This window comes from Zea mays, chromosome 4 (assembly GCF_902167145.1).
Source record: "Zea mays cultivar B73 chromosome 4, Zm-B73-REFERENCE-NAM-5.0, whole genome shotgun sequence".
Taxonomy (NCBI): Eukaryota; Viridiplantae; Streptophyta; class Magnoliopsida; order Poales; family Poaceae; genus Zea; species Zea mays.
In genome coordinates, this window is record NC_050099.1 from 9,292,599 (window position 1) to 9,364,687 (window position 72,089).

Here is a 72,089-nt window from a genome sequence, read left to right on the forward strand (position 1 = left end):
ATTCAGGCGGTCCGGAGCACGGAATCGCCCAGACAAAGCTGCTATCATGTCCAACGCGACATGGCGAAGCTCCCCGGACAGGTTGCAGAGGCACACTGACACCGAATCGGGGTCTTCCCTTCCGCGCGAAGGATTCCATAGACACCAGATGCGGCACACACGAAGCTTTCTCCGTAAGGTGAGGTTCGCGACTGCGTAGAGTTTGGAGGGGATGAGGATGGCCGAGCAGGGAGGTGGGGCGCGCCGGATCAAGGCCACGGCGAGGCCGTAGGTGCCTACGATCTGGGCGAGAACCAGAGGCTGGAGATTCGGTAGGGATGGAGCGCGATGGCCACGGGTGGAATGCAGGGATCTGCGACCCTGCCTTAAATAGTCGAAGGTGGGAGCGAAGTCCGCGCGTTTGTTACACCGACCGGTCAAGCATCCGCGGAATCCATGCGCGCGCACAGAAGAACTCGCGTTCTGTTGAGAAAGAAGACCGAGCTGACCAGGCGGACCCACGTGTAAGAGACTCAAGCGAGGCAGCCACACAGCGAGCGCGCGGCTGGCGATATGACGAGGTGGGACCCAGGCGTCAGCGGCTCACTGCGCAAGCAACATTCCCGCCTGGGCCGCACGGAAGTGGGAATGCGGAGCTGGGCCGAATTGGAGATAGTTGGCCCAGTTAGTGTTTTCCCCCCTTTTTCTTTATTTTTCACATTTGAATTTAAATTTGTTTTGAGATTCCTTGATGATCAAAGTGTACCAAATTCAAATTTTTGAGTAAATAAATATATTCTTATTTATATATTTTATTTTACCTCATTTGTTTAATGTTGTTTTCTCTTTTCTCAATTTTCTAGAATTCCCTTTTTAAATCTTAAATTCCCCTTTGGGTATTAATATATTTCTTTTCATATGATTTTCATACCGTCACAAGATGCACACAAAAATGAAAACCAGCATGATGCATGATTTAATTGTATTTATATTCTTATTAGTCATTTATTTTCAAACGAAGTGTTCACATGTGATGATAAATGGAAAAATTCACATATAAAGGAAAGGAAATTCTCCTTTTATTTTTTTACAGAATGGGTGTTACAGCATTCCCTTTGGAATGACTTTTGAGCAGAAAACTTACACTGCGCTCCCTTAGGAACGACTTTTTGTATCTTCGGCAAACTTACGCTACGTTCCTTAGAACGACTTTTTGTAACTTCGGTGATACTTGTAATGTGATTTTTAGCCCTGGGTTCCCTTAGGAACGACTTTTGTACTTCAGCGACTTTTTGGACTTCGTGAGTCTGTGGAGAAGATATATTTCGCTATGACAAGAACGAAGCTATTACAGGAAATTAAAAATGACAAGAGAACTAGGTTTTCAATAATTGTTCCTTATTAAAAAAGAAAATGACAATGAATGTAAAAACTGTTTCAGGGGTAGGATATCTCTCAATAGATATGCTTCGATTCTGGCACAGTACTGTTGACTGTGCGAGCTTCGGACTCCTCCCTGAAATCTCGCTGCTGATGGGTCTATTGGCTCCCTTCTGGCTGCTGGCCTCGTGAATACACAGGTTGTAGTGGTGGCGGAGGTGGGGGCTATGGCCAAGATGCCTTTGGCTGACTAGCCGAAGCAACAGACGCTGTAGGATGGTTACCCACATACTCTGGTATGTAGGGTGAGTGATACGAAGCAGTATGCATGACCTGCTTCGGCTGGTTCTGCTGAGATGCGGCTTCTGCTATTTCCTTTTGTTTCTGAATGGTGAAATGGCACATCCTTGTAGTATGACCCTTGTCCTCACCACAGAATAAGCAATAAATTTTTCTAGGCTGATCCCCAAACCTTCCTCCGAAGCCCCTAGCGCCTCTGCCTCTTGGAGCTGGCGGTCGGAAAGAGCTTTGTTGCTGCCTCGAAGCGTGCGAGGAATACTGTGGCCTCTATTGTTGACTTCCTCTGTAGTCACTCTGGGTGGAGTGAATTGACCTAACATGTCTTGGGTGGATTCTTCCTCCGAAGCCCCTGGTCATCTCAGAGAACCTGTAGGCTTCCTCTCTTCTTTGGCAAAAGTCATTGTCAGCTCGGATGTATTCATCCATCTTTTGAAGCAGCTTTGAAAGTCGCCTAGAGGGGGGGTGAATAGGGCGAAACTGAAATTCTCAAAAATAATCACAACTACAAGCCGGGTTAGCGTTAGAAATAAAATAGAGTCCGCAAGAGAGGGCACAAAACAAATCGCAAGCGAATAATGAAGTGACACATGTGGATTTGTTTTACCGAGGTTCGGTTCTCTCAAACCTACTCCCCGTTGAGGAGGCCACAAAGGCCGGGTCTCTTTCAACCCTTCCCTCTCTCAAACGATCCCTCGGACCGAGTGAGCTTTCTTTTCTCAAATCAACTGGGAGCAAAACCTCCCCGCAAGGACCACCACACAATTGGTGTCTCTTGCCTCGGTTACAAATGAGTATTGATCACAAGAAAGAATGAAAGAGAGAAAGCAATCCAAGCGCAAGAGCTCAAATGAACACGGCAAATCACTCTCACTAGTCACTTAGGCTTTGTATGGAATTGGAGAGGATTTGATCTCTTTGGGTGTGTCTAGAATTGAATGCCTAGCTCTTGTAAGTGGTTGAGAAGTGGAAAACTTGGATGCCATGAATGGTGGGGTGGTTGGGGTATTTATAGCCCCAACCACTAAACTTGACCGTTGGCTGGGCTGTCTGCTCGATGGCGCACCGGACAGTCCGGTGCCCCCTGCCACGTCATCACTGCCGTTGGATTCTGACCGTTGGAGCTTCTGACTTGTGGGCCCTCCTGGGTGTCCGGTGCATACCGGACAGGTACTGTTTGCTGTCCGGTGTGCCAGTATGGGCGCGCCTGACTTCTGTGCGCGCAGAGCGCGCATTAAATGCGCGGCAGAGAGCCGTTGGCGCGGAGATAGCCGTTGCTCCGGAGTCGCACCGGACAGTCCGGTGTACACCGGACAGTCCGGTGAATTATAGCGGACTGGCCGTTGGTGTTCCCGAAGCTGGCGAGTTCCTGAGGCCGCTCCTCCTTGGCGCACCGGACACTGTCCGGTGTACACCGGACAGTCCGGTGAATTATAGCGCGAGTGCCTCTGGAAATTCCCGAAGGTGGCGAGTTTGCGTTGGAGTCATCTGGTGCACCGGACATGTCCGGTGGTGCACCGGACACTGTCCGGTGGCACACCGGACAGTCCGGTGCGCCAAACCAGAGGTGCCTTCAGTTGGCCCTTTGCTCTTTTGTTGAACCCAACTCTCGGTCTTTTTATTGGCTAAGTGTGAACCTTTTGCACCTGTATAACTTATACACTAAAGCAAACTAGTTAGTCCAAAGATTTGTGTTGGGCAATTCAACCACCAAAAATTATTTAGGAACTAGGTGTAAGCCTAATTCCCTTTCAATCTCCCCCTTTTTGGTGATTGATGCCAACACAAACCAAAGCAAATATAAACGTGCATAATTGAACTAGTTTGCATAATGTAAGTGCAAAGGTTGCTTGGAATTGAGCCAATATTAATACTTACAAGATATGCATGGATTGTTTCTTTCTTATATAATATTTTGGACCACATTTTGCACCATATGTTTTGTTTTGCAAAATCTTTTGTAAATTCTTTTCAAAGTTCTTTTGCAAATAGTCAAAGGTGAATGAATAAGAGTTTGCAAGGCATTTTCAAGTTTTGAAATTTTCTCCCCCTGTTTCAAATGCTTTTCCTTTGACTAAACAAAACTCCCCCTCAAATAAATTCTCCTCTTAGTGTTCAAGAGGGTTTTAAGATATCAAGTTTTGAAAATACTACTTGCTCCCCCTTTAGAACACAGAGAGATACTAATTTTGAAATTTTCAACCAATTGAAAATCATATGTTAAAATTAGGGTGGTGGTGCGGTCCTTTTGCTTTGGGCTCATATTTTCTCCCCCTTTGGCATGAATCGCCAAAAAGCGGAATCATTAGAGCCCTTTGATGACTATTTTCTCCCCTTTGGCAAATGAAAGATAGGAGTGAGGATTATACCAAAGACGGAGAGTGGAGCGGAGTGACGGCGAAGGATGAGTAGTAGAGTGGAGTGGAAGCCTTGTCTTCGCCGAAGACTCCAATTCCCTTTCAATATACCTATGACTTGGTTTGAAATATACTTGAAAACCCATTAGTCATAGTATATAAAAGAGATATGATCAAAGGTATACTTATGAGCTATGTGTGCAAGTTTAGCAAAAGAAATTCCTAGAATCAAGAATATTGAGCTCATGCCTAAGTCTGGTAAAGGATTGTTCATCAAGTGGCTTGGTAAAGATATCAGCTAATTGATCTTTAGTGTTAATGTATGAAATCTCGATATCCCCCTTTTGTTGGTGATCCCTAAGAAAATGATACCGAATGGCTATGTGTTTAGTGCGGCTGTGCTCGACAGGATTGTCGGCCATTTTGATTGCACTCTCATTATCACATAGTAAGGGGACTTTGGTTAGTTTGTAACCGTAGTCCCGCAGGGTTTGCCTCATCCAAAGCAATTGCGCGCAACAATGGCCTGCGGCAATATACTCAGCTTCGGCGGTAGAAAGAGCAACCGAATTTTGCTTCTTTGAAGCCCATGACACCAAGGATCTTCCCAAGAACTGGCAAGTCCCCGATGTTCTCTTCCTATTAATCTTGCACCCCGCCCAATCGGCATCCGAATAACCAATTAAATCAAAAGTGGATCCCTGAGGGTACCAAAGCCCAAACTTAGGTGTATAAGCCAAATATCTCAAGATTCGTTTTACGGCCGTAAGGTGTGATTCCTTAGGGTCGGCTTGGAATCTTGCACACAAGCAAACGGAGAGCATAATGTCCGGTCGAGATGCACATAAATAAAGCAATGAACCAATCATCGACCGGTATACCTTTTGATCCACGGACTTACCTCCCGTGTCGAGGTCGAGATGCCCATTTGTTCCCATGGGTGTCTTGATGGGCTTGGCATCCTTCATCCCAAACTTGTTTAGAATGTCTTGAGTGTACTTCGTTTGGCTAATGAAGGTGCCCTCTTGGAGTTGCTTTACTTGGAATCCTAAGAAATATTTCAACTCCCCCATCATAGACATCTCGAATTTCTTTGTCATGATCCTACTAAATTCTTCACATGTAGATTCGTTAGTAGACCCAAATATAATATCATCAACATAAATTTGGCATACAAACAAATCATTGTCAAGAGTTTTAGTGAATAAAGTAGGATCGGCTTTGCCGACTTTGAAGCCATTTGAAATAAGGAAATCTCTAAGGCATTCATACCATGCTCTTGGGGCTTGCTTGAGCCCATAAAGCGCCTTAGAGAGCCTGTAAACATGGTTAGGGTACTCACTGTCTTCAAAGCCGGGAGGTTGCTCAACATAGACCTCCTCCTTGATTGGTCCATTGAGGAAGGCACTCTTCACGTCCATTTGATAAAGCTTGAAGCCATGGTAAGTAGCATAGGCCAATAATATGCGAATTGACTCAAGCCTAGCTACGGGTGCATAGGTTTCACCAAAATCCAAACCTTCGACTTGTGAATACCCCTTGGCCACGAGTCGAGCTTTGTTCCTTGTCACCACACCATGCTCGTCTTGCTTGTTGCGGAAGACCCACTTGGTTCCTACAACATTTTGATTAGGACGTGGAACTAAATGCCATACCTCATTCCTTGTGAAATTGTTGAGCTCCTCTTGCATCGCCATCACCCAATCCGCATCTTGGAGTGCTTCCTCTACCCTGTGTGGCTCAATAGAGGAAACAAATGAGTAATGTTCACAAAAATGTGCAACCCGAGATCGAGTAGTTACCCCCTTATGAATGTCGCCGAGGATGGTGTCGACGGGGTGATCTCGTTGGATTGCTTGGTGGACTCTTGGATGTGGCGGCCTTGGTTCTTGCTCATCCTCCTTTTCCTGATCATTTGCATCTCCCCCTTGATCGTTGCCGTCATTTTGAGGTGGCTCATCTTCTTGATCTTTTTGTTCAATATCTTGAGCCTCGTCCTCATCTTGGGTTGGTGGAGATGCTTGCGTGGAGGAGGATGGTTGATCTTGTGCATGTGGAGACTCTTCGGATTCCTTAGGACACACATCCCCAATGGACATGTTCCTTAGCGCTATGCATGGAGCCTGTTCTTCACCTATCTCATCAAGATCAACTTGCTCTATTTGAGAGCCGTTAGTCTCATCAAACACAACGTCACAAGAAACTTCAACAAGTCCTGAGGACTTGTTAAAGACTCTATATGCCCTTGTGTTTGAGTCATATCCTAGTAAAAAGCCTTCTACAGTTTTAGGAGCAAATTTAGATTTTCTACCTCTTTTAACAAGAATAAAGCATTTGCTACCAAAAACTCTAAAATATGAAATATTGGGCTTTTTACCGGTTAGGAGTTCATAATATGTCTTCTTGAGGATTCGGTGAAGATATAACCGATTAATGGCGTAGCAGGCGGTGTTGACCGCCTCGGCCCAAAACCGGTCCGGTGTCTTGTACTCATCAAGCATGGTTCTTGTCATGTCCAATAGAGTTCGATTCTTCCTCTCCACTACACCATTTTGTTGTGGAGTGTAGGGAGAAGAGAACTCATGCTTGATGCCCTCCTCCTCAAGAAAGCCTTCTATTTGAGAGTTCTTGAACTCCGTCCCATTGTCGCTTCTAATTTTCTTGATCCTTAAGCCGAACTCATTTTGAGCCCGTCTCAAGAATCCCTTTAAGGTTTCTTGGGTATGAGATTTGTCCTGCAAAAAGAACACCCAAGTGAAGCGAGAATAATCGTCCACAATAACTAGACAGTACTTACTCCCGCCGATGCTTATGTAAGCAATCGGGCCGAATAAATCCATGTGTAAGAGCTCCAGTGGCCTGTCACTAGTCATGATGTTCTTGTGTGGATGATGAGTGCCAACTTGCTTCCCGGCTTGGCATGCGCTACAAATCCTGTCTTTCTCAAAATCAACATTGGTTAGTCCCAAAATGTGTTCCCCCTTTAGAAGCTTATGAAGATTCTTCATTCCAACATGGGCTAGTCGGTGGTGCCAGAGCCAACCCAAGTTAGTCTTAGCAACTAAGCAAGTGTCGAGTTCAGCTCTATCAAAATCTACCAAGTATAGCTGACCCTCTAACACTCCCTTAAATGCTATTGAATCATCACTTCTTCTAAAGACAGTGACACCTATATCAGTAAATAGACAGTTGTAGCCCATTTGACATAATTGGGATACGGAAAGCAAATTGTAATCTAATGAATCAACAAGAAAAACATTTGAAATGGAATGGTCAGGAGATATAGCAATTTTACCCAAACCTTTGACCAAACCTTGATTTCCATCCCCGAATGTGATCGCTCGTTGGGGATCTTGGTTTTTTCTCATATGAAGAGAACATCCTTTTCTCCCCTGTCATGTGGTTTGTGCACCCGCTGTCGAGTATCCAACTTGAGCCCCCGGATGCATAAACCTACAAAACAATTTTAGTTCTTCATTTTAGGTACCCAAACGGTTTTGGGTCCTTTGGCATTAGAAACAAGAACTTTGGGTACCCAAACACAAGTCTTGGAGCCCTTGTGTTTGCCCCCAACAAACTTGGCAACTACCTTGCCGGATTTGTTAGTAAGCACATATGATGCATCAAAAGTTTTGAATGAAATAGCATGATCATTTGATGCATTAGGAATCTTCTTTCTAGGCAACTTGGCACGGGTTGGTTGCCTAGAGCTAGATGTCTCACCCTTATACATAAAAGCATAATTAGGGCCAGAGTGAGACTTCCTAGAATGAATTTTCCTAATTTTGCTCTCAGGATAGCCGGCAGGGTACAAAATGTAACCTTCGTTATCCTGAGGCATGGGAGCCTTGCCCTTAACAAAGTTAGACAAGTTCTTAGGGGGGCATTAAGTTTGACATTGTCTCCCCTTTGGAAGCCAATGCCATCCTTGATGCCCGGGCATCTCCCATTATAGAGCATACTTCTAGCAAATTTAAATTTTTCATTCTCTAAGTTATGCTCGGCAATTTTAGCATCTAATTTTGCTATATGATCATTTTGTTGCTTAATTAAAATCATGTGATCATGAATAGCATTGATATCAACATCTCTACATCTAGTACAAATGGAAACATGCTCAACATTAGATGTAGAGGGTTTGCATGAGTTAAGTTCAACGATCTTAGCACGCAAGATATCATTATTATCTCTAAGATCGGAAATAGTGACATCAAAGTTTTTAGCCTTAGCAATCAAATTTTTATTTTCTACTTTAAGGCTAGCAAGAGAAATGTTCAATTCTTCAATCCTAGCAAGCAAATCATCATTATTATCTCTAGGATTGGGAATTGAAACATTACAAACATGAGAATCAACCTTAGCATTTAAACTAGCATTTTTATTTTTAAGGTTGTCAATCATTTCACGGCAAGTGCTTAGCTCACTAGACAATTTTTCACATTTTTCAACTTGTAGAGCGTAAGCATTTTTAACCTTAACATGTTTTTTATTTTCCTTGATTAGGAAGTCCTCTTGGGAGTCCAAGAGATCATCCTTCTCATGGATGGCACTAATTAGTTCATTTAATTTCTTCTTTTGTTCCATGTTAAGGTTGGCAAAAAGAGTACGCAAATTATCTTCCTCACCACTAGCATTATCATCACTGGAAGACTCATATTTAGTGGAGGAGTTGGATTTAACCTTCTTCTTTTTGCCGTCCTTTGCCATGAGGCACTTGTGGCCGACGTTGGGGAAGAGGAGTCCCTTGGTGACGGCGATGTTGGCGGCGTCCTCGTCGTCGGAGGAGTCGCTTGAGCTTTCGTCGGAGTCCCATTCCCGACAAACATGGGCATCACCGCCCTTCTTCTTGTAGTACCTCTTCTTCTCCTTTCGCCTCCCCTTCTTGTCGTCACTTCGGTCATTGTAACTAGATATAGGACATTTAGCAATAAAATGACCGGGCTTACCACACTTGTAGCAAACCTTCTTGGAGTGGGACTTGTAATCCTTTCCCCTCCTTTGCTTGAGGATTTGGCGGAAGCTCTTGATGACGAGCGCCATTTCCTCATTGTCGAGCTTGGAGGCGTCTATTGGTTGTCGACTTGGTGTAGACTCCTCCTTCTTCCTTCTTCTCCTCCGTTGCCTTGAATGCAACGGGTTGAGCTTCGGATGTGGTGGCATCATCAAGCTCGTTGATCTTCCTCGAGCCTTCGATCATGCACTCAAAACTCACAAAATTCCCGATAACTTCCTCGGGGGTCATTTTAGTATATCTAGGATTACCACGGATTAATTGAACTTGAGTAGGGTTAAGGAAAATAAGAGATCTTAGAATAACCTTAACCATCTCGTGGTCATCCCACTTTACGCTCCCGAGGTTGCGCACTTGATTTACCAAGGTCTTGAGCCGGTTGTACATGTGTTGTGGCTCCTCCCCTTTGCGAAGCCGGAACCGACCGAGCTCCCCCTCGATCGTTTCCCGCTTGGTGATCTTGGTGAGCTCGTCTCCCTCGTGCGCGGTTTTGAGCACATCCCAAATCTCCTTGGCGCTCTTCAACCCTTGTACTTTGTTATACTCCTCTCTACTTAGAGAGGCGAGGAGTATTGTTGTTGCTTGAGAGTTGAAGTGCTCGATTTGGGCCACCTCATCCTCATCATAGTTCTCATCCCCTACTGACGGTACCTGTGCACCAAACTCAACAACATCCCATATACTTTTGTGGAGCGAGGTTAGATGAAATCGCATTAAATCGCTCCATCTAGCGTAATCTTCACCATCAAAAGTTGGTGGTTTGCCTAATGGGACGGAAAGTAAAGGTGTATGTTTGGAAATGCGAGGGTAGCGTAGGGGGATCTTACTATACTTCTTGCGCTCTTGGCGCTTAGAAGTGACGGAGGGCGCATCGGAGTCGGAGGTCGATGTTGATGAAGTGTCGGTCTCATAGTAGACCACCTTCCTCATCCTTTTGTGCTTGTCCCCACTCCGACGCGGCTTGTGGGAAGAGGATTTTTCTTTCTTCTCTTTGTGGTGAGAAGAAGATTTCTTCTCCTTCCCTTTGTTGGAGGAGATCTTCTTCTTCTCCTTCCCTTTGGTGCGGGACTCTTCCGATGAAGTGCTCCCTTGGCTCGTAGTTGGCTTTTTGCCGGTCTCCATCTCCCTCTTGGTGTGATCTCCCGACATCACTTCGAGCGGTTAGGCTCTAATGAAGCACCGAGCTCTGATACCAATTGAAAGTCGCCTAGAGGGGGGGGGGGTGAATAGGGCGAAACTGAAATTCTCAAAAATAATCAAAACTACAAGCCAGGTTAGCGTTAGAAATAAAATAGAGTCCGCAAGAGAGGGCGCAAAACAAATCGCAAGCGAATAATGAAGTGACACACGTGGATTTGTTTTACCGAGGTTCGGTTCTCTCAAACCTACTCCCCGTTGAGGAGGCCACAAAGGCCGGGTCTCTTTCAACCCTTCCCTCTCTCAAACGATCCCTCGGACCGAGTGAGCTTTCTTTTCTCAAATCAACCGGGAGCAAAACCTCCCCGCAAGGACCACCACACAATTGGTGTCTCTTGCCTCGGTTACAAATGAGTATTGATCACAAGAAAGAATGAAAGAGAGAAAGCAATGCAAGCGCAAGAGCTCAAATGAACACGACAAATCACTCTCACTAGTCACTTAGGCTTTGTATGGAATTGGAGAGGATTTGATCTCTTTGGATGTGTCTAGAATTGAATGCCTAGCTCTTGTAAGTGGTTGAGAAGTGGAAAACTTGGATGCCATGAATGGTGGGGTGGTTGGGGTATTTATAGCCCCAACCACCAAACTTGACCGTTGGCTGGGCTGTCTGCTCGATGGTGCACCGGACAGTCCGGTGCACACCGGACAGTCCGGTGCCCCCTGCCACGTCATCACTGCCGTTGGATTCTGACCGTTGGAGCTTCTGACTTGTGGGCCCGCCTGGGTGTCCGGTGCACACCGGACAGGTACTGTTTGCTGTCCGGTGTGCCAGTATGGGCGCGCCTGACTTCTGTGCGCGCAGAGCGCGCATTAAATGCGCGGCAGAGAGCCGTTGGCGCGGAGATAGCCGTTGCTCCGGAGTCGCACCGGACAGTCCGGTGTACACCGGACAGTCCGGTGAATTATAGCGGACTGGCCGTTGGTGTTTCCCGAAGCTGGCGAGTTCCTGAGGCCGCTCCTCCTTGGCGCACCGGACACTGTCCGGTGTACACCGGACAGTCCGGTGAATTATAGCGCGAGTGCCTCTGGAAATTCCCGAAGGTGGCGAGTTTGCGTTGGAGTCATCTGGTGCACCGGACATGTCCGGTGGCGCACCGGACAGTCCGGTGCGCCAAACCAGAGGTGCCTTCAGTTGGCCCTTTGCTCTTTTGTTGAACCCAACTCTTGGTCTTTTTATTGGCTAAGTGTGAACCTTTTGCACCTGTATAACTTATACACTAAAGCAAACTAGTTAGTCCAAAGATTTGTGTTGGGCAATTCAACCACCAAAAATTATTTAGGAACTAGGTGTAAGCCTAATTCCCTTTCAAGCTTCTCCAAAGTCTGTGGAGGCTTTCTAGCAAAATACTGGGTAGTAGGTCCTGGACGAAGCCCCTTAATCATGGCCTCAATAAAAATTTCATTGGGCACTGTAGGCGCTTGTGCTCTCAGCGCAAGAACCTTCGGACGTATGCTTGAAGATACTCCTCATGATCTTGTGTACATTGAAAGAGAGCCTGAGCTGTGACTGGCTTCGTCTGAAAGCCCTGGAAACTTGTCACTAGCATATCCTTAAGCTTCTGCCATGAAGTAATAGTTCCTGGCCGAAGAGAAGAATACCACGTTTGGGCCACATTCTTAACTGCCATGACGAAGGACTTGGCCATGACAGCTGCATTGCCTCCGTATGAAGATATAGTTGCTTCATAACTCATCAAAAACTGCTTCGGATCTGAATGTCCATCATACATGGGGAGCTGAGGTGGCTTGTATGATGGAGGCCATGGGATAGCCTGCAGTTCTGCTGCCAAGGGAGAAGCATCGTCAAAGGTAAAGGTATCATGATTAAAATCATCATACCATCCATCCTTGTTGAAGAAGCCTTCTTGGTGAAGCTCCCTATGTTGGGTCCTTCGCTCTTGTTCGTCTTGGGCAAGATGGCGTACTTCTTCAGTGGCTTCGTCAATCTGCCTTTGAAGATCGGCTAGTCGAGCCATCTTCTCCTTCTTCCTTTGTACTTGTTGATGAAGCATCTCCATGTTTCTGATTTCTTGGTCCAACTCCTCCTCCTGGAGTGTTGGACTAGTGGCCTTCCTCTTCTGACTTCGGGCCTCTCGAAGAGAAAGGGTCTCCTGGTTTGGGTCCAGTGGCTGCAGAGTGGTAGCCCCTGTCGCTGAAGCTTTCTTCGGTGGCATGACGAAGGTTAGTGTTTGCCGAAGGTGGTCGAAAAGGATTCACCGGAGGTGGGCGCCAATGTTAGCGACTTGTTCTCAAATGCTATGAATCAAGAACAAGGCAACATAAAATGTTAAATATTAACGCCCTTCGTCCTTCGAAACATTATTTCCCTTAGGATATAATGATCTTCAGACGAAGGTCATGAAGGACGTACCTTCGAATATCGAAGGTAAGATGGTAATAGAAGAAGCGTGTAAAATACAAAAGATAACATAAACAATCATATAGCATTATAAATTCATCTCCATTATATTATCATGAGAAAATAAAAACAACATTGAATTACATTTGGTACCTTCGACTTGATAGACAGTAGAGGTACGAGCGTGATGCAAAAGCAAATGCCAAGTCAGCGTGAACAGTACGGGGGTACTGTTCATCTATTTATAGGCATGGGACGCAGCCCACGTGAAATTACATTCATGCCCTTTACATTTGCTAATGACTATAAGGTAACTCATCGGGGTCTAAATAGCCTTTTCCCCTTTAAGTCGGTTCCCTTTCCTGCTGTCATGCCGAAGCTCCCTTGCGCGTAGCTTCGGCGCTGCATCAATCTTCGTATTGTTCGTGCTTCTCCCACTGTGGTTCTGATTCGAATCCGAAGGTACCTGTTCATGTATTACAACTCCGGAAACATTGTTAAATTATGTTTTTGAGGACCTTCGGAAGACGAAGGCCCCCAACAGAAGGAGTGTCTTAAACAAAAACCTAATTTAAGACAGTTTATGAGACAAAATGACTTAAATAAATACCTATTTAGATGGTTATAAATTAAAAATTGTCTTATATAATATCTTTGAAGATGGCTTACAACCATCTTAAATGAGGGATTTCTTTTATGATTCTAACAAATTTGGACACTTCATAAGCGTCTTAATAACTAAAAATTAACTGTCTCATATAGCATGATCTGTAGTAGTGCCCATGAACATGACGGCGACAATGAGTGAGTAACTCTGGCGATCGATATTTCACTGCAATTGAGTTGTCATGCATGCATAATGTAAATCAGAACTATTAATTTGTTGCTGCTGCTGCAGTGCCTTGGGTCACGGCTTCATAGCACAGAAACTGACAATTTGAAACATGGCAGGGCTAGAAAGAAGGTAGGACGTGGCGCTAAGGTCAAATTCAAACAAGTTGGTCGTCTACCGGTGTAGCATGGAAGGTCATGAGGACACCTTGTACGTGGAGAACGAGATCTAGTTCTACCTGCAAACCTTGATCTGGGGCACCGTGGACTTAATTTCTGTTTGGCAATGCCCAGTCCATGATCCAGAGCTGCCCGCTGCTGGTGCGCCGCCCACCGAATGGCAAGCACAATGTGCTGACGGCGTAGGGCTGCAACAACGCCAGCCACAAGTCTGACTTCTTGTTCCACATGTGCACCGTGGAAGCGACGCCGAGCGTGGACCTTGACGGCGTGGAGACCTACCTTGGCCACCCCTATAGGAACATATCCCATTTTGCCTTCATCAAGTCGTATCTTAGACGCGTGGTCAGCCCCAACGACTGGGTCATGTGGAACAAGAACAAGGTCATCGAGGATACCACCAGGACCATCTTATACCTGGAATACGGCAACGACGACGCCAGTGCCGACACAGCCGGCCGCGTCAAGTGGCCGGCTTCCGCGTCCTCAACACCGACACCGAAGCAGCCGCGTACATGGCAGACACATTCATCAACGCGAGCAAGTGGGTCCTTGAGCCTATCCAGTACGACCACACCCTCGGCGCGTCACCGCCGCCGTGCGCCTGACGGTGCTCCGCTCGACGCGCTTAAGTTATTACTGTACTACGTAGGCTGGTGTTCCGTTTCAGATCCCACCACCTTATTACTACGATATTGTATGTCTCTAGTATCCAGCCATGCATCATTGCCGAGATGAATTAAGGCATATTATGGCATGCATGACACCGTATATTTCGTGTATGCATGCATGTACCTGGATGACAGGACCTCTACCTGTTGCTACCATTTCTCTACCGGTATTGTACATACTCTCTCTGTATGTTTGTCTATATAATATATATGTATCCTCGATCTATATTAATGGATTCTATCTATAATTATTTCATATGAGCTGATACACACAAGTAATTATGATACAAGCCCTACACAAGTTTGTAATAGTACTGCTATATATAAGTAAGTCACCGGACGACTAACAAAATTTATACAATAAAACAACTGTGCAAATAGATTTGAAAACAAATATTTGCTAGTATAAATTTTGCTACGTTGGTTGCTGTGATTGGCCGCGTGGACACACAAATCGATCAGAATTCTTTTTGTGGTGATAACATTTTAGTTTTATGCGGTGCATAGGACCCACAAAAAATCAAATTAACTACTACATCATATCCACCTTCTCTCATCTTTATATATATATATGGTTGGCAAGAGATAATTAAATATGTGCAAAGCCATCCAGACTACTTGTGGTTGCATTGGATGATATGCCACCCGCTGTAGCACGAATGCATGCATGATGGAGCTTCTCTAACCAGCAGAGTTTCAGGCCAGGGGCTGAGCAGGTATGGAGCTAGGATAGTAGTAATGTGCAGTGCTCCAGCGCTTTCCGAAAGTTGTACATGTCATCGATCTGTTAGCGTGCGCGCACACACACGTACGTCCGTAGAAATGCATGACAAGCTAGCCAACAGTCTTGGCAACTCCATTGGCCACCACGAGGTTTTCAGTTGTTGTGCCTAGGCAGTACATAGAGTTCTCTCTACTCTCACAATCAACCTTACAAATATTTTAGAAAATCAGGAAAAAGTAGGCAATGTGCTCAAACCTTGAATCAGCAATTAATGTATTTTAGTTTGAATGCACCCGCTTTTAACTTGGATCTGCTGCTGTTGTTTCGGCCAGGATAAGGACCAACAAAAGTGATTAATTCCCTATTGCTAGGCCCACACACTAATCCCCGTTGGTATTTATTCTTATGGGTATTTGAAGAGGCCAATGAGAGTTATTTAATCCCAGTCGGCTAGCTGACTTCTTGGCCGGACGATGGAAATTAACTTAAGTCGGCTTCGCCACTAAAAAAATAGCACTGACGGTTGATAACGGAATCCGTCTGTAAAACAATGCACCCCACTGTGCAGGTTTTGGTGTAAAGCAATCCCCGTGCATCGTCGTCATCAACACACTCGGGAAAACTATATATAGAATCCATAAAAGAGAGGGGAAAGAACCCGTGCAGAAATCTTTTTAATTTACTGAATCTTTCTAGGAAACTTTTTCTTTACTAAATTGTTTTGGGGGAACATTTTCCTTTACTAAACTACTAGGAGGCTGACATGAAGGGCCCTTCTTCCCTGATCCATTCTTCTTGCCCCGCGTCGGCCCCTGGCGTGGTCGATCTCGTCGTGGGCACATGGCTGGCTCGATCGGGTGGGGCGGGGTGGGCCTATATATATGGGATGCTACCGCTGTTGGCTAGCGAAGATGCGCACAAAGGTAAGTGTGTAAGGTTAGGAGCCAGTGTACCATCATATCAAATCAGATCGATCGCTCGCCGGAGCTTATAGGGGATGGTAGGCGACGTGAGGAGGTGCGGCCTAGGCCTCGCCATGGCGGTGGCCCTGATGCTCGCTGCGCTGGTTGTCGTTGCAAGCGACGGCGCGGAGACGAGGCAGAAGCTGCCTGCTGGCAGTGGCAACGATGACGACCACTCAGTCGTTCTTAGCCGCCTGTCCAACATCATTGATCCGCCGGGGAGCTAGCCTGTGCACGCTGATGCTGTCGTGGTGAAGCGGTGCGACGGCATCGCTGCTCCGCCGCCTTGCTACACCAGCATCAAGGCAGCCCTGGATGACGCACCACAAGAAGCCGAGGAGGACAAGTACAATGTGCATGTGCTCTCTGGCGTCTACGACGAGACCGTCAACATAACAAGAAGGAACGTGATGCTAATCGACGATGGGTTTGGTGCCACCGTCATCATAGGGAACAAGAGCAATGCAACGGCGTCCCCATGAACATGACGGCGACAGTGAGTGAGTAACTCTAGCGATCGATATTTCACTACAGTTGAGTTGTCATGCATGCATACTGTAAATCAGAACTATTAATTTGTTGTTGCTGCTGCAGATGCCTTAGGTCATGGCTTCATAGCACAGAACCTGACAATCAGATACATGGCAGGGCCGGAAAGGAGGTAGGACATGGCGCTAAGGTCAAATTCGAACAAGTCGGTCGTCTATCGGTGCAGCATGGAAGGTCATGAGGACACCTTGTACGCGGAGAACGGGATCCTGTTCAACCTACAGACCTTGATCTAGGGCACCGTGACTTAATTTGTGTTTGGCAATGCCCAGGCCATGTTCCAAAGCTACCCGCTGCTGGTGCGCCACCCACCGAAAGTCAAGCATAATGTGCTGACGGCGTAGGGCTACAACAACGCCAGCCATGAGTCCAACTTCTCGTTCCACATGTGCACCATGGAAGCGGTGCCGGGCGTGGACCTCGAAGGTGTGGAGACCTACCTTGGCCGCCCTTATAGGAACTTCTCCCACGTCGCCTTCATCAAGAAGTCTCTCAGTCGCGTGGTCAGCCCCAACGGCTGGGTAGCGTGGAACATGAACAAGGTCGTCGAGGATACCACCCGGACCGTCATCTACCTGGAATACGGCAACGATAGCACCGTTGCCGACATGTCTAGCCACGTCAAGTGGCTGGGCTTCCGCGTCCTAAACGCCGCTGCCGCGGCGGCCGCGTACACGGTGTACACGTTCATCAACGCGAGCAAGTGGGTCCCTAAGCCTATCCAGTACAACCACACCCTCAGCGCGCCGCCGCCGCCGCGTGCCTCACAGTGCTCTGCTCGGCGCGCTTAATTTAGTACTGTACTACGCAGGCTGGCATTCTGATTCGAGATCCCACCACCTTATTACTACGGCATTGTATGTCTCTAGTATCCATCCATGCATCATTATATGAATTAAGGCATATTATGGCATGCATGACGTCGTATATATCGTGTATGCATGCATGTACCTGGACCTCTACTACTATCTACCATTTCTCTACCGTTATTGTACGTACTCTCTCTGTATGTATGTCTATATATATATAATATGTATCCTCGATCTATATAAATGGATTATATCTATCATTATTTCATATGAGCTAATACATACAAGTAATTGTTGATATAAGGTCTACACAAGTTGGTAATAGTATTGCTATATATAAGTAAGTCACCGGTCGGCCGACAAAATTTATAAAATAACACAACTGTGCAAATAGATTTGAAAAAATATTTGCTAGTATGAATTTTGACTATGTTGGTTGCTGTGATTGGCCGCGGACACACAAATCGATCAGAATTCTTTTTGCAATGTTAACATTTTAGTTTTATGCGGTGCATAGGTCCCACAAAAAAATCAAAGGCAACCTACAACGTTGTCTTCAAGAACGACGTGTCGCTACCAAAGCCAGGGGAAAAGAAAGGTGAGGCACCAGCACTAGGAGTGTGGGAACAAAGGCAACCTTCTACAATTGCACCATCGAAGGCGGCCAGGGTGCTCTGTATGACAAGACGGGTCTTCACCACTTCAAGGCATGTGCCATCAAGGGAACCATGGACTTCATCTTTGGATCTGCCAAGTCATTTTATGAGGAATGCAAAATCGTTTCGGTGTAGAAGGAGGCGGTGGCTTTGCTAATGGCGCCACCGGAGTGGGACCGGTCTAGAAAACCCATCAAAATCGCCCCAAGCAAGAGCGGGTTGGCATTCAAGACTTGCACAATCGAGAGGGAAGGAGAAAAAAATTACTTGGGTAGGGTGGGCACGCCTGTGATCTACTCCTACACTGATATGGGTAAGGAGATTGTAGGCATAATATTTGATGGTCAGAACGTCCAGACTGTCGAGAGGTACCACTCCTACATCCATTACATCCTCTCCTTTGTTTGTATATGATTGTGTGATTAAAGGTGTTGTTGATTATGTATACTGATGAAAGGTGTTGTTGGGTTGCATTCTTTTTTCATAGGGGGTACTACTGCGCCACTTTCAAGTGTTATGGGCCTAGGATGTCTCCAATGGTAACCTCAACTCTGACCTATGTGCAGGCAATACCCTTTATCGGGATACACTACATCTCAGGGGAGTCGTGGATCCCGTCCCTACCACCCGTTGAAGAATAAGCTATTGCAAGAAGCATTTAGAGTCATATATGCTACTAGGAGCACCCCTAAAGTCAAAACAAGAAAGTTGTTTTGTCAGACATGAATTCTACATTACTAATTAAATTATCCACATTTGTTGGCCATGATTTTTAATTTGTATTACACGTCCACATTATTTATCAAGGGTTTCATCTACATATATAAATTGTATATCGTCTTTGACTTTTTCATGTGCATAATTTTTTTTACCGTGCACGTAAATATAGTGTATGCCTCCCTCTCTTTGGTGCGCGCGTGCCAGAGGAGAGCCAGAGCAGAGGTCGTAGCATGCACTGTTGATAGTTAGGCCGGCCGTAGGTGGCATAGGCGGCGGCCGCCGCAATGTCGATGGCCGCAGCGGTGCAGGCTAGCCCGCCCATCCAACGATCCAGTGCTCAACCGAGATGCAGCAGCAAGATATGGTTGGGTATAGCTAGAGCGCAGTTGGCCGGCCAGAACAATGCTAGGCGAGAGAGGGAAGTGGTGGTGATAGGAATGTGAGAGGAGAGGGATTGTTATCTGTTAGGTCTTATGAATATGGAGGACCGACCGGCAGCAAACAAAAAAGTGAACACTCATCATAGCTGCTGTTGGGCAGGGATTCTTTTCCATCTCGCATCCTCTGGTTGAGAGATATATATGTCTGCTGCTCTCGCTATATAGCGGGTCGGTCTGCCCTGCTAGCTAGCTAGCTAGTTCAACTTCTAGGCATGGATCGGATCGGATCGATCAACATTAATTTAATTACTTAATTATTAGTTCCTGACGAAATTAATATATGTTAAACAAAGACTTTAATTTTTATTATATCCTTATATAAATATTATATAGTCATTATCAGTTTTAATTTAATCAAGAAAACCAGTGTGATGTATGTGATGACATGTATATGTGCATGTGTGTACTACTACTCGCATAAGCAGTAAACAACAGTAAAACATGCATAATCACTAAGCACATAATGTACACTGCGGAGGGACCGATGCTCAAGACATCGTTGGCTTTATTCACACGAGACATCTCGTGTGTATGTTCGATTTAGTCGTATGCAGTCGATACGGGCAAATGTACGCAGTGCAGTCCCTCGAACGACGTCGATGACGAAGAACCGGATCATCGTTGGTTGAGCGGACGGAGCGAGCAGTCGCGAGTATGCTCCTCAAAAACCTGATCGGCCGCACACCTGTGCAAGTGTAGCTCTACGGACTGTGATTTCGGAGGCCTACTCTCCCACTCTCTCTATGCTCGCAGACGGTGGGACGGGAATGGGCCGTGTGCAACGCGTCTGAGAGACTGTTCGCGTAACCGGAAGAGCGTCCACCTCCTCCGTATTTATACACGTGCTGTGGGAGGGGAACAGACTATAACGGTCGCCATCAGAGTCAGAAACTGACAGCTATTACAGCCAGCCAGAAACCGATGTACCATAAGAGACGTCTGTTAGTAGCCATAAGACAGGAAACGACTGGTCAATACTCCAGGTAAAATGCGCAATCGTTAGAAAGAAATATTCGGACTAAGGTCTGATTTACCATGAGCCACAGCCTGGCTCGGCCGGCAGCGCCTGCGTACGATTGGGCAGTCCTCCATCCTTTTCTCAACTTCTCAATAGATACACCATTGGTCCACCTATCTAAGTTAATTGATTTGTCCTTTGAACTTCCGGTATGGTACTAAAATATTAGTACACCATAGCATTAAAGTGGACATTTAACATTGACTGTTATTGAATTTTAATTTAGGCCAAGCCCACATTAATCCAACAATCCCCACCAAGTGCTAAGTCACACTAAAAATGCTCTTATCATCTCAAACGTTTGATATACAGGTGTTTTGATGGAGACTGTTAAGTTGAACATCCACCTAGAACCTAGACTACACTTAACCACAACTGCACCTAGAACTAATGAAGATATTTCAGTAATAACCAATTGGGTGAAACTTTATATATATATATACCATCGCTATTTGTCAATCTACCCAACCCATAATTATTGAGCGGACTTCAGTAATAATCGAGAACTAATGAACATCGTTCAGTAATAACCAATTAGGTGAAACTTTACTTAGGGTGACGAAAACCATGTAGGATTTTTTAATTATTTTTTACATTGAAGCACTAAGGAAACTCACCACCCAAGCAATGTGCAAATGGATGCCTCCTCATCCACCTCTTTTGTAACCAAGCATCGAAATTTTAGCACAATTTTCCTTGTGTAGAACTCCATCAGACGGTCTATCTTTCCACATTCATTCTCAACTAATTTTCCTTGCAGCCTCATCCTTCTTGAGCCTTTGTTAATACAACCTAAAGGCCGATATAAAATAACCAAATATGACAAAATACATAAAACAAATAAATCACAAGAATAAATTTCTCCATAACATCTGCATTCAATCTGCTAGCTGAACATTCTATCGTGATTAGTGGGTTTGCAAAAGCACCAGAATAGGCAGTACTACGCAGGCTGGCGTTCCGTTTCATATCCCACCACCTTATTACTACGGTATTGTATTTCTCTAGTATCTAGCCATGCATCATTGCCAAGATAAATTAAGGCATATTATGGCAAGCATGACGCCGTAGATTTCGCGTATGCATGCATGTACCTGGACGGCTGGACCTCTACCTGTAGCTACCATTTCTCTAAAGGTATTGTATGTACTCTCTCTGTATGTGTGTCTATATAATATATATGTATCCTCGATCTATATAAATGGATTATATCTATCATTATTTCATATGAGCTGATACACACATGTAATTGTGATACAAGCCCTACACAAGTTGGTAATAGTACTGCTATATATAAGTAAGTCACCGGCCGGCCGACAAAATTTATACAATAACACAACTGTGAAAATAGATTTGAAAACAAATATTTGCTAGTATAAAATTTTGACTACGTTGGTTGCTGTGATTGGCCGCGCGGACACACAAATCGATCAGAATTCTTTTTGCAGTGATAACATTTTAGTTTTATGCGGTGCATAGGACCCACAAAAAAATCAAATTAACTACCACATCATATCCACCTTCTCTCATATATATATATATATATATATATATATATATATATATATATATATATATATATATATATATATATATATATATATATATATATATATATATATATATATATATAAATATATATATAGTTGGCAAGAGCTAATTAAATATGTGCAAAGCCAGCCAGACTGCCTGTGGTTGCATTGGATGATATGCCACCCGCTGTCGCACGAATGCATGCATGTGTAATATCCCAAAAAAATGTTGCCAAAGGTTGATCTTTGGTGCGTGGATGTGGGAAAAGGGTTGTGGGCCGTTGGATGCTAAGTCAGAGTCATCTGTGGCGTCGTTTCGTTTCTCCCGCAAAGAAACCCTAGTGGTCACCCTTTCCCCATTTTGCCCCTTCTTGGCCGCCCCCCTTTCTCCCCCACACACTTGGCCACCCCTCCCCCTTTCCCCTTGGCTGGCCGCCCTATCCTCCCATGGAAGCCCCTCTCCACGACTTCCTCCTCCCTCTAGATCTCCCCCCACGCAACAAGGATCGAGAAGAGGAGGAGCACGTTGAATTGAAGAGGGAGAGAGGGTCAAGGAGGTGTTCTTCACCATCTATTCTTGAAGATTTTCCTAGCGAAAACCCTAGGTATGGATGAAATCCTTGTTCCTCCTTGTAATTATGTACTTTTGGAGGTTCTGGATCATGAGGATTAAAGGATTAGAGGTTGGATTAGATGTGGGGTTAGGTTTTGATCTCAAATTTAGTTTTCTGCGGAATGGTAGATTCGACAGTTTCTGTTCATGCCAGTTTTCCATGGTCTTAGTGGCCTCAAAAAAATGAAAAGTCTATATATGAGTCATAGATAATTTGTAGATCTTTTCGTGTCCGTGAAGAACACCTCAATCGAACATCAGATCAGAAAGTTATTGCAGTTTGATTATAGCAGTTTTTTAGTCTCATAATTCTATGCAGAATCTGTTCTCTTAAGATTTAGGCAATTGTATCAACATAATTCAACCTTGTGTTTGTAAGAAAAGTTGTAGATAATTTCATAAGCTTTCCAGATTGTTAAAGAGTGCATTCATATGAATTATGAAACTCCAGTTATGTTTGTTTTACTGTGGCTGTTCCTGTTTGCCAGACAAAAATGAGCGGGTCCGTTCACTGGTAGGTTTCATCAGGTAAATGACCGAATTGGCTCTTCCAACTATGGAGACTTCTGTAGAGGGATAAAAGTTATTACTGTCAGTAGAATTTCATGATTTTTGGTTGAGTTGTTTGTGAGATATCGAATTTTGAATTTAACTACGCTGCTGTCTGAAACAGATTCAGTCAGTTAACTTGTCAGATGTTTTAGAACTTATTGATGACAGAATTTAATTATCCATTGAATACCAAAGTTGTAGGGTATTTTGTGTAGATACTTCTAGATTATTTGCTTGATATCACCAATGTTATAATTTTAAAGATACAAAATTAACAAACAGCGCTCCTGTTGTATGGCATGTGGTTCAGGGTGGGAGGCTTTCCACTAGGTCTTGGTTTCAAGTGTAGGAGCGATTTGTTGATTGTTGGCAAATGTTTGAGAAATATTTGTACTAAGTTTTATGCCCACTAGTAGGTGGCTACACTCCAGATCATGCCTAGTACATTTCTTCATCTTCGATGAAGGCAAGTGAACGTAGCGGTGGTTGCTTCCGTTCTGACCTGTTGTTTCTAGTGCCTACACTGCAATATTGAGAAGTATTGGATTCTTTCATAATTGGACTCTATGGTGATGCTTTACTTGCTTGCATTATACTGATGTTCAATCATATATTGATGATGATATGATTCGAGTATGGCTCATGAGATTAATTCACACCCCTGAAGGTAAATGAAGTATTATTTGAGGTTGGTATTGTATCTGAAGGTAAATGAAGTATTATTTGAGGTTGTATTGTATGTGAAGGAAGTGAAGTATATTGATAAATGCAGCATGCCATATACATTGCATGATTCACTTGCATCTGAAGTTGGGTCGTGACCTATGGTCCGACTGTACCGGTACAACATAGCATCGTACGTTGCCCGAGGAGGGGTACGATGCGGCTTCATACCCTTAGAGGTATGAAGGCAGAGGACATATGCATTGCATTCATATGCATTCAATGAAGTGATATCTGCGGATGATGTGGTTTTATACCCTCAGAGGTATGAAGATAGAGTACCTACACATTGCATTCCTATTCATACATTGAAGTGATATTTGCAGGTATTGTTGACGCAGGGAAGTGTTATACAACCTATTGTGGTTGTTCGAGGAAATGAGATGGTATTGGTTATATTGGGACTACTGAGTTCTATATCTACAAGTATTTTTTATCTTAATTGTGATTCGTTTAAAATGTTGATTAATTCAATTTGTGGTTTAAATATCTCGTCAAAACAATTCGTTTGCTGAGATGTTTCATCTCACTCTTGCATTACTCAATGCAGGTGCTTGTTGCTCATAAAAGGAAGTGGGAAGTAGCAGAACATCCACCTTCACTCTCATAATAACGCTGCTTAGACGCAGTCATGATTTAATTAGAATCTTCTTGTCAAAGGATGCTTGTTTCTAACTAGTTGTGCGCACTGGTTAATTTAGTTCATGCCGTTATAGTTGTCTTCCCATTGCTAGCAGATTATTAATGTCTATTATGTTTTCTTACCATGATATCTATTTATAGTTTGTTGCTTCCACGTTTATGCAATTTTCAAAGGAGATGCTGTCGAAATTTTATATACGAATGTTAGATGTGTAGTTTAGTAGCATTCTGGGGTGTTTGTGTGTAACACCCCGGGATCCACAAACATCACAGAATGCTACTAAACTACACCTCTAACATTCGTATATAAAATTTCGACAGCATCTCCTTTGAAAATTGCATAAATGGGGAAGCAACAAAGTATAAATAGATATCATGATAAGAAAACATAATCGACATTAATAATCTGCTAGCAATGGGAAGACAACCATAACGGCATGAACTAAATTAACTAGTGCACACAACTAGTTAGAAACAAACATCCTTTGGCAAGAAGCTTCTAATTAAATCATGACTGCACCTAAGCAGCGTTATTATGAGAGTAAAGGTGGATATGCTGCTACTTCCCACTTCTCTAGATGAGCAACAAGCACCTGCATTGAGTAATGCAAGAGTGAGATGAAACATCTCAACAAGCGAATTGTTTTGACGAGATATTTAAACCACAAATTAAATTAATCAACATTTTAAAAGAATCACAATTAAGATCAGAAATACTTGTAGATATACAACTCAGAAGTCCCAATATAACCAATACCATCTCATTTCATCGAACAACCATCATAGGTTCTATAACACTTCTCTGCATCAACAAAACCTGCAAATATCACTTCAATGTATGCATAGGAATGCAAAGTGTAGGTACTCTGTCTTCATACCTCTAAAGGTATAAAACCACATCATCTGCAAATATCACTTCAATGAATGCATATGAATGCAATGCATATGTCCTCTGCCTTCATACCTCTAAGTGTATGAAGCCGCATCATACCCCTCCTTGGGCAACGTACGATGCTAAGTTGTACCGGTACGGTCGGACCATAGGTCACGACCCAACTTCAGATGCAAGTGAATCATGCAATGTATATGGCATGCTGCATTTATCAATATACTTCACTCTCTTCACATACAATACAACCTCAAATAATACTTCATTTACCTTCAGATACAATACCAACCTCAAATAATACTTTATTTAAATTCACGGGTGTGAATTAATCCCATGAGTCATACTCGAATCATAATCATCATCAATATATGATTGAGCATCAGTATAATGCAAGCAAGTAAAGCATCACCATAGAGTCCAATTATGAAAGAATCCAATACTTCTGAATATTAGAGTGTAAGCAATAGAAATAACAGGTCAGAACGGAAGCAACCACCGCTACATTCACTTGCCTTCATCAAAGAAAAAGAAATATACTAGGCATGACCTAGAGTGTAGCCACCGGCTAGCGGGCATAAAACTTAGTATAAATATTTCACAACATTTGCCAACAATCAACAAATCGCTCCTACTCTTGAAACCAAGACCTGGTGGTAAGCCTCCCACCCTGAACCACATGCCATACAGCACCAGCGCTGTTTGTTAATTTTGTATCTTTAAAATTATAAAAGTGGTGATATCAAACAAATAATCTAGGAGTATCTACACAAAATACCCTACAACTTCGGTATTCAATGGATAATTAAATTCTGTCATCTATAAATTCTAAAACATCTGACAAGATAACTGACTGAATCTGTTTGAAACAGCAGCGTAGTTAACTTCAAAATTCGATATCTCACAAACCACTCAACCAAAAATCATGAAATTCTACTGGTAGTAAGAATTTTATCCCTCCACAGAAGTCTCCATAGCTGGAAAAGCCAATTCGGCCATTTACCTGATGAAACCTACCAGTGAACAGACCTGCTGATTTTTGTCAGGCAAACAGGAACAGCCATAGTAAAGCAAACATAACTGGAGTTTCATAATTCATATGAATGCACTTTTTAACAATCTGGAAAGCTTATGAAATTATCTACAACTTTTCTTACAAACCCAAGGTTGAATTCTGTTGATAAAATTGCCTAAATCTTAATAGAACACATTCTGCACAGAATTATGAGACTGAAAAACTGCTATAATAAAACTGCAATAACTTTCTGATCGGATGTCCGATTGAGGTGTTCTTCGCGGCCACGAAAAGATCTACAAATTATCTACGACTCATATATAGACTTTTCATTTTTTGAGGCCACTAAGACCACGGAAAACTGGCATGAACAGAAACTATCGAATCTGCCATTCCGCAGAAAACTAAATTCGAGATCAAAACCTAACCCCACATCTAATCCAACTTCTAATCCTTTAATCTCCATGATCCACAACCTCCAAAAGCACATAATTAAAGGGAGGAACAAGGATTTCATCCATACCTAGGGTTTTCCCCAAGAAAATCTTCAAGAAAAGATGGGGAAGAACATCTACTTGATCCTCTCTTCCTCTTCAATTCAACGTGCCCTCCTCTTCTCGATCCTTGCTGCATGGGGGGGAGGAATCTAGAGAGAGGAGGGAGACATGGAGAGGGTAGGGGGCGGCTGCTATTGGGGAGGAGAGCAAGATAGGGAGGGGGGCGGCTGCAACCCAATTGTGGAGAAGGAGAGGGGCGGCGGCTATGGTTGGGGAGGAGAGGGGGGGCTCCCATCCACCGGATCGAGATCAATGGCCCAAACTTGCTCTCCCCTTTGAGCTCCTAACCCCAGCGGAAAAAATGGCAAAAGATCTACTGTTTTATGAGGAATGCCTCCTTTAACTCCAAACCCCAATGCCACAGAACATCAAAGAAAAGAGAAAAATAAGTTTAACTTCTTTTCAGAAAATAGCGTATCACACTCTACCCCCCTTAAAAAGAATTTATCCTCAAATTCGACCACTCCAACAAAACATCCAAGGTACCCCATATAGCAGCACCATGCAAAACATGGGTCCATTATTGGTCTTAATTAACACAAGAACTTCTACATCGACTAATTGTCTAAGGAAACTACAACACCTGACATCAAGCATGAACCAACATGTAATGAAGCTCAAACCAACTCATAGATGCAATCAACACTACGGTTTCACAACATCGAATTTGGATGCATCCATACATCAGCATCAATGTCTGAAAACGACACTCTTTTATGAAGGGGTAATACGCACTAAGCACCACCTTTACCAACTTTAACAATTCATTTTAATTCAATGGTGAAACATCCACACCAGATGAATGTATAAGAAGATCAAACACCTCACCTCACAGCACCACAAAACAAATAGTTCTATTGAAACAAAACTCCTAATCTTCCTAAACCTTGTTCTTGCCATAATAAAAAGATAATCATGTAATCTAACATACTTTGCACCCCACCAAAAGGGAGAACATCTACAGAACTAATGGAGCAATAAAGCCGACAAGAAGCCAATAACATCTTGTGCGGCACAGTTCATCGAAGAAATGCCAAAAACTCTACATAGAGCACTGACAGCCCAACAACAACACAATACTTGCTTAACCCATGTCACTATACTTCATTCAACATCTCAACTAAGAAAAATATCCAACTAGTAAGGTTAACCTACACATAATATAAATCTTCATCTACTGTAGTTCAGAAACTTACATTTCATTCTATCATATGATGCACTCAAAGTACCAGACCTAAAGGGTCAATACTAACCCCGTAATCCTTCACACATTTGGCAAACATCTCAAGCTGATGTAAAAACCATGTCATTTAGGAATAGGTGACTAACCACACACAACCAACTCTAGGCTAGGCAATGACTTCATTCAAACCAATAGATAAGTGGTCCAACAATGGCTCCACAAACATGCATCGGGGAGAGAACCATCAGATCCTCAACGTATTAATACATAATCAATGGATCAAAAAAATCAAAGATTTTATTCCATAATTAGCATGACTAACATGCAACCACTTTAAACCACATCTAGGCATTGTGGCTACTAAAACACACGATAGAAGAGAGACATGTAAGCCATTCTGGCTATGTAAAGACTTCCCCCAAAATCCATATAAAAGTACCAATATTCATTTCTTTTAGAACTGGTTTGTCGACATAAACAATCATTCTTTGCAAAGATAGTTGGAGCTATCCACCAACCGCCCAACAACTTAAATTCAAATTAATGGTTACCTTGTAACCCAAAACACATAATTCTCACTCCTCTTAGAAACATCCTCAATCAAGCATATATAACAATATTATTGTAATAAAACTCAACCATGAAAAACATGTTGAAAACAACATAGGCATACCTATATATCACCAGCATAATAGCAACTTCAATCTCACAAAAGGCCAGCGATATCAATCACATTAATAAAACAATATCAAAATTTAGAAATGAATTATATCAGACATTAAGTCATAAACAACTTACCACATCACCGTAAAGGATTAGGGAGGGTGAAATTATTTCATCTGCACTTCAAAGACATTAACATATATCAAAGATATTTGAACCCATACCCTTCCTATATGTGCAAGTGTGTCAAATTTATCTTCAAATTGCCAAGAATCTAAAGCCTATGCTTTGATACCAACTGTAACACCCCGGGATCCACAAACACCCCAGAATGCTACTAAACTACACCTCTAACATTCATATATAAAATTTCGACAGCATCTCCTTTGAAAATTGCATAAACGGGGAAGCAACAAAGTATAAATAGATATCATGATAAGAAAACATAATCGACATTAATAATCTGCTAGCAATGGGAAGACAACCATAACAGCATGAACTAAATTAACCAGTGCACACAACTAGTTAGAAACAAACATCCTTTGGCAAGAAGCTTCTAATTAAATCATGATTGCGCCTAAGCAGCGTTATTATGAGAGTGAAGGTGGATGTGCTGCTACTTCCCACTTCCCTGGATGAGCAACAAGCACCTGCATTGAGTAATGCAAGAGTGAGATGAAACATCTTAACAAGCGAATTGTTTTGACGAGATATTTAAACCACAAATTGAATTAATCAACATTTTAAAAGAATCACAATTAAGATCAGAAATACTTGTAGATATATAACTTAGAAGTCCCAATATAACCAATACCATCTCATTTCATCGAACAACCACCATAGGTTCTATAACACTTCTCTGCGTCAACAAACCTACAAATATCACTTCAATGTATGCATAGGAATGCAAAGTGTAGGTACTCTGTCTTCATACCTCTGAAGGTATAAAACCACATCATCTGCAAATATCACTTCAATGAATGCATATGAATGCAATGCATATGTCCTCTACCTTCATACCTCTAAGGGTATGAAGCCGCATAGTACCCCTATCGGGCAATGTACGATGCTAAGTTGTACCGGTACGGTCGGACCATAGGTCACTACCCAACTTCAGATGTAAGTGAATCATGCAATGTATATGGCATGCTGCATTTATCAATATACTTCACTCCCTTCACATACAATACAACCTCAAATAATACTTCATTTACCTTCAGATACAATACCAACCTCAAATAATACTTTATTTACCTTCAGATACAATACCAACCTCAAATAATACTTTATTTACCTTCAGGGGTGTGAATTAATCCCATGAGTCATACTCGAATCATAATCATCATCAATATATGATTGAGCATCAGTATAATGCAAGCAAGTAAAGCATCACCATAGAGTCCAATTATGAAAGAATCCAATACTTCTGAATATTAGAGTGTAAGCAATTGAAATAACAGGTCAGAACAGAAGCAACCACCGCTACATTCACTTGCCTTTATCGAAGAAGAAGAAATGTACTAGGCATGATCTGGAGTGTCGCCACCTGCTAGCGGGCATAAAACATAGTACAAATATTTCACAACATTTGCCAACAATCAACAAATCGCTCCTACTCTTGAAACCAAGACCTGGTGGTAAGCCTCCCACCCTGAACCACATGCCATACAGCAGCAGCGCTGTTTGTTAATTTTGTATCTTTAAAATTATTACAGTGGTGATATCAAACAAATAATCTAGCAGTATCTACACAAAATACCCTACAACTTTGGTATTCAATGGATAATTAAATTCTGCAATCTATAAGTTCTAAAACATCTGACAAGATAACTGACTGAATCTATTTCAGACAGCAGCGTAGTTAACTTCAAAATTCGATATCTCACAAACCACACAACCAAAAATCATGAAATTCTATTGGCCGTAAGAACTTTTATCCCTCTACAGAAGTCTCCATAGTTGGAAGAGCCAATTCGGCCAGTTACCTGATGATACCTACCAGTGACTAGACCCGCTCATTTTTGTCAGGCAAACAGGAACAGCCACAGTAAAACAAACATAACTGGAGTTTCATAATTCATATGAATGCATTTTTAACAATCTGCAAAGCTTATGAAATTATCTACAACTTTTCTTTCAAACTCAAGGTTGAATTCTATTGATAAAATTGCCTAAATCTTAATAGAACAGATTCTGCACAGAATTATGAGACTAAAAAACTGCTATAATAAAACTGCAATAACTTTCTGATCGGATGTCCGATTGAGGTGTTCTTCGCGGCCACGAAAAGATCTACAAATTATCTACAACTCATATGTAGATTTTTCATTTTTTGAGGCACCTAAGACCACAGAAAACTAGTATGAACAGAAACTATTGAATCTGCCATTCCGCAGAAAACTAAATTCGAGATCAAAACCTAACCCTACATCTAATCCAACCTCTAATCCTTTGATCTCCATGATCCACAACCTCCAAAAGCACATAATTAAAGGGAGGAACAAGGATTTCATCCATACCTAGGGTTTTCCCCAAGAAAATCTTCAAGAAGAGATGGGGAAGAACATCTCCTTGATCCTCTCTTCCTCTTCAATTCAACGTGCCCTCCTCTTCTCGATCCTTGCTAAGTGGGGGGGGGAATCTAGAGAGAGGAGGGAAACATGGAGAGGGTAGGGGGCGGCTGCTATTGGGGAGGAGAAGAGAGGGAGGGGGAGCGGCTGCAACCCAATTGGGGAGAAGGAGAGGGGCGGCGGCTAGGGTTGGGCAGGAGAGGGGGGCTCCCATCCACCGGATCGAGATCAATGGCCCAAACTCGCTCTCCCCTTTGAGCTCCAGACCCCACCGGAAAAATGGCAAAAGATCTACTGTTTTCTGAGGAATGCCTCCTGAAACTCCAAACCCCAATGCCACAGAACATCAAAGAAAAGAGAAAAATAAGTTTAACTTCTTTTCAGAAAATTGGGGTATCACATTGTGGATCCCGGGGTGTTACAGCATGATGGAGCTTCTCTAACCAGCAGAGTTTCTGGCCAGGGGCTGAGCAGGTATGGAGCTAGGATAGTAGTAATGTGCAGTGCTTCAGTGCTTTCCGAAAGCTGTACGTGTCATCGATCTATTGGCACGCGCGCGCACACACACGTATGTACGTAGAAATGCATGACAAGCTAGCCAATAGTCTTGGCAACTCCATTGGCCACCACGAGGTTCTCGGTTGTTGTGCCTAGGCAGTACATAGAGTTCTCTCTACTCTCACAATCAACCTTACAAATATTTTAGAAAATCAGGAAAAAGTAGGCAATGTGCTCAGACCTTGAATCAGCAATTAATGTATTTTAGTTTGAATGCACTCGCTTTTAACTTGGATCTACTGCTGTTGTTTCGGCCAGGATAAGGACCGACAAAAGGGATTAATTCCCTGTTGCCGGGCCCACACACTAATCCCCGTCGGTATTTATTCTTGTGGGTATTTGAAGAGGCCAATGAGAGTTATTTAATCCCCATCAGCTACCTGACTTCTTGGCCGGACGATGGAAATTAACTTAAGTCAGCTTTGCCACTAAAAAATAGCACTAACGGTTGATAACGGAATCCGTCTGTAAAAAAATGCACCCCACTGTGCAGGTTTTGGTGTAAAGCAATCCCCGTGCATCGTCGTCATCAACACACTCGAGAAAACTATATATAGAATTCATAAATGCGAGGGGAAAGAACCCATGAAGAAATCTTTTTAATTTACTGAATCTTTCTAGGAAACTTTTTCTTTCCTAAATCGTTTTTGGGGAACATTTTCCTTTACTAAACTACTAGGAGGCTGACATGAAGGGCCCTTCTTCCCTGATCCATTCTTCTTGCCCCGCGCCGGCCCCTGGGGTTGTCGATCTCGTCGTGGGCACATGGCTGGCTCGATCGGGCGGGGCGGGGCGGGCCTTTATATATGGGATGCTGCCGTTGTTGGCTAGCGAAGAAGCGCACAAAGGTAAGTGTGTAAGGTTAGGAGCCAGTGTACCATCACATGAAGGGCCCTTCTTTCTGTGGTGGTCGATCGCTCTTTGGAGCTTATAGGGATGGTAGGCGACGTGAGGAGGTGCGGCCTAGGCCTGGCCATGGCGGTGGCCCTGATGCTCACTGCACTGGTTGTCGTTGCAAGCGGCGGCACAGAGACGAGGCAGAAACTGCCTGCTGGCAGTGGCAATGACGACGACTACTCAACCATTCTTAGCCACCTGTCCAACATCATTGATCCGCCGGGGAGTTGGCCTGAGCACGCTGATGCTGTCGTGGTGAAGCGGTGCGGCGGCGTCGCTGCTCTGCCGCTGTAACACCCCTGGTGTTACTGTTACTAAAATTTGAGCATAACATCAAAAGCATTCACTAGAGTGCATTCACTAGGAAAAAATTTCAAACAAGTTGGATTGATATGACCTTTTGCAAATAAAACCCTAGAGTAGGGAACCTAACCCTAGATGGGGTATAATAGAACAAACAAGGCTTAAACAAGAGAAAACTCTAAAATTCAATTGAAAAGGTCATAAAGTGTCTCCATGAATGAACTTAATTAGGATCGAAACCCTAAGAAAGCAAGAAAACCCTAATTGGAACCCTGGAAAGCCCTAAACCTAAACCCTAGCGGGCTAAGTGCAAAATTAGTGCACTTTTGGATTAAAGTGCAAAAACTATCAAAGCAAGGTGTCTTACGCCATATGGTTCACAATTATGAAGATTTGCAACCCAAACCTTGAGATTTGGACTTATTTGCAAAAGAGCCATACTTGAACTCTTTTGGTTAAGTCTGAATTTCAGTGTAATGGGTTCATCTTTAGGGCCTGGTAACTTCCAAACAAAAAGGATTGTGCCCTAGGTCACCACATCAATTTTGTAGATCTATCCAAGGTGAACAACTTTGTTTAAGGGGGTTAAACATTGTTGTTATGAAGAATTTGGAGATAAATACACCCAAAGTTAGGCTTTCAGGCTGTTTGAAGTCCGAATTTGGACTGACAGTGGGTTTGAGCAAACTTTGAGCTCGATTCTAAGCATGATCCAGTAAAAATTTGTTTTGGAATACTATAACAAAGATGAAGATGGTATGTTGGGCTACAATTTTGCTACAGAGCCTTGGATGTGTTGCCATACAAAATCTAGAGAAAATTTGCCCTGAATTTGATTGTTAGGCCAACTAAACCCACCTCGCCATGGTACTGTGCACCGGGAAAAACAAGTTCAGAAACTTGCCGCACCCGGATTCGTGCTCATGCCGCCGTGATTCGTGCTCGGATCATGTGGATAGCGCCTGGGATCGAGTAAGAATTCTCGCTGTGGATAAACTCCGGCCATTAAACTACTCCGGCCACCGTACCGAGCTTGCCCCGGTCACTTCGGATAACCTCACCGGTGACTGCCGCCTCCCGGCCTTGTGCCACATGCCTGGGCACCTCCACCGCATTGCCGTTACCCGTCATAACTCTCTGTTGATCGCCAGAGTGATTGCCACGGTAATAGGACACCAATCCACTGTGCCAGTAACTTTCCACTCCTCCGACCGCCGCTCGTCGTCGCTCGAATTCCCGGCCACTGCTCTTGCCTATTATAAATTGAAGCCACCGTGAGCTCCGTAGGATCATCACGCACCCAGCCACCAAGTATTTTCCTCAGTCGATCACCAGGGAGCTTTAATTTTGGATTTCCCCCAATCTGCTCAGGTCCAACTCAGGTCCGATCTCGCCCTCTGTGTTAGTGTTTCAGCACCCTTGCATGCTCTTGATGCTCACCGACCCGCCCAATTGAATTAGACCGTCGTGGATCGTAGGAACACGCTGTTCCCTTGATTGTCTCCGCTGTCACCGTGGCCAGAGCGAATTGGGTAACCATTAGTAAAATTACTTGAGGGGAAACTCTGGTTATGGTCTGAATTAGGTTTAAACCAAAGTAGAACACCGGTCATTGCCTGAATCGCCCGGTACAAGTTCACCGAAGCTCTACCCCGCGCGGTTCACCGTCGTGGATCGTGCGGTATAAAGGAATAGAACGTGAAGGGGTTTTTTTGTAAAGCGTCAGTGACTCATATGAATAGTGCTACGACCCCACTTCCGGTTATTCAAAAGGATGAGGTCCTTTCTGTAAGTCTACAGCACGGGCGTGCGCACGGGCAGTTTCCTTCGGTCGTGGGCTAGTTTGGGCTGCATTCGACCTAGTACTATTCACTGTTTTTCTTTTTCTTTTTCTGCCAGAGCTAAATAAATTCTAGAAAATTGTAGAAAAATGTTAATAATACCAAACCAATTTTTCTAAATTCCTAATTTTCTATAGAATTTAATAAAAATAGTTTTAGGATTTTTAATCCAAACAAGAAATTATTGAGTATTTAAAACAGTCTAAAACCTTTTTCTGGATTTTTAGAAAATCAATAATAATTCCAAAAATCCCCAAACTTTTTGGATGACCCATATATATTATTTAGAAGCTTTAGGTAGAGTTTGGTATGATTTGGACCTTATTTGATACTTAGAACCCAAAACCCTATCCCCTGCCCTGTGAACTTCACTATTGACTCCGGAAACCCTAAGTTCTCGGAGATCTGTGAAGGAAAACTGTATTCAAGACTTTAGATAATAAACTCTTATTATCTTTGCACTCTCATGAGCATTACATAAGCATTCATTATTATGTATGGTTATATTTAGAAAATGAAGAAGAGGTAGAAGAAGAGAAGACTCCATCACCACCACCTGAGGAACATCAGGCAGGCAGCTGTTTCTATTTTGACATCTGTGGAACGGAGCCTAACTCGCCAGTAAAACAAGGCAAGCCCCGGTGCATTTGCCACCTCCTTGTTACTTTTAAAATCTTTCTCACTTACTTGATGCATTAGGTGATAGAAGTTGTGTGCTAAACTATTGTTGCATCTCCTTCCTTGGATTATTCCCTAATCCTTGTTTTACAAAAAGTTTTCCTATGCTTAGTCCTACTTTAGCAAAACAAAATGTTTTGTTTTCTCAAATATGATGTTGCAAAGTGGGAGGGTTGTTTTTGAAAATAAAACTTGATGGTGGATCCATCATGGCCATGATGGGTTCAACATCGAAAAAGATGATTAAGCTTTGGGGTTTGAAATGATTAAGCTGAGACAGGGCGAGTGACTTGCACGAGAAGAGAGTCTCGGTGTAGTGTCTCCGTCTTAGTCGATTAAGGACCGTGTCGATGTAGGCCTGCTGACCGAGGACCCTTTAACTGGTCACATGCCCCATCATGGGTAAGCTTTGCCTCGGGCAGACTAATACCAGAATAAGATACCACGCAATGGGAGTGGAGAGATGGCGAGAGTAGCGTGTACCCTCCGTGGCAAGAGGCTAGACGGTGGTGTATCTGTGCTCTCGGTTGGCGTGAACCTGATCTGGTCTTAAGAACCCCGGTGGCGAGTTGACATATGCAAGGGTTAAGTGCTACATATGTCGTGTGATTGGAGATCCTCAGCTGAGTATAATCGATTCGGATCGCCGTAACTTCGCGGTTATGAAGACTTGGTCACTAACTTATATGTAGAACTCCAAAAAAGATAAAGGGTTGTTAAGAAATTGGCTAGTGCAGGGCAAGTGTTTGAACTAGGGTAGAAAAAACTCTAGATACAGGTAATTTTACTTAACCTGACAAAGTTAAACTGGATTTTTAAGGATCCACTTTTAGTAAGCATTTCTACAAATAGAGTCTTTGATTACTGTTAAGCCTTACCTTGACTCCCTTAAAGCCAGCATACCCTTAAAAGTCTTTTCTTAGTCAGGTAAGACTTACTGAGTAATTCCATACTCAGGGCTTTGTCCCATGTTGTTTTTAGGTGAGGAAGCAACCAACTTTTGTTGCTTCTGTTCTAAGGTGGTACCAAAGGATTAGCACCAGGATTGAAGCTGCGGGAGGAAAGGATCCTCCAAAAAACTTTTGTTTGAACTTATTGGGAGGGGTTTTGCCTCCCATAGTTTGTAATAATAATACTCTGCACTCGTATATTATATTCTGGTCTGTAAATATTTAACTTTGTCTTACTTTAAAATAAAGGTAAGTTTATGTAACTGCTTCCGCATTTTTTTATCTCCGATGCTTGTAATGTCTGCGTGACGGGCGAAACGCTCTTGGGAAAGGTAAGGAAAGCAGATATCGAACTTGTCAAGTGATTCAGGGGCACCTGCAGGGTGGTTTGAGGTCCATTGGACAAGGACAACTGTAGGTGGGCCTAATGACTTGGGAGGTTCCGTCACAGCTGGTATCGGAGCGAAGCCCATCTCTACAGAAGTTATGATGCATCTTCAAAAAGAATTTTCTAAGACTTACCTAGAAAATTTCTTTCTTTCTTATCTAGCTTCCTTCTGAAGTACTTATTTAAAGACCAGATATAGAGTGCAATGTATAGAAGGTGTGAATCGACTAAGGTTGATTCTGTAATTACACATGCATCATGCTAAAAATTATGCTAATAAGATTTCCCCCCTTAAGAAATGTCGCTGCGCACAAGAAAGACCGCGCGCAAGTCAACCGGACCAATCGGTGTACCCCGTCATCAACTTGCCCCACGGCATGAAGATAGCAGTAGCGGTAGCAACGATCCAATTGGGGATCTGGAAGCCCAAGTGGATCAGCTTCAAACAGAACTCCATCGCAGGAACGACATATGGGTCGCGGATGGCAAAAGAATAAATGAATTAAGAGCAGACATCCGCTACCTGCAAGATCAGCTCGCGGAACGAGACCTAGCGCTTGATTGGGCGATTAACTCTTGTTCGCTTGCCTGGGCTAAGGATGCAAAAGCTCGAGCCCACGTGGAAGAGCTTAGCTCAGCCATAGATAACTTGCAGGTTTATTGTAATACATTACATGAAGAAGTTCATGTATTGTATTCGCAACTACATCCCAATGTACCTGCGGATCCTGTCGGGACGGAAGCTGGACCTTCTGGGACAGTGGGAGAAGCCCTTGGTGGTGAACTGGACTTGTTCAGGCCCCCTCCTTCTATGAAGTTGGTGGATGAGTGGTCTCCTACGCTCGACAGCGAGGCTACTAAGAGTGACATGAAGCAAGAATAGTATAGTGTAGAAGTAGAAGTCATGTGTAATAGGTAATGTAATCATGTTGTAAAATTCGAGTCTATAACATTACCCTTTTAAGTAATGTAAAATGGATGGTTTTCTTTGGCATATTATATTCTTTTCAATGTTTGTTGCCTCAGATGCCTTCCAAGACTCGTTCTCAGGATGGAGCAGGGACCTCTAGTGGAATGGAAGCAACACCAAACCCACCTCCAGTACCTTCCATGTTAGCCGAGGCTATCGCTACCTTGGTTAACGCTACTGCAGACAATACCCGATTTCTACGGGAAATGGCGAATCAACAACTACAACAACAAGGCGGGCGCGCATATCCGCAAGGCCCCCGTGAAACATCCTATCTGGATTTCTCCGAGACGCGCCCTCCATTGTTTGTTAAAGCAGAGGACCCTCTCGAAGCGGATGAATGGATCCGCATCATTGAATAGAAGTTCGGGCTCCTTCGGTGTTCAGAGGTTCAAAAGCCCCTATTCCTAGCCCAACAACTACGTGGCCCTGGTAGCACGTGGTGGGGAAATTTTGTAGCTGTTCAACCGGCTGGTCATCAAATAACTTGGGATGAGTTCAAGATGGCTTTCCGCAAGCACTACATACCTGAAAGAGTGCTCCACATGAAGCAGGAGGAGTTCATGAAGTTGAAACAATGCGGGGATACTGTTACTCAGTATCTCAATAAATTTAATCACGTATCCCAATATGCAATCGATCAAGTCAACACAGATTTGAAGAAAAGGAATTGTTTCATGAGAGGCTTGAATGATCAAATGCAAACAAAGATGGCCACCTGCATTGACCTTACTTATGGAAGGGCTGTCAGCACAACACTGGCAGTTAAGGCTAGATATGCATGTGTCAGAAAATCTAAGGGTTACGGAGGTGACAGACCCAATCAAGGCCCCGAGAAAAGGCAAAGGTTGGTCATCCGACCTTTCAATCCGAATCGCTCTTCCCCACGCCCACCCTCCTACCCATTTAAGCAACCGGTCTTTATTCGCCCCGCCACTGCCCCCACTCCAACAAGTCAGTCGGGTGCCCCTGGCACTCATTTCCCTGCCCTCCCTAGCTCTTCAACTGGCTGTTTCAACTGTGGAAAGTCCAGACACTTCATTAAGGATTGTCCATATCAAAAGCAAAATCGCTCAAGTGCTCAGCAAAGTTCTAGGAATTCCACGCAAAGGAAGGGAAATGCAGTGACCAATACCGCAGGCAAGAATACAAGGAAAACAGGACGAATTTATTATACTCAAGTGGCCACAACATCGGACGACGAACCGATTATGATGGGTACGTTTCTAGTGGCCAATCACCCTGCAATTATTCTTTTTGATTCTAGTGCTTCACATACATTCATAAGTAAGAGATTTGTGGAGCAACATTGCATTCCATGCCATGAATCAAGGGAAGGGTTTAAAATTCTTTCGCCTAGGGGACAAATATTTACTAAAGAAGTGGCTTACCAAGTGCCCGTAACATTGGCTGAACGGGACTTTCCTACTAATATGATTGTTCTGAAAGGCCAAGACATAGATGTAATCTTGGGCATGAATTGGTTAGCCCAACATAAAGCAATCCTCAACACTGATCTAGAACTATCAGGTTGAGTTATGCCCAAGAAGAAATTATTTTTTCTATTCCTGTAGCTATTCCAGCTAAACCAATTCGTAGAATTTATGAAGCCATTATACCAGAGATCAAAGATATTTCGGTAGTATGTGAGTTCCCAGATGTCTTTCTAGAAGCCTGGATTGCCACCATAAAGAGATGTAGAATTTATAATTGAGTTGAAGCCCGGTACGGCTCCCATTTCTAGAAGATCATACCGAATGCCTCCAAATGAGCTGGCAGAACTCAAGACCCAATTGCAAGATCTATTAGAGAAGGGATTCATCCGACCAAGCTTTCGCCATGGGGTTGTCCAGCCATCTTCGTCAAGAAGAAGGATCAAACATTGCGGATGTGCGTGGATTATCGACCCCTTAATGAGGTTACTATCAAGAATAGATACCCTCTTCAATGGATTGATATCTTATTTGATCAACTGACTGGAGCAAGGGTTTTCTCTAAGATTGACCTCAGATCGGGCTATCATCAGATCCGTATCCGACCCGAAGATATACCAAAGACCGCATTCACTACGCGGTATGGGTTATTTGAATATTTGGTAATGTCTTTCGGGCTGACGAATGCTCCTGCCCACTTCACTTATTTGGTGAACTCAGTATTTATTCCTAAGTTCGACAAGTTTGTGGTGGTATTCATCGAAGATATTTTAATATACTCCAAGAATGAAGAGGAGCATGCTCAGCACTTGCGAATTGTATTAACACACTTGAGAGAACATCAGTTATATGTCAAGTTCAGTAAGTGCGCGTTCTAGCTGGAAGAAATCCAACTTCTGGGACATGTATTATCTGCCTAGGGGATTGTGGTGGATCCCAGCAAAGTCAAGGATATTTTGGAGTGGAAACCCCCAACAACTGTACATCAAGTCCGAAGTTTCCTTAGACTAGCTGGCTATTACCGCCGATTCATACCAGATTTTTCTAAGCTTTTGAAACCAATCACAAGTTTATTGAAGAATGATACTAAATTTAATTGGTCTTCAAAGTGTAATGAAGCCTTTGAACAATTGAAGGTATTATTAACCACTGCTCCGGTATTGGCTCAACCGGATATTTAAAAAAAAATCCTTTGATGTGTATTGTGACGCATCAGGAAGTGGTCTCGGCTGTTTTAATGCAAGAAGGCCAAGTAATAGCTTATGCTTCAAGGCAGTTACGCCGACATGAGGAACATTATCCGACTCATGATCTAGAGCTAACTGCAGTGGTTCATGCCCTAAAAATCTGGCATCATTATCTGCTGGGTAATATCTGTCACATTTATACAGATCATAAAAGCTTGAAGTATATCTTCACCCAGTTAGAGTTGAACATGAGACAAAGGCGATGGCTCGAGCTTATTAAGGATTATGAACTGGAGATTCATTATCACCCAGGCAAAGCTAATGTAGTGGCAGATTCCTTGAGTCGCAAGACTTTTTGTCATTATCTTACAATGGAAACTTCTGACATTACGTTATGCCAAGAAATGGAGAATTTGAACCTGGGAATGATTCAGCATGGAACTTCAAATTAACTAAAGCTTGAGTCAATCCTTTTACAAAGGATAATTGATGCTCAAAAAGATAATGAGGGTATGAGGCACATCCATGAGAAAATAGAGGCCGGAAAAGCCAAATGTTTTAGAAAAGACGATCAAGGCATTGTATGGTTCAACAACCGCATAATTGTGCCAAAGAATGAAGAAATCCGCCAACAAATATTAGATGAAGCACATCTTAGTCGCTATTCTATTCATCCCGGAAGCACTAAGATGTATCATGATCTAAAACAACATTATTGGTGGACAAAGATGAAGATTGAAATCGCACACTATGTGGCAAGATGTGACACTTGCAGACGTGTCAAAGCCATACATATGAAGGCTGCCGGTCCACTACAATCTCTACCAATACCAACATGGAAATGGGAAGATATTAGTATGGACTTCATTGTGGGATTGCCCAGAACAGCAAAAGGATATGATTCCATCTGGGTTATTGTTGATCGGCTTACGCAAATTGCTCATTTTCTGCCAGTCAAAACAATTCACCCGGTTGCTGTTTATGCCCAATTATACATTGCTCGCATTCTTAGTTTACATGGTATTTCGAAGACCATAGTGTCGAATCGTGGACCTCAATTTGTATCCAAATTCTGGGAAGAGCTTCGCAAATCCTTGGGTACTAAGTTGCTCCACAGTTTGGCCTATCACCCTCAAACAAGTGGTCAAACTGAGAGGATAATCAGATACCTGAAGACATGTTGCGAGCTTGTGTTCTGGAATTCCCACAGAAATGGGATGATTGTTTACCCTTAGCGGAATTCTCATATAATAATAGCTATCAAGAAAGCATTAAGATGCCACCCTTTGAAGCTTTATATGGCCGATGATGTCGCACTCCGCTAAATTGGTCTGAACCTGGTGAAAGGAGTTTCTTCAGGCCAGACATGGTAAAGGAGACTGAAGAGAAAGTTCAACGAATAATTCATCATTTAAAGAAGGCTCAAGCTCGACAAAAGAGTTACACAGACAAACGACGAATGCCCTTATATTTTTTGGTGGGAGATTATGTCTACCTGAAAGTCTCCCCAATGAAGGGTGTAACCCGTTTCGGGGTAAAAGGGAAGCTTGCACCCCTGTACATTGGTCCTTTCCTTATTCTTGAACAATGCGGACCAGTGGCATACCGACTTCAACTACCCGAAACCTTGTCTGCTGTACATAATGTGTTCCACGTGTCTCAACTGAAGAAATGTCTTCGGGTTCCCGATCAAACTATTGAAGTAACGGATGTTGCCTTAGAACCAGACTTGACATATTCAGAACACCCTATCCGAGTCTTGGATCAAAAGGACAGAATTATCCGAAGAAAAACTCTCAAGTTTTACAAGATACAGTGGAACCAACATTCAGAAGATGAGACTACATGGGAAACTCGAGACTTTTTAGAAAGGAATTTCCCAGGCTTTTTAGCCTTATGTAATTTGTAGGGTGTATACAATTGTTGTAATAAAGGAGTGAGCCCCAGACCACCCCTGCCTTGTACCAAGAATAAGGGAATAAAAGAGTGAAGCATTTCCTTTTCTATTACCTACCCTAGGACTATTAATCTCGGGACGAGATTCTTTTATGGGGGGAAGAATGTAACACCCCTGGTGTTACTGTTACTAAAATTTGAGCATAACATCATAAGCATGGGCATCTCATATGTTTGTCACACCTAGAGTGCATTCACTAGGCAAAAATTTCAAACAAGTTGTATTGATATGACCTTTTGCAAATAAAACCCTAGAGTAGGGATCCTAAACCTAGATGGGGTATAATAGAACAAACAAGGCTTAAACAAGAGAAAACTCTAAAATTTAATTGAAAAGGTCATAAAGCGTCTCCATGAATGAACTTAAGTAGGATCCAAACCCTAAGAAAGCAAGAAAACCCTAATTGGAACCCTGGAAAGCCCTAAACCTAAACCCTAGCGGGCTAACTGCAAAATTAGTGCACTTTTGGATTAAAGTGCAAAAACTATCAAAGCAAGGTGTCTTATGTCATATGTTTCACAATTACGAAGATTTGCAACCCAAACCTTGAGATTTGGACTTATTTGCAAAAGTGCCATACTTGAACTCTTTTGGTTAAGTCTGAATTTCAGTGTAATGGGTTCATCTTTGCGGCCTGGTAACTTCCAAACATAAAGGATTGTGCCCTAGGTCACCACATTAATTTTGTAGATCTATCCAAGGTGAACAACTTTGTTTAAGGGGTTAAACATTGTTGTTATGAAGAATTTGGAGATAAATACACCCAAAGTTAGGCTTTCAGGCTGTTTGAAATCTGAATTTGGACTGATAGTGGGTTTTAGCAAACTTTGAGCTCGATTCTAAGCATGATCCAGTAAAAATTTGTTTTGGAATACTATAACAAAGATGAAGATGGTATGTTGGGCTACAATTTTGCTGTAGAGCCTTGGATGTGTTGCCATACAAAATCTAGAGAAAATTTGCCCTAAATTTGATCTGTCAGGCCAACTGAACCCACCTCGCCATGGTACAGTGCACTGGGAAAAACAAGTTCAGAAACTCGCCGCCGACGAGCCGGGCCCGGATTCGCGCTCATGCCACCGTGATTCGTGCTCGGATCGTGTGGATAGCGCCTGGGATAAAGTAAGAATCCTCGCCGTGGATAAACTCCGGCCATTAAACTACTTCGGCCACCGTACCGAGCTTGCCCCGGTCACTTCGGATAACCTCGCCGGTGACCGCCGCCTCCCGGCCTTGTGCCACGTGCCTGGGCACCTCCACCACATTGCTGTGACCCGTCATAACTCTCCATTGATTGCCAGAGTGATTGCCACGGTAATAGGACACCAATCCACTGCGCCAGTAACTTTCCACTCCTCCGACCGCCGCGCGTCGTCGCTCGAATTCCCGGCCACCTCTCTTGCCTATTATAAATTGAAGCCACCGTGAGCTCCGTAGGATCATCACGCACCCAGCCACCAAGTATTGTCCTCAGTTGATCAACAGGGAGCTTTAATTTTGGATTTCCCCCAATCTGCTCAAGAACACCGCACATTTTCAACCTCGTCGTGGCCAGCCCAACTCAGGTTATAACTGCGTGATACTGAGACAACCTTTTAGGCCTTATGTGACATTGTGAATATGTCAATAACTAGTGTTTATTTGTCACATGTTGTATTTTAGTGACGCCACTATGACAAAAAGGTCATTGTCACAGAAGGTGCGTGTTAAATAGACTATAATGACAATCATCAAAAAATTGTCATAGATTTTATGACGCACATCAGATTCGTCACTAAATCTATGACACTCTATTTTGTCATAAGTCAGAGTGAAAATGTCATGGTTCGTACTACCATGCATTGCCACGTGGCTAATGTTGATGACCTGGCAAAACCTTTATGACAAAAACATTTATCAGATTTAATCATGTGGTAAGCCATATGGCAGATAACGTGGCAAAATTGTTGTGACGAAAAAATTCGTCATAAATTGGGAGACGATGGCTACTGATGTGGCAATGCATTTGTGACGAATATTTTCATCATAAAATGTGATGACATGGCAAGTGATGCGGCAAAACATTTGTGCCGGATATAATCGCCATCAGATGAAACACATCATATGAATTCATATCATCATGGAATATTACACATCACAACCAAAATATCATATGAATATGTTGAACACAAATATTTCATCCATAAGAGAATCATATAACTTCAAAACATATATATATATAAATCCTTTAACTTAAAATCCAAAGCAAATCCTATAACTTCATCTCAAAGTATTAAACATTAAGAATAATTGAAAATGATAGTATAACTTCACATCTAGAACTACTACAGCTGCAGGTCCTATAGCGGTTAAGCAGACTTAAGATGGAGACACTTGACCACGATTGAAGCTTAATAGTTGATGAAGGAGGTTGTTATTTTATTCCATCGACCTCTTCATACTATAAATGGTCTCCTGAGATGCCTGTGTCGCTACATTAGAGGATCTCCAGCTTGACGAGGCCAAGTGACACGAGCCCCATTGTAAGCCCAAACATGATCCCTGAGAAGAGTACGAGGAAGAAGGAGATGACCACACAATCACTATCAGTCAAACGAAACAATGAGCAAATAGTAAATTTTGTACATCAAATGAATACCTCTCCAAAGGCAAGAACAAATGTCACTGACATAATTACAACAAGAACAAGATGAAACATTCTATAAAAAATATAGGAAGTGCCTGAAAAGGTTGCAATGAGGTAAACATAAAAGTCAATGGTTAAAACAGAATGGAGTGCAAAAGATATGAGAAAGAAACAATATGTGACCTATGCCCTACCTACCAATGACTTTAGAATACAGAAATAAGTATACGAGTATCAACTGGTGAAAGAACACTTGTATGAGAAATGTGATAGTAGATTTAGGACTCAGAAAATAATATTGATCAAATATACATACACCATATGATGTAATTGGACTAACACAAACTGAAAGTGCTGCAGTTGGATGATGAAAGAAGCTTGTAACAACTAAATTTAATATATTATATTTTAATAGGTTGTAAGCGTTTAGTTGTCAACTAAACTTAAACAAGATCACTTCTCATATGTCAAAGTGTAAAAAAGTAATATTTTTAGATACAGTAAAGTATGGCTCTAAAAAATTTTCTAGATGCGCCTTTTTACTTGTCACACTTATCTAAACTATGGCTAGGAACCAAATAGCCCCATGGTAATTGTGTATTTGTCATTCTAAAAATAGTAAATAGAGAGATGACCACTGTATCGATGATAAGATTGTCAAAAGTTTCTGCTATGATAAACCAATGGATGCAGGAAGAGGACCACCCAAGTCCATGTTGTAGGAGAAATCCCTACCAAATATAGGTGGCAATCACCTCACATGCCTGAAAAAATGTTAAAATTACAATCCATGTGCTTGTTTGGGGACTCAAATCAAATCAAAGTGTAAAAGATGAAATATTTCATACAAGGTCTGCAATTCGGATAGAGACTGGATGTCACCTGAAAGGGACCCTGACAATCTGAAACTTGACAGTCTTCTGCAAGAACAACCACCATGAAACCACACAGTGAGGGATGAATTGCTCATCTATAAAAAGAGCAAATATACCAATCATAGTAATATCTAAAATGGAGCAATACATTACTATTAAGATAATATTAGTATTAAACCACTAGAAGCCATCGATACAAGAAAATATTAATAAGAAAAACAAGCTTCTTAACTAGCTAACATCTGAGGTGCGAACAAAAGAGAATTACACTAGAGAATTCTAAAGCCATGAATACAAAAGAGAATTACACTAGATGAGCAGATTAATAATTCTTATATGTTATCCACCAACACATGGTATCAGCTAGCTAACATCTACGGTCTTGGATATTTCTCTTTCCAATGGTATGCCCCTTCTAACCACATTTCTCTGGCATAAGAAAATTGACTACTTGGCAGAAACTCTACCACTATTATTAGTTTCTAATGTATCAAGTTTTAACATGCATCTTCCATGAGATAGAGGGAGAACTGCACAAACTGAATTTAGTCCATCGAGCCCATGTGGGATGCGTCATGGCTCAAGTAATGGTTTCTGAAATCAGCTCATGCTATGACTGGTGAATGCTCTGCTGATATCTCTATCTGCAGGTTTACTCTTTCTGTAATCTACAAACAGTAAACTATATTATGGTCATCAGGATTTTTGTCGGTGTTAAATTCCTTCATGTCCTTTCATCATCCATTATGATTAATTATGTGGTTAGTATAGTGTAAGCCTGATTCACCAACAATCTCGACGTAAACATGCTAATATCAACAACACTAGCTGAGACGGAGAGAGAAGCAGCAATCAGTCGTACTAATGTTGTATCAGCATTGAAATGTAGTCGACAGCCTCGCTCCAGCTGTCCCACCAACGCACAGCCATGCCCGCCCGCCTACTCGGCATCCACGCGCCCATGTATCGCACGCTAAACCAAAGAATGCCAGAAAAAGGACAAGCAAAAAAGGTAACTGGAACAGGGGTGGATTCGGAGCAGGGAGAAGAGACAGGCACCTGACGCGGCAGGCGACATTGTTGGCCGCATTGGCCGATGGGCGTTGGAGGGCTGAAGGTGCCAGACACGTGGTCGACTGATCACGTGCAGCCGTGTAGGGGCGATGGAGCACTGGAGTCACTGTGGCGCCGCTGTGGAGGTGTGGAAGTGGAGCCGTCCGCGCTCAACGAGTCGGCGAGGGTGGACGACGGCATGATGCAGATCCGTGCAGACTGCGGTTCGCTGCGTCGGATCCGTGAAGCGTGAAGGCCACAGGCAAGTGAAGGATTCACCACCACCACCAACCGGGGTAGCTCGCGCTAGGCGCCTCCCGCCGCCGGGATTGATTGAGGGAGCACGGACACGGAGCAGCCAGGTTTAGGTTGCGACCTCATGTACTCATGTGAGGGAGCAGCTGCCAGGAGTGGAGGACGCGAGCGGCGAGCGCTAGGGCTTGAAGCCAGATTTTTTGGGCCAGTTATCTAGATTTTGTGGACCGAAAACGTCTATGGATAAAAAATTGGGCTATGTCATGGGCCGTATTTTTTGGACTATGTCCATGTGGCCTGGGGTCTTAATCTGCCCCTACCCTTGATTGTATTTATGGTATATGATTGTAAGTGGAGCCTACGTATAGTGGGTTCCATGTGGTTGTGACCCAACTTAATTAGACGTGGTGTACAGGGCTGCTTTTATGGCGCCAATATTTTTGTTGTCACATGATGGATTTTTTAGATGGTACCAAATCACATATTACAATTGAAAGTATTTCACAACAAGGTTTTATCAATTATATTCACATTTTGTTTCAAATTTTAACAAAGTGACAGGGTAATATACACGCGGACATATAAAAGTGCATGTAGTAAAGGTCATACCAAAATGTTTTTAAAAATTGGATTTTTTTAAAAAAAAAGTATATGTTTTTAATGGTGTGTCACATGTACTAACATAGATAGTAGTATTTTTAAAACAAAATACATCATATGTCTATGACATATACACAGTGTGATGCAATAGCGTCATAATTATAATGTTAAAATATTATAACAATATATTCTTATGACAATTCCTATATTATCATAGAATATTGTCACAAATATGATGCTAAAAGTATGTTATGACGGTTTTAATGATGGAGGTTAAATTTTCGTCAATATACTGAGTCATCTTATGAAAAACGTCATAAACAAGGTGATCTAATGACAAATTACTCTATTGTCATCAACTATTCGTCATAGAAGGCTATAAGTGTTGTAGTGGTTTCAGAACCCTTGCATGCTCTTGATGCTCACCGACCCGCCCAATTGAATTAGACCGTCGTGGATCGCCGGGAACACGCTGTTCCATTGATTGTCTCCGCTGTCGCCGGGAATAGAGCGAATTGGGTAACCATTAGTAAAATTACTTGAGGGGAAACTCTGGTTATGGTCTGAATTAGGTTTAAACCAAAGTAGAACACCGGTCATTGCCTGAATCGCCCGGTACAAGTTCACCAGAGCTCTGCCCCGCGCGGTTCACCGTCGTGGATCAGGCGGTATAAAGGAATAGAACGTGAAGGGGTTTTTTGTAATGCGTCAGCGACTCATATGAATAGTGCTAGGCCCCGCTTCCGGTTATTCAAAAGGATGAGGTCCTTTCTGTAAGTCTGCCGCACGGGCGTGCGCGCGGGCAGTTTCCTTCGGTCGTGGGCTGGTTTAGGCTGCTTTCGGCCCAGTACTATTCACTGTTTTTCTTTTTCTTTTTCTACCAGAGCTAAATAAATTCTAGAAAATTGTAGAAAAATGGTAATAGTACCAAACCAATTTTGCTAAATTCATAATTTTCTATAGAATTTAATAAAAATAGTTTTAGGATTTTTAATACTAACAAGAAATTATAGATTATTTAAAACAGTCTAAAACCTTGTTTCTGGATTTTTAGAAAATCAATAATAATTCCAAAATCCCCAAACTTTTTGGATGACCCATATATATTATTTAGAAGCTTTAGGTAGAGTTTGCTATGATTTGGACCTTGTTTGATACTTAGAACCCAAAACCCTACCCCCTGCCCTGTGAACTTCACTGTTGACTCCGGAAACCCTAAGTTCTCGGAGATCCGTGAAGGAAAATTATATTCAAGACTTTAGATAATAAACTCTTATTATCTTTGCACTCTTATGAGCATTACATAAGCATTCATTATTATGTATGGTTATATTTAGAAAATGAAGAAGAGGTAGAAGAAGAGAAGACTCCACCACCATCACCTGAGGAACATCAGGCAGGCAGCTGTTTCTATTTTGACATCTGTGGAACTGAGCCTAACTCACCAGTAAAACAAGGCAAGCCCCGGTGCATTTGCCACCTCCTTGTTACTTTTAAAATCTTTCTCACTTACTTGATGCATTAGGTGATAGGAGTTGTGTGCTAAACTATTGCTGCATCTCCTTCCTTGGATTATTCCCTAATCCCTGTTTTACAAAAAGTTTTCCTATGCTTAGTCCTGCTTTAGCAAAACAAAATGTTTTGTTTTCTCAAATATGATGTTGCAAAGTGGGAGGGATGTTTTTGGAAATAAAACTTGATGTTGGATCCATCATGGCCATGATGGGTTCAACATCGGAAAAGATGTACCTCTGCCAGGTACCAAACTTTGGGGTTTGAAATGATTAAGCTGAGATCAGGCGGGTGACTTGCACGAGAAGAGAGTCTCGGTGTAGTGTCTCCGTCTGAGTCGATTAAGGACCGTGTCGATGTAGGCCTGCTGACCGTGGACCCTTTAACTGGTCACATGCCCCATCTGTGCTCTCCGTGGGAGTGGAGAGATGGCGAGAGTAGCGTGTACCCTCTGTGGCAAGAGTCTGGATGGTGGTGTATCTATGCTCTCGGTTGGCGTGAACCTGATCTGGTTTTAAGAACCCCGGTAGAGAGTTGACATATGCAAGGGTTAAGTGCTACATATGTCGTGTGATTGGAGATCCTCAGCTGAGTATAATCGATTCGGATCGCCGTAACTTCGCGGTTATGAAGACTTAGTCACTGACTTATACGTAGAACTCCAGTAAAGATAAAGGGTTGTTAAGAAATTGGCTAGTGCAGGGCAAGTGTTTGAACTAGGGTAGAAAGAACTCTAGATACAGGTAATTTTACTTAACCTGACAAAGTAAAACTTGCTGAGTAATTCCGTACTCAGGGCTTTGTCCCATGTTGTTTTTAGGTGAGGAAGCAACCAACTTTTGTTGCTTCTGTACCAAAGGATGAGCACCAGGAGTGAAGCTGCGGGAGGAAAGGATCCTCCATAAAACTTTTGTTTGAACTTATCGGGAGGGGTTTTTGCCTCGCATAGTTTGTAATAATAATACTCTGCACTCGTATATTATATTCTGGTCTGTAAATATTTAACTCTGTCTTACTTTTAAATAAAGGTAAGGTTATGTAACTGCTTCTGCATTTTCGTATCTCTGATGCTTGTAATGTCTGCGTGATGGGCGAAACGCTCTTGGGAAAGGTAAGGAAAGTAGATACCGAACTTGTCAAGTGATTTAGGGGCACCTGCAGGGTGGTCTGAGGTCTGTTGGACAAGGACAACTGTATGTGGGCCTAATGACTTGGGAGGTTCCGTCACAGCCGCCTTGCTACACCAGCATCCAGGCAGCCCTGGATGACGCACCACAAGAAGCCGAGGAGGACAAGTACATCATGCATGTGCTCTCTGGCATCTACGACGAGATCGTCAACATAACAAGAAGGAACGTGATGCTGATAGGAGATGGGTTCAGTGCCACCGTCATCATAGGGAACAAGAGCAATGCAACTGGCATCCCCATGAACATGACGGCGACAGTGAGTGAGTAACTCTAGTGATCGATATTTCACTGCAGTTGAGTTGTCATGCATGCATACTTTAAATTAGAACTATTAATTTGTTGCTGCTGCAGATGCCTTGGGTCACGACTTCATAGCACAGAACCTGATAATCAGAAACATGGTAGGGCCGGAAAGGAGGTAGGACATGGCGCTAAGGTCAAATTAGAACAAGTCGGTCGTCTACTGGTGCAGCATGGAAGGTCATGAGGACACCTTGTACGTGGAGAACAGGATCCAGTTCTACCTGCAGACCTTGATCCGGGGCACCATTTGGACTTAATTTGTGTTTGGCAATGCCCAGGCCATGTTCCAGAGCTGCTCGCTGCTGGTGCGCCGCCCACCGAAAGGCAAGCACAATGTGCTGACGGCGTAGGGCTGCAACAACGCCAGCCGCGAGTCTGACTTCTCGTTTCACATGTGCACCATGGAAGCGGCGCCGGGCGTGGACCTCGACGGCATGGAGACCTACCATGGCCACCCCTATAGGAACATCTCCCATGTTGCCTTCATCAAGAAGTCTCTGAGTCGCGTGGTCAGCCCCAACGGCTGGGTAGCGTGGAACATGAACAAGGTCATCGAGGATACCACCTGGACCGTCGTCTACCTCAAATATGGCAACGACAGCGTCGTTGCCGACACGTCCAACCACGTCAAGTGGCTGGGCTTCCACGTCCTAAACGCCACCGAGGCGGTCGCGTACACGGTGGACACGTTCATAAACGCGAGCAAGTGGGTCCCTGAGCCTATCCAGTACGACCACACCCTCAACGCGGCGCCGCCGCCGCGTGCCTGACAGTGCTCCGCTCAGTGCGCTTAATTTAGTACTGTACTATGCAGGCTAGCGTTCTGTTTCGAGATCCCACCACCTTATTACTATGGCATTGTATGTCTCTAGTATCCATCCATGCATCATTGTATGAAGGCATATTATGGCATGCATGACGTTGTATATATCGTATATGCATGCATGTACCTGGACCTCTACCTCTATCTACCATTTCTCTACCGTTATTGTACGTACTCTCTCTGTATGTATGTCTATATATACATATATATAATATGTATCCTTGATCTATATATATGGATTATATCTATCATTATTTCATATGAGCTAATACACACAAGTAATTGTTGATATAAGCTCTACACAAGTTGGTAATAGTACTGCTATATATAAGTAAGTCACCGGCCGGCCAACAAAATTTATACAATAACACAACTGTGCAAATAGATTTGAAAAAATATTTGCTAGTATGAATTTTGACTACATTAGTTACTGTGATTGGCCGCGGACACACAAATCGATCAGAATTCTTTTTGCAATGATAAAATTTTAGTTTTATGCGATGCATAGGACCCACAAAAAAATCAAAGGCAACCTACAACGTTGTCTTCAAGAACAACGTGCCGCTACCAAAGCCAGGGGAAAAGAAAGGTGAGGCACCAGCACTGCGAGTGATGGGAACAAAGGCAACCTTCTACAATTGCACCATCGAAGGCGGCCAGGGTGCTCTATATGACCAGACGTGTCTACACTACTTCAAAGCATGTGCCATCAAGGGAACCATAGACTACATCTTCGGATCTGCCAAGTCATTTTATGAGGAATGCAAAATCGTTTCGGTGTTGAAGGAGGTGGTGGCATTGCCAACGGCGCCACCGGAGCAGGACCGGTCTAGAAATCCCATCAAAATCGCCCAGGCAAGAGCGGGTTGGCATTCAAGACTTGCACAATCAAGGGGGAAGGAGAAAAAATTTACTTGGGTAGGGTGGGCACGCGTGTGATCTACTCCTACACTGATATAGGTAAGGAGATTGTAGGCATAATATCTGATGGTCAGGACGTTCAGACTGTCAGAGGTACCACTCCTACATCCATTACATCCTCTCCTTTGTTTGTATATGACTGTGTGATTAAATGTGTTGTTGATTATGTATACTGACGAAAGGTGTTGTTGGGTTGCATTCTTTTTTATAGGGGGTACTACTGCGCCACTTTCAAGTGTTACGGGCCTAGGATGTCTCCAATGGTAACCTCAACTCTGACCTATGTGTAGGCAATACCCTTTATCGGGATACACTACATCTCGGGGGAGTCGTGGACCCCGTCCCTACCACCCGCTGAAGAATAAGCTATTGCAAGAAGCATTTAAAGTCATATATGCTACTAGGAGCACCCCTAAAGTCAAAACAAGAAAGTTGTTTTGTCAGACATGAATTTTGCAGTACTAATTAAATTATCCACATTTGTTGGTCATGATTTTTAATTTGTATTACACCGTCCACATTATTTATCAAGGGTTTCGTCTACATATATAAATTGTATATCGTCTTTGACTTTTTCATGTGCATAGTTTTTTTACCGTGCACGTAAATATAGTGTATGCCTCCCTCTCTTTGGTGCGCGCGTGCCTGAGGAGAGCCAGAGTAGTGATCATAGCATGCAGTGTTGATAGGTAGGTCGGCAGTAGGTGGCATAGGCGGCGGCCGCTGCAATGTCGATGGTCGGAGCGGTGCAGGCCAGCCCGCCCATCCAACGATCCAGTGCTCGACCGAGATGTAGCAGCAAGATATGGTTGGGTATAGCTAGAGCGCAGTTGGCCAGCCAGAACAATGCTAGGTGAGAGAGGGAAGTGGTGGTGATAGGAATGTGAGAGGAGAGGGATTGTTATCTGTTAGGTCTTATGAATATGGAGGACCGGCCGGCAGCAAACAAAAAAGTGAACACTCATCATAGCTGCTGTTGGGCAGGGATTCTTTTCCATCTCGCGTCCTCTGGTTGAGAGATATATATGTCTACTGCTCTCGCTATATAGAGGGCCGGCCTGCCTGCTAGCTAGATAGCTAGTTTAAGTTCTAGGCACGGATTGGATCAGATCGATCAACATTAATTTAATTACTTAATTATTAGTTCCCAACAAAATTAATATATGTTAAACAAAGACTTTAATTTTTATTATATTCTTATATATATATATATTATAGTCATTATCAGTTTTAATTTAATCCAGAAAACCAGTGTGATGTATGTGATGACATGTATATGTGCATGTGTGTACTAATACTCGCATAAGCAGTAAACAACAGTAAAACATGCACAATCACTAAGAACATAATGTACCCTGCGGAGGGACCGATGCTCAAGACATCGTTGGCTCTATTCACACGAGACATTTCATGTGTATGTTCGATTTAGTCGTATGCAGTCGATGCAGGCAAATGTACGCAGTGCAGTCGCTCGAACGGTGTCAACGACGAAGAACTGGATCATCGCTGGTCGAGCGAACGGAGCGAGCAGTCGCGAGTACGCTCCCTAAAAACCTGATCCCCCGCACACCCGTGCAAGTGTAGCTCTACAGACGGTGATTTCGAAGGCCTACTCTCCCACTCTCTCTGTGCTTGCAGACAGTGGGACGGGGAATGGTGTGATACCCAGTTTGCAAAGAAGAGAAGTTGGAGTTTATTCTTTCCTTGTTTCTTTTTTCCTTCTTTCTTTTTGGTGGTACACTTTTGGGGTTGGGAATTTTTGGGGAAGCATTCACCAGTAAAATAGTAGAATTTTGGTTAGACTCATGCGCTAGGGGGGTCGGGGGTTGACGTGTGAACGAGTTGGGCCGTGGTTCTTGATCCGGCCCACTAGTTCCCCTAACCCTAGCCGCCCCTCCCTTAATCCCTTGGGATTTTTTTCAGCCACCCCCCTCCCCTTTTCTCTTGTGCAGCCGCCCCCCCCTCTCTCTAGGTTTGGAGGACGCCCCTCTCACTCCTCCACCCATTTGCAGCCGCCACCCCACCTCCCCCATCAAACCCTAGCCGCCCCCTCCTCAAGCCCTTCTCTCCAAGGTGCCATTCCTTTCCTGCTCGGATCTATGTCGCGTTGGTGCATGTCTCCAATTGGATTTTGGTGGAGGGAAGAAGAAGGGAGGAAAGGGGGAGGATTCAAGGTGATTTTGAGATTGTATCTTGTTTAATTGTGTTGTAATCAAATTGATTATATGTTTACCTATCCGAATCGGTAGAGGTGCAGTCCTGAAATTTTGTGGGTGGGCGAACAGCAGTAGTTCTAGGGATTTCTGGGAATTTTTCGTGGGTAATTAGTGGGGATCAGTGGGTGAATCATGTAGAGATTTGTCATACCTTTCCAATGGGTACTTATGCGCTCGATTCGGAGTTATAATTTAGGAGATATCGTTGTTTGAATCTGGTTATGTTGCTGTCCAAAAAAACAGATTTTCAGGTGGGTGAACAGCAGTAGTATTAGCAGTTTCTGGGCATTTTTTGTGGCTAATTAGTGTTAACCAGTATGATAATAATGTAGGGCTTTGTCTTATCTTTCCAATGAGTACTTATGCGCTTGATTTGGAATTATATTTTAAAAGATATCGCTGTTTGAATCCGGATATGTCGCTGTCCAAAAGACAAAAAAACAGATTACAGGGTTCATCTTGTGGACTGTTTTGGGCTAATTAGATGTTGAAATTTAATTATAAATTGTGTACAAAACTTGTGGGGAATTTTATGTAGATTCCTCTGGAGTTTTTGTTTGTTACCACTGCTGTCATAATTTTAAAGTTATGAAATTATTAAGCAGCCCCGCTGCAGTTTGGTGGGTGTGGGGAGAGATGTAACCCGCGGCGGGGTTTGAGTTTGTGCGTAGGTGCGGCGTCGCTTATGAGCGTGACTATGTGAAATTGGTGCACTAAGTTGTATGTCAAAAACAGGTGGTGGACTTCCGGTTCGTACTTAGGGATTTGCCCGAACTTCCGGTAAAGGCAAGTAAATACAGTGGTGGTTGCTACCGTTTGGTTTGCATCCTATTCCCTGTCATTGAGTATGCATAAGTTTTAATTATGTTAATCATTGAATTATATGATAAAGTTTATTTGTTTGGAAGTATTAATTCTCAATTGTCTAATATTGTGGATGATCATAATTTGTTAATGATATATGTGGTTGATTCCCATCTTGGATGAAGTTGAAGTATCTTTTTGAATCACGTTATATGAAGTGTTGTAGGCATGACATGCACATCGCATCATCCATCTTGCATTTTGAAGTTATGTCGTGATCTTATGGTCCGACCGTACCGGTACATTTTTAGCATCGTACGTTGCCCGAGGAGGGGTACGATGCGGCTTCATATCCTTAGAGGTATGAAGGCAGAAGTCATCCTTGCATTTGCAGACATTTGCACTCATGAGGTATATATATATGAAGTGTGACATTACTATGTTACTATTGTGGTTTCTACCTGCGAGGTGTGGTGACTAGATGTGTTGTACGTTGTATATGTGTTGCACCTTCGTAATAAGAAGGTTGTGGAATCAAGTGGTGGTAAAACAATGTTCTTATGTGGTTAAACAGTTTGAAATTATTTTACTTGCTGAGATGTGTCATCTCACTCTTGCATTACTCAATGCAGGTACTTGATACATGTTGGGAATGAGGGGAGTAGCAGCACGTCCACTTTCACTCTCACAATAGCGCTGCCGAGGTGCAGCCATGATTTAATTAGAAATTTATTGTCAAAGAAAGTTTGTTTTTTTAACTAGTCGTGCGCACTAGTTAATTCAGTTCATGTCATATGTTTAACTTCTCTTTGCTAGCCGATTAATAATACTTAGTATGTTTTTGTCATGATATATGTTTATACACTGTTGCCCCCTCGTTTATGCAATTTTGCAAAGGGGATGCTGCCGAAATTTTATATATAGATGGCAGAAGTGTTGTTTAGTAGCATTCCGGGGTGTTTGTGGACCCTCGGGGTGTTACAGTTAGTATCAGAGGATAGGCTTTAGATTCTACGCAATTTGAAGATAAATTTGACACACTTGCACATATAGGAAGGGTATGGGTTCGTATATCTTTCATATTAGTATTTTATTGTATAGATGACTAGAATGTTCTTATTCCAAATCCCTTTATGGTTTGATGGGGTATGTCGTTAACGACGTAATGCTTGATATGATATGTTACTTCTATGTAATATTGGTTTCTTGATGTGGTTGTTATTTAAGTTATTGTTCAAGTGAAGCTACTAATGTACTTGTTTTATATTCATATAGTCATGATGTTTTTTTTGGATGCAATGTTTTCAAATCTCTGAGCTATTACTATCATATATTTCTATATGCTTGACTGTGGATGTTTTTTCCAAAAGGATTCTTGGGTTCTAGTACTTGTAGGACCGATTGTTTATTGAGCTTGTGTATAGTGGGTCTAATCCGACTTGGTGTAGTGTGAAAACACTATATAATGTAGTTTTATGGTGTTGTTGAGTTTGATTGACTGTTGGGTTACAACCCAACTTATCAATGTAATATTTCCGTGGGTGCAATGCTTTGCGCCTCATCTTTTTTTGGCTAGTATGGCTACTTGCTAACTTGATCTTAGTATAAAATTGGTTTGTCTCTATAGAGCAAAGGCAACGTTGTAATGTCTATGAAATCTTGAGACTGGTAGAACTCAAGTGAATTTGTAAGATGACGTAGATTGATAAGTCCAACCATGTTTACCTGATGGGTTTTCTTATTATGTGCAACCTTATTTTTAAAAAATAAATAGGGTGGTTTCAAGTGGATTTTATGTCGTGCATGTTTTCCTTCTACGGCTTGTTTCAATAGCCACAAAGGCTATGCATAATTTTTAGTTGTTGCAGGCTAGTCATGTGGACGATATTGACAATCCGTTTTATATTTTTTTTTATTTGCCAACGTTGTATGGTAGTTTGATTTTTTTATGATCAGTTTCTCTATGCATGCTTGTTGAATCATTATTTAGACCGCTTTATCTTAAACGAAGTCAATGCTTAACTGGGAGTTGCTTATGTTTGTTAGTCATCTATCTCTTTAATGATGGGGTTGTTGCATCGGATTGAGATTTTTTTTATGAATGATGGTTTGATAGATCAGGTATGTCTACTACTTCGAATGCATCCTGTGATATCACGAGGTACAAATTGTTCAAGTGCAGTAATAGTAGGTTTTGTTGTATGTGAGGTTAATCAAGGTAGTTTGGTTATGTGGATTGTCTTATTGAAGTCCAATTACTACTGTTGAGCACAGTATCGTGTTATTATTTTAGTATTGAAAGTAATATTTATGAAGCTTTTGCATGAGTCTGTGTCAAGAAGTATATTAGTTTTCTTGTTGTTATCCCTCCATTGCTTTATGAGTATTGTAAATTTTATCTCTTTTGAGAGGAGAAAAAGACGTTATATGATGTGAGCACCATTTGCTTCACGTCAACAGAATAGTTGTGGAGAGCTCTAGTAGTGGGATTCTAGTGTAATAACAACCATGTTTTATAGTGCTAGAGACGGGTATGTCAGTTGTTTCATACATTGTCGATACATGGATGTTTGACCTTAGTGGCATTAACAAACGAGGTTGTTGAATCCGTTGATTGTTGTGCTTAGTGTTCTAACCTATTAGGTAAAGTGTTGTTTAATGGCTTTGGGGAGTTGCATCCCCATTTGGTAGTGGAAAATCCTAGTGTTGATTGCACCTGCCAATGCCTTGGGTTTTATTTTATATTGTTTTTTTATGGGTAAGGTGTTGTTTGGTTTTGGGAGTCATCTTAACTTAGTTGGAGGCTGAATCAGGCTTCACTTATCTAGAATGTTTTGTAGTAGGTTTCTTCATCTTTGCATAGGATGCTTAATCACCCAGTTTGGTCTAAACATTTGAGAGTTATGGGTTTCCTATAGCAGCCTTAGTTTTGTACGGAAGTATAGACATTGAAGACGGTAAATTTTGGTCTTTGCTGGATTATGAAAGTTTTAGTAATTTCATGATCTTTCCAAAGAGTATTGGTTTGTAATTTTCATTGCATATAATTGGAGTTAGGCTACTCTAAAGTTGTTGCACCGTTGTGTCTGAACTTTAGGTGTCGTTAAAAGCACCAATAAATCGACCACGTTTTGATAGTTTCAGAGCCCAAATTTGGGAATTCTCTTTAACCAAAACTTTTAGTTTTTCTCAGTATCTTTTAATGGGTATTTACTTGTAATTGTCTGTTAAATAGATTGGGTGACGTGGTTGTCCGGATATAAGTCAAATCTCCGATGTGCAGTATCTCAGGCTGAGTTTAGCTGTAGGTCATGCAGATTTGAGGGCTATAAAGATAAATTTGGGTGCAAGTTTATTGCAAAAGTCGTGGACAATTTCCAAACTTTTCCAACGTGTGATCGTTGTAGTTTTAAGTTGAGTATAGCAGGAATTATAGGATTTTGAATTTTAGTTGTCCATTGTTTCTATCATATCAGTTTTGCAACAAAGCAGTTTGCATTGTTTTATCGGTTTGGAAACCAATTCCGAGACACTCATTATAATAAAAGTTTTAGGGAATGTTATAATCTTTCCAATGAGTTTATATTTGCAAAATTTTGTTAGATGCAGAGAGTTATGAGGTTTTGAATTTATGGGTCATGCTCCGTCAGGTTCTGGTGGCAAATCTTGTATGTCGCCTTACAAGTCAAATTAAAAATGGGAGATAAAATAAAACCTTGTTTATCCTTTGAATACGAAAGTTGTAGATCATGAAGTTTAGATGATTTTACAATATTTCTTTGTTATCATTGCTTTTATAGTGAAAGAGGTAGAAACAGAATGAACATTTGTGTTGTTGATTGTCAATTTTCCATTTAGGGATATTTCCATGTAAGTTTGGGTTATAGTGAGCTCTTTCGCAATCCATGTTAATTACGTTGTATGGTGGGAGGGAATAGACGTAGTGGTTGTGATAGTTATCTTGTTTATGTATATGCGGAGCGTGGGCTGAAACATAGAGATAGGAAGGGACATTTGAATAGGCCAGTACGTATTGTTGTGAAGCCATGTTTTCTGGTCTTGGCGTGATTGCGTAAGTATGAAATAGTTACGTCGTGTGAAGTCTAGGTTGAGATGGAGATTGTGTGAGTTATTGGATGGATATATATGCATAGTATAATTAAAAAAAGAGAGTTCTTCGATGGGATGATATAATGTATAGAATGTGCTTGGATGGATATATGGGAAGGCATAGTATGGTTAAATCGATTCTTGCTTGCATGATGTGAGATCAGGCTTAAAATGATTTAAAAAGTTAGCATATTGCTTCTATCCTTATGTTGGATCTAAGTGTCTCGTAATGAAGAACCTAAAGTTATTAGTCCTTCGATGAACGCTTAATCTTAGAAGAGTATAGAACCTGAATAAATCTATTGCTTGTTGTTTGGGACTGTATGACTAGTTTTGGTTATGCAGCTAGTTCAATGAATTAAACCATGTTTTCTGTAGAGGTGTTGTATATAAAAGTCGTAGCAAACTTCTTCATCTTACTTGTGTAAACATTTCATGACCATAGGTCTAGAAGCTTGGGAGTTATGATTTTCTCAAGTCTAGTCTTGGAATCTGTCCAGATTCTGTACAGATTTCGAAACTGACCTTGTTTGTCTAAGTTAAACTTCGAATCAGTTCTTATAAATTATAAAGAAGTGGTAGTACTTTCCTTAAGCTTTCCAACAAATTTTGGATCACCCTTTTTGGTGACCTATAAGTTAAGCTGCAGCTGTTTTAAGTGGAATCTTTGAATCTATCCAAATTTGGACAGCAAAGCCTTTCTTATGTCTTTTGATCTTGATATGCATTGAATTAACCTAATATGTTTATAAATGAAATATAGACAATTTTACTAGCTTCCTAAAAAGTCTAGGAGCGCCTCAATTGCATGACTGAGACTCCAATTATGGATTTTTGAAGTGAGTAGTTGAATTCTGTCCAAGTCTGGACAAAATTTACGTTTTGCATTGTTTGGCCTTTCTAAGTGTCAAATCTTGTGCTGATGATAATACCAAGGGTATAGTGGACTTTGTAAGCTTTCCATAAAGTCCTAGTTTACTACTTTTGGATGCATATTTTGTGAGTTATGAGCAAAACAATTAACTATTGTGCTGCTGTCTAGAAATATGCAAGCATTAAATTGGTCTTTTGAAGTTACTCTTGTTTGAATAGGTTTGCTTTAGGCTATAGGAGCACCGTATGTATTGCATTAATATATATATTCATTGAAGTACTTGCATGTGTCAAGGTTGATTTGGTGTCAGGAAAGCTTTGTCCGAGGTATATAGGACCGTCTACTATCTTAGCCTGAGTTGGTAGCTTGGTTTAGCACATGCAATTGACGGAGTCTATGATCAGTGTACACCATGTATTCCATGTCTCTATGTTGAGAAAGTATTTGCAGAATCCATATCAATAAATCGAGCTAGAGTCGATTCCCATGTAGCAAGACCTGACTCTAGAGTGTCGTCTGCTGCGTTCGTAGAATCCTTGGAGCTCGAGGAGCTGATGCGGCAGAAGTACCCCGAACTTTTCGTTATGGGGTGAGTTTTTGTCGTCGCTGATCTTTCCTTTGGTCGTTCTGATAGAAGCGTCAGAATTCGAGGTCGAATTCTTTTCAAGGGGGGTAGAGTGTGATACCCAGTTTGCAAAGAAGAGAAGTTGGAGTTTATTCTTTCCTTGTTTCTTTTTTCCTTCTTTCTTTCGGGTGGTACGCTTTTGGGGTTGGGAATTTTTGGGGAAGCATTCACAAGTAAAATAGTAGAATTTTGGTTAGACTCATGCGCTAGGGGGGGTCGGGGGTTGACGTGTGAACGAGTTGGGCCGTGGTTCTTGATCCGGCCCACTAGTTCCCCTAACCCTAGCCGCCCCTCCCTTAATCCCTTGGGATTTTTTCAGCCATCCCCCTTCCGTTTTCTCTTGTGCAGCCGCCCCCCCTCTCTCTAGGTTTGGAGGATGCCCCTCTCACTCCTCCACCCATTTGCAGCCGCCACCCCACCTCCCCCATCAAACCCTAGCCGCCCCCTCCTCAAGCCCTTCTCTCCAAGGTGCCATTCCTTTCCCGCTCGGATCTACGTCGCGTTGGTGCATGTCTCCAATTGGATTTTGGTGGAGGAAAGAAGAAGGGAGGAAAGGGGGAGGATTCAAGGTGATTTTGAGATTGTATCTTGTTTAATTGTGTTGTAATCAAATTGATTATATGTTTACCTATCCGAATCGGTAGAGGTGCAGTCCTGAAATTTTGTGGGTGGGCGAACAGCAGTAGTTCTAGGGATTTCTGGGAATTTTTTGTGGGTAATTAGTGGGGATCAGTGGGTGAATCATGTAGAGCTTTGTCATACCTTTCCAACGGGTACTTATGCGCTCGATTCGGAGTTATAATTTAGGAGATATCGTTGTTTGAATTCGGTTATGTTGCTGTCCAAAAAAACAGATTTTTCAGGTGGGTGAACAGCAGTAGTATTAGCAGTTTCTGGGCATTTTTTGTGGGTAATTAGTGTTAACCAGTATGATAATAATGTAGGGCTTTGTCTTATCTTTCCAATGAGTACTTATGCGCTTGATTTGGAATTATATTTTAAAAGATATCGCTGTTTGAATCCGGGTATGTCGCTGTCCAAAAGACAAAAAAACAGATTACAGGGTTCATCTTGTGGACTGTTTTGGGCTAATTAGATGTTGGAATTTAATTATAAACTGTGTACAAAACTTGTGGGGAATTTTATGTAGATTCCTCTGGAGTTTTTGTTTGTTACCACTGCTGTCATAATTTTAAAGTTATGAAATTATTAAGCAGCCCCGCTGCAGTTTGGTGGGTGTGGGGAGAGATGTAACCCGCGGCGGGGTTTGAGTTTGTGCGTAGGTGCGGCGTCGCTTATGAGCCTGATTATGTGAAATTGGTGCACTAAGTTGTGTGTCAAAAACAGGTGGTGGACTTCCAGATCGTACTTAGGGATTTGCCCGAACTTCCGGTAAAGGCAAGTAAATACAGTGGTGGTTGCTACCGTTTGGTTTGCATCCTATTCCCTGTCATTGAGTATGCATAAGTTTTAATTATGTTAATCATTGAATTCTATGATAAAGTTTATTTGTTTGGAAGTATTAATTCTCAATTGTCTAATATTGTGGATGATCATATTTTGTTAATGATATATGTGGTTGATTCCCATCTTGGACGAAGTTGAAGTATCTTTTTGAATCACGTTATATGAAGTGTTGTAGGCATGACATGCACATCGCATCATCCATCTTGCATTTTGAAGTTATGTCGTGATCTTATGGTCCAACCGTACCGGTACATTTTTAGCATCGTACGTTGCCCGAGGAGGGGTACGATGCGGCTTCATATTCTTAGAGGTATGAAGGCAGAAGTCATCCTTGCATTTGCAGACATTTGCACTCATGAGGTATATATATATATATGAAGTGTGACATTACTATGTTACTATTGTGGTTTCTACCTGCGAGGTGTGGTGACTAGGTGTGTTGTACGTTGTATTTGTGTTGCACCTTCGTAATAAGAAGGTTGTGGAATCAAGTGGTGGTAAAACAATGTTCTTATGTGGTTAAACAGTTTGAAATTATTTTACTTGCTGAGATGTGTCATCTCACTCTTGCATTACTCAATGCAGGTACTTGATACATGTTGGGAATGAGGGGAGTAGCAGCACGTCCACTTTCACTCTCACAATAGCGTTGCCGAGGTGCAGCCATGATTTAATTAGAAATTTATTGTCAAAGGAAGTTTGTTTTTTTAACTAGTCGTGCGCACTAGTTAATTCAGTTCATGTCGTATGTTTAACTTCTCTTTGCTAGCCGATTAATAATACTTAGTATGTTTTTGTCATGATATATGTTTATACACTGTTGCCCCCTCGTTTATGCAATTTTGCAAAGGGGATGCTACCGAAATTTTATATATAGATGGCAGAAGTGTTGTTTAGTAGCATTCCGTGGTGTTTGTGGACCCTCGGGGTGTTACAAATGGGTTGTGTGCAATGCGTCTGAGAGACTGTTCACGTATCCAGAAGAGCGTCCACCTCCTCCGTATTTATACATGCGCAGTGGGAGGGGAACAAACTATAACGGTTGCCATCAGAGTCAGAAACTGACAGCCATTACAGGCAGCCAGAAACCGATGTACCATAAGAGTCGTCTGTTACTAGCCATAAGATAGGAAACGACTGGTCATTACTACAGGCAAAATGCGCAATTGTTAGAAAGAAATATTTGGACAAAGGTCCGATTTACCACGAGCCACGGCCCAGCTCGGCCGGCGGCGCATGCACACGATTGGGCAGTCCTCCATCGTTTTCTCAACTTCTCAATAGATACACCAATGGTCCACCTATCTAAGTTAATTGATTTGTCCTTTGAACTTCTGGTATGGTACTAAAATATTAGTACACCATAGCATTGAAGTGGACCTTTAACATTGACTATTATTGAATATTAATTTGGGCCAAGACCACATTAATCCAACAATGCCCACCAAGTGCTAATTCACACTAAAAATGCTCTTATCATCTCAAACGTTTGATATACAGGTGTTTCGATGGAGACTATTAAGTTGAACATCCACCTAGAACCTAGACTACACTTAACCACAACTGCAGCTAGAACTAATGAAGATATTTTAGTAATAACTAATTGGGTGAAACTTTATATATATATATATATATATATATATATATATATATATATATATATATATATATATATATACCATCGCTATTTGTCAGTCTACCCAACCGATAATTATTGAGCGGACTTCAGTAATAATCAAGACCTAATGAACATCGTTCTGTGATACCCAATTTGCAAAAAAAGAAGAGAAATTGAAGTTTACTTTTTTCTGTGTTTACTCTTGCGGGTTCCGTGCTATGGGAGGTTTGGAATTTAATGAGGTAAACATCCATAAAACAGGTAAATGTATATTTGATGTGTGCGCGGGGGTCGGGAGCTCAGGCGTAGGGTTCGTTTTGGGCCGTCGATCGCAATCAGGCGATGGGAAGCCCACTTCCCCCCAAACCCTAGGCGCCACCTTTTCTTAAGGCCCTTGTGGGCAGCCGCCCCCCCTCTCCCTCCTTTTGGCCACCACCCCCTTCTCCCCCATCTCCCCTCCTCTCTCTTCCCAAGTGTTGCAGCCGCCCCCCATTGTCAAGCTTTTTGCAGCAGCCCTCCCTCCATCCCTAGCCGCCACCCCCCTCCCATCCCCTCTTCTCCAAGTGTCGTTCTTCCTCGCCGGATCTCCTTCGTGTGGGTGCAAGTTTCGATTGGAGAATTGGTGGGCGGAGGGAAGGAGGAAAGGAGGAACCCAAGGTGATTTTGTGATTATCTTTTGTTGTATATGTGCTGCAATCAAATTGATTATATGTTTACCCATGTGAATCAGTAGAGGTGCAGTCCAGAAATTTTGTGGGTGGGCGAACAGCAGTAGTTCTAGTGATTTCTGGGGATTTTTTGTGGGAAATTAGTGATAATTAGTATGAGAATCATATAGAGCTTTGTCATACCTTTCCAATGAGTACTTATGCGCTCGATTCGGAGTTATAAATTGACACACTGCACATGTAGGATGGGTTTCCTGCTTTACTATTTATATGTTATGTCATTGTCTGTGCTAGTTTGACATTATCTGATGAGGTGCTATGCCAATCTTATTTACTTATTATTCTCACCCCTGTGGCTGTAGCTATGCCGCCTCGTAGGGCTTGGGGTAGTCCGTAAGTTCCTAGTGGGGACTTGATGAGTCCGGCGGCAATGTTAACCGCGATGTAGGCCATGCAACAGGAGTTGGCCATTCTGAGGCAAGTTATTCCTGTTGGCCCTGGGGGTGCTGCTCAGGGTGCTGGTGGTGGAGGAGTGCCCGGGGGCGCTGTCCCTGCGGGTGCTGCTCCAGGTGGCGGGGCTGAGGTGCCTCTTCCCGTCAGAGGTCTTTCTCTGATGCAGCGGTTGGGCATGAAGTTGGACACTTTTGATGGTAGTGGTACTCCAGTTGAGGCGGCGGATTGGCTAACTTAGGTGGAGGATAAGATGAATGTCTTTGAGATTGGGTATGGAGATCGTGTTCGCTTTGGCACATAGCTGCTGAAGGGAGAGGCCCAGATTTGGTGGAGAGGCATGCAGGCAGCTCACTCCTCTTCACCAGGAGTCCTGTCTTGGGATGTTTTCATCAGGCAGTTTGAGAGGAGGTTCTACCCGGTCACCTTCCTGGAGAAAATGAAGATTGATTTACAGTCCTACAAGCAAGAGAAGAAGTCTATCACAGAGTATGAAGTGGGCTTCAACAAGATGGTTCGCTTTGTCCCCCATGTGGCTTATAATGAGATGGAGAAGGTGAGCGAGTTCCGTCAGGGCCTGAAACCTTCTTTCAGGCATGCCCTGGGAGCCTTTCCGTTGGTGGATTTCTATACTACAGTGGAGCAGGCACTGGGTGTGGAGATGCAACACTAGTATACCATGGAGTCACAGAAGTCTTTGGGTGTCGATCAGCCTCGAGGCCAGGACGCGAGGAGGGGCAACACTGGAGGTCCAGCCCACAAGAGGGGCAAGTCTCAGCACCAGCGCCACCACCCCTACCATGGCAAATCTTCTGAATTGGGTACTTCGGGAGGAAGTACTCAGTGGTATCGGGCTGTTCCTAAGCCCGGGCTGGGGCTGGTGTGTTTCCGTTGTGGTGATGCGCATCGCCGAGCTGAGTGTCAGTGGAGTGGCAGGTGCTCTATCTGCAATCAGGACCATATGGATGTGGTGTGTAGGAGGAATCCCAATGGGAAGCTTAGATGGGAGCCAGTGACTTCCTCCTACACACCACATTCTCAGGGCACTGTCAACATGATGTCAAGTGCTGAGCAGCAATGTGCAGTTCCTCTCCCTCCGCAGCAGTTCTATGTGCCTGGGACTTCTCAGTTCGTGGCGATGTAGGGTTTTCCCCAGTATCTGGCTGCGCCTACTCCTGCACCGACTACTCCCATGTCGTCTCAGTTTGGAACTCCGCGTTTGCCTCACCCGGTGGCTCGGTGGGGTTCTTCTGTTAACTTCACTCCGGGAGCTTCCTCTTCTACGAGTATTTTCGGAGCTTATGTGCTACCCTCGGCGGATGGCAGGGAGCAAGGAGAAGTGGTGACAGGTACAGTCTTAGTCGATTCGTTTGTGGCCCAAGCTCTTTTGGACTCTGGCGCTAGCTATTTGTTTGTTTCAGAGAATTTTGTGTCGCGGGCTGGTCTTTTGGTGCAGAGGTTGAGTCACCCAATTTTGGTTAGTTCTGCTAATGGCTCCATTAGTAGCTATTCAGTTTGTCAGGGGTGCTCTGTCATTCTTGCTGATGAGGTCTTTTCGGCCAATCTTGTGGTGATTTCCTTGGGGGCATTCGATGTTATCTTGGGTATGGATTGGTTATCTCAGTATAACGCAGTTATATCCTGTTTTTGGAAGACAATGTTATTGCAGGCACTATCGGGTAGGGAGGTGGTATTCTTGGGAAGTTCCCCAAAGTTCACGTTATCCTTGTTGGCGCAATTGCTTCCGGATCGCCGGTCAAGGAAGTCGGGAATTTTTTTCCTCCATGGTGGTGGAGGGTGTGACTGCCTTGCGGGTGCAGGACATCCGAGTGGTGTGTGACTTTGCCAATGTTTTCCCAGCAAAGCTTCTAGGCCTTCCACTGAATCGCGATGCAACTTTCGAAATCAAGCTGATTCCGGGTACGCAGGCTATTCATAAGGCCCCGTATCGGATGGCTCCGAAGGAGCAGGTTGAATTGAAGCGGCAATTGGATGATCTGCTGGCTAAGGGTTTCATTGGGCCTAGCAGGTCGCGTTGGGCTTCCCTAGTGCTGTTTGTTGAGAAGAAGGATAAGAGCAAATGGTTATGTGTGGATTACCGGTCTTTGAATCATGTAACAATCAAGAATAAATATCCGCTACCCCGTATTGAAGTCCTCTTTGAACAGTTGAAGGGTGCCCAGGTGTTCTTCAAAATTGATTTGAACTCTGGTTATCATCAATTGAGGATTCGTGAGGAGGATATTGAGAAGACAGCTTTTTGCACTAGGTATGGGCATTACGAGTTCATAGTCATGTCTTTTGGCTTAACTAATGCCCCTGCCACTTTTATGGAAGCAATGAATAGGATGTTGCATGAGTTCTTGGACGACTTTGTGGTCGTGTTTCTGGATGATATTCTGATTTATTTGAAGACCGAGGCAGAGCATGAACAACATCTCTGTCTCGTTCTGGGTGCTCTCAGGAAGAATCAGTTTTGTGGCAAATTGAAGAAGTGCGCCTTTTGGCTGACCGAAGTGGCTTTCCAGGGGCATGTGATTAATCAGCAGGGCATTGCAGTTGATGCTAAGAATGTCATGGCTGTGGTGGAGTGGAAGAGACCCTCTAGTGTCTCTGAAATCCAAAGTTTCTTGGGGCTCGCCGGATATTATTGATGCTTCATACCAAATTTTTCCAACATTGCTAAGCCTTTGACTAGACTCTTGGAGAAGGGTGTTCTCTTCGTCTAATCCAGCGATTGCGAGGTTAGTTATCAGACATTGAAGAGCAAGTTGGTGGACCCCCTATCCTAGCTTTGCCTAAGAGCGGTAAGCGTTTCACAGTTTATATGGATGCTTCTCGAATTGGTCTTGGTTGTGTGTTGATGCAGGAAGGCAGAGTGATTGCTTACGGCTCAAGGCAGTTGAGGAAGCATGAGGGGAATTATCCAACTCATGATCTTGAATTGGCCACGGTGGTCTTTGCTCTAAAGTCATGGAGGCATTATCTTTATGGCAAGTCTTGTGACATTTACACCGATCATAAAAGTCTCAAGTATATTTTCACTCAGAAGGAGCTGAGTTTGAGGTAGCGTCAGTGGCTCAAATTGATTAAAGATTATGATTTGTCCATTCATTATCACCCGGGGAAGGCAAATGTGGTGGCTGATGCCCTTAGCAGGTCCGGGGTTCCAAAAGTGGCCTTGCCTTTGATCGCTGATCTGGACCGTTTGAGGATCACTTTGTGCTATGTTGGCACCGCTAGTGAGGAGACTCGGATGCTTATTCAATCCTCCCTCCTAGAGAGGGTGCGCGCGGCTCAGCAGCAGGATCGTTTATTGCAGGAAGCTCGAAGGAGGGTTGGTGATGGTAAACCCCGGGAGTTCACCATTGATGAGAATGATTTGGTTTGTTTCAGGGGCCGTCTTTGTGTGCCTCAGAAATCAGAGGTGAAGATGGATATCTTGAGAGAAGCTCATAAAATGCCTTACACCGTTCACCCTGGCTAAACCAAAATGTACAGATATTTGAAACAAAACTTCTGGTGGAAGCAGATGAAGGTTGACGTTTCTAAGTATGTGGCCACCTGTGAAGTATGTCATCACGTGAAGGCCGAGCATAAGAGGCCTGCAGGTTTAATGAAGCCATTGGAAATTCCAGAGTGGAAGTGGGAGCATATCACCATGGATTTTGTGGTGGGCTTACCTCGTTCTCCTCGGGGCAGGGATGCTATATGGGTGGTAGTAGATCGCTTGACTAAGTCTGCGCACTTTATTCCCATGAAGACCACAAACTCAGCTTTAGAGTTGGTTCCCTTGTATATGAAGGAAGTAGTCAGGCTTCACGGGGTGCCTAAGTCCATTGTTTCTGATCGAGACTCCAAATTTGTATCCAAATCCTGGGAGAGTCTTCACAGTGCATTGGGTACCAAGCTCTCTCTTAGTGTCGCTTTTCACCCTCAGACTGATGGTCACTCAGAGTGAACGATCCAAACCTTGGAAGATATGTTGCGTGCTTGTGTTCTGTCATGGAAGGGTAGCTGGGAGGATCATCTTGCATTGGTAGAGTTTGCTTATAACAACAGCTACCAGGCTAGCATCAAGATGGCACCATTTGAGGCTTTATATGGCAGGCGGTGTATCTCCCCTCTGTGCTGGGAGACTTTGGGAGAGAGGTCCCTAGTTGGTCCTAATTGGGTTCAGCAGACTTCTGAGAAGGTTCGGGAAATTCGTTAGAATATTTTGGCCGCTCAGAGCCGTTAGAAGAGTTATGCTGACATGAGGAAGCAGGACTTGGGTTTTGCAGTGGGTGACCAAGTCCTTCTCAGGGTATCACCTACTAAAGGAGTTGTTTGGTTCGGTGTCTCAGAAAAACTTAGCCCGAGATACATTAGACCGTTCACTATCTTGCCCCGAGTGGGTAGCCTGGCGTATTGCTTGCAATTGCCGGATTCCATGGCAGGGGTACAGCCAATGTTTCATGTCTCTATGTTGAGGAAGTTCTTGCGGGATCCAGACCATCAGATTGAGATGGAACCAATTGCTGTGCAGCAGGATCTGACTTTGGAGTGTCGTTCGGTGCGTATCTTGGAATCCTTGGAGCATGTTTTGAGGAAGAGATCAATTAAGTATGTCAAGGTCTTATGGACTAATCAGTCTAAGAGCGAGGCTACGTGGGAGCTTGAGGAGCTGATGCGGCAGAAATATCCAGAACTTTTCGTTTTGGGTGAGTTCCGTTGATTCATTATTTTTTTCTTTTGTCGTTCCGATAGAAGCATCGGAATTCAAGGTCGAATTCTTTTTTAGGGGGGTGGAGTGTGATACACAATTTGCAAAAAAAAATAAAAAGAAATTGAAGTTTACTTTTTTCTGTGTTTACTCTTGCGGGTTCCATGCTATGGGAGGTTTGGAATTTAAGGAGATAAACATCCGTAAAACAGTAAAATGTATGTTTGATGTGTGTGGGGGTCGGGAGCTCGGGCGTAGGGTTGGTTTTGGGCCGTCGATCGCAATCTGGCGGTGGGAAGCCCACTTCCCCCCCAAACCCTAGGCGCCACCTTTTCTTAAGGCCCTTGTGGGCAGCCCCCCCTCTCCCTTCTTTTGGCCGCCACCCCCTTCTCCCCCATCTCCCCTCCTCTCTCTTCCCCAAGTGTTGCAGCCACCCCCCATTCTCAAGCTTTTTGCAGCAGCCCTCCCTCCATCCCTAGCTGCCACCCCCCTCCCATCTGCTCTTCTCCAAGTGTCGTTCTTCCTCGCCGGATCTTCTTCGTGTGGGTGCAAGTTTCGATTGGAGAATTGGTGGGAGGAGGAAAGGAGGAAAGGAGGAATCCAAGGTGATTTTGTGATTGTCTTTTGTTGTATATGTGCTACAATCAAATTGATTATATGTTTACCCATGTGAATCGGTAGAGGTGTTGTCCAGAAATTTTGTGGGTGGGCGAACAACAGTAGTTCTAGTGATTTCTGGGGATTTTTCGTGGGAAACTAGTGATAATCAGTATGAGAATCATATAGAGCTTTGTCATACCTTTCCAATGAGTACTTATGCGCTCGATTCCGAGTTATAATTTAGGAGATATCGCTGTTTGAATCCGGGTATGTTGCTGCAATATCCCAAAAAAATGTTGCCAAAGGTTGATCTTCGGTGCGTGGATGTGGGAAATGGGTTGTGGGCCATTGGATGCTAAGTCAGAGTCATCTGTGGCGTCGTTTCGTTTCTCCCGCAAAGAAACCCTAGTGGTCACCCTTTCCCCCTTTTGCCCCTTCTTGGCCGGCCCCCCTTTCTCCCCCCACACACTTGGCCGCCCCTCCCCCCTTTCCCCTTGGCTGGCCGCCCTCTCCTCCCATGGAAGCCCCTCTCCACGGCTTCCTCCTCCCTCTAGATCTCCCCCCACGCAGCAAGGATCGAGAAGAGGAGGAGCACGTTGAATTGAAGAGGGAGAGAGGATCAAGGAGGTGTTCTTCACCATCTATTCTTGAAGATTTTCTTAGGGAAAACCCTAGGTATGGATGAAATCCTTGTTCCTCCTTATAATTATGTGCTTTTGGAGGTTGTGGATCATGGGGATTAAAGGATTGGAGGTTGGATTAGATGCGGGGTTAGGTTTTGATCTTGAATTTAGTTTTCTGCGGAATGGCAGATTCGATAGTTTCTGTTCATGCCAGTTTTCCGTGACCTTAGTGGCCTCAAAAAATGAAATGTCTATAAATGAGTCGTAGATAATTTGTAAATCTTTCCGTGGCCATGAAGAACACCTTAATTGGACATCATATCAGAAAGTTATTGCAGTTTGATTATAGTAGTTTTTTAGTCTCATAATTCTATGGAGAATCTGTTCTCTTAAGATTTAGGCAATTTTATCAATAGAATTAAACCTTGGGTTTGTAAGAAAAGTTGTATATAATTTTATAAGCTTTCCAGATTGTTAAATAGTGCATTCATATGAATTATGAAACTCCAGTTATGTTAGTTTTACTGTGGTTATTCCTGTTTTCTTGACAAAAATGAGCGAGTCTGTTCATTGGTAGGTTTCATTAGGTAAATGGCCGAATTGGCTCTTCCAACTATGGAGACTTCTGTAGAGGGATAAACGTTCTTACTGCTAGTAGAATTTCATGATTTTTGGTTGAGTATTGTTTGAGATATCGAATTTTGAAGTTAACTACGCTGCTGTCTGAAACAGATTCAGTCAGTTATCTTGTCAGATGTTTTAGAACTTCTTGATGGCAGAATTTAATTATCCATTGAATACCGAAGCTGTAGGGTATTTTGTGTAGATACTCCTAGATGATTTGTTTGATATCACCACTTTTATAATTTTAAAGATACAAAATTAACAAACAGCGCTGCTGCTATATGGCATGTGGTTCAGGGTGCGAGG

At 42.9% G+C, this 72,089-nt stretch overlaps 3 pseudogenes; 2 read left to right on the forward strand and 1 right to left on the reverse strand.

Annotated features, from left to right (window-relative positions):
• Positions 1 to 16,895: 16,895 nt before the first annotated feature.
• LOC109945667 (putative pectinesterase 14) lies at positions 16,896 to 18,606 on the forward strand (annotated as a pseudogene).
• Positions 18,607 to 32,573: 13,967 nt separating this feature from the next.
• LOC118476870 (putative pectinesterase/pectinesterase inhibitor 38) lies at positions 32,574 to 51,425 on the forward strand (annotated as a pseudogene).
• Positions 44,417 to 47,188, reverse strand: LOC100278845 (uncharacterized; annotated as a pseudogene).
• Positions 51,426 to 72,089: the final 20,664 nt, after the last annotated feature.